Genomic DNA, 71,648 nt, shown 5'->3' with positions numbered 1-71,648 from the left:
TTCAGCCCAATGCACCTCGCACACTATAAATGTTTAACCCTACTCAGTCCCTTCGTGAGGGGATCTGCTGGGTTCTCCTCTAATAACACCCTCTTTGCCACGAGGAGTCCTACTTATATTCGATGTCTTATGAAGTGATATTTTATGTCGGCGTGTCTGGATATGCCATGATCCCTTGGTTCCTTAGCTAAGGCAACTTCACTCTCGCTATCACAGAAAATATCCATAGGCTCCGTTATAAGTGGTACAATTCCAAGGTGTCTGATGAAGTTCTTCATCCATATCGCCTCCGTCGCCACCTCGCTTGCTGCTATGTACTCTGATTCACAAGTTGAATCAGCTATTGTCTGCTGCTTAGAAATTTTCCAAGTTATTGCTCCTCCATTCAGGGTAAAGACCCAGCCTAACTGAGAGTGGAAATTATCTTTGTCAGTCTAAAAGTTGGCGTCACTATAACCCACCACTCTCAAGTCATCACTCCCATCGAGGGTAAGGATCCAATCCTTCGTCCTTCGCAGGTACTTGAGAATTTTCTTTACCGCAGTCTAGTGAGCCTTGCCCGAATTCCCTTGATATATGTTGACCATGCTCAAAGCAAAGGCCACATCAGGGCGAGTACAAATCATAGCATACATGATCGAGCCAACTGCGGAAGCATATGGTATTCGACTCATCTCAGCTATCTCAGCCTCTGTACTCGGACTCTGAGTTTTACTCAGTTTGGCATTGCTTTGGATCGGTAAGTCACCTTTCTTGGAATCATGCATGCTGAATATTTTCAACACCTTTTCCAAGTAGGTACTTTGACTAAGTTCAATCAGTCTCTTACTCCTGTCTCTCAATATCCTTATTCCCAGAATGTAGGCAGCTTCTCCGAGGTCCTTCATAGTGAAACACTTTCCAAGCCAGGACTTAACCTCCTGCAAGGGTGGGATGTCAATTCCTATGAGTAGTATGTCATCCACATACAACACCAGAAAACTAAATATGCTCCCACTCGCCTTGACATATACACAAGACTCATCCTCGCTTCTCAAAAAGCCAAACTCTTTGACTTTCTCATCGAAACAAAGATTCCATCTTCGAGATGCTGATTTTAATCCATAAATAGATTTCTCAAGCTTACACACTCTATTAGGGTACTTTGCATCGACAAAGCCATCTGGCCGACTCATGTAAACATCCTCAACCAACTTGATGGGTTTTGGTCATAAGACATCCTATGTGCTCATACAAACCCTAATGCTTGGATCTAGGTTTCTCTATTGTACATGCTTTAAATCCAAGACTATAAACCCTAATTCTAGTATATGAAATCGATATTAACATATGAATGGGTTTAAGAACATACCTTGATTGTTATAGAGTAATAACAATCCTAATTCCTCCTTGAATTGACTTTGGAATGCTTAGAGTCACAAGTGTCACTCCTCTAATGGCTTACAAACACCAAGAGCAAATGGAGAAGGTATAAAGAGAGAGGAGAGAGGTTAGAATTCATCCTTAGGACTTCTTGGGAAGGCTTAGACGAATTCATGAGCCTTGGGGTCTTTATATAGGTGTAGAGATAGGGTTTCAGTCATTATCCTTATCTAGTTGCTTATCCACAAAGCAACCCATAAGATAATCCTTGAATCCTTATCATAGTCGAATTCTAAGGCCTTATCACCTCAAATTCGTTCACCCTAATAATAAGATAATCCTTACCTTATTTTGTAACTATCACATAATTACAAATCAACCCCTCTAGTTTAATTAATTACACTTGATCACAAAATTAATTCCTAATTAATTATTGACCAATATTAATTAAACAAATATGATTTCTCCTTTAATATATTATTCTTATAACATATTAATAAATCATAATAACCTCTCTCTCTATTTATTTCTCCAATCAAGTTGCTTTGGTAAAGGCAACCCAAAAGGACCATGCACCATCGGGTCAAGTACATACCAAAATAGTTATGGACTTAGACACTAATCCAACACAACTTTCCATTAAGGAAAGCAGTTTTGACATCCATTTTCCATATTTCATAATTATGAAATGAAGCTATGGCTAGCATAACCCTAATAGACTTAATATCTACTACTGGTGAGAATGTCTCATCATAGTCAACTCCCGAAGTTTGATTAAAGCCCTTTCCAACCAGTCGTGCCTTATATATCTGTACTTTCCCATCCATGTCAGCCTTTTTCTTGAAGATCCATTTACACCCAACTATCTTATGACCTAGGAACATTTTCAACCAAGTTCCAAACTTGATTGTTATACATGGACTGAATCTCGCTATCCATAGCCTCTTTCCATTTATTATAATCGGGGCCTACCATGGCTTCCTTGTAATTGTTAAGCTCATCCAAATTTACCAGTGTTCTATCACTAATAAATGCATCACCTTCTGAAGTAATATGGAAACAATAAAACTTAGGTGGAACTCTAACTCTACTGAAACGCCTCAGAGGTACGGACTCATCAATCGGCTCAACAGGAGTTTCCTCCTTAGGTTGATCGCTAGTGTTTGAGGTTCCTTCACCGCTTGACTCTTAAAGTTCTTCAAAGTCAGTTTGCCTCCCACTGTCTCCTTGGTTTATGAGCTCTCTCTCTCTCTTTCTCTCTATCTATCTATCTATCTATCTATTTATCTCTCTCTCTCTATGTATATATATATATGTACATATATATATATATATATATATATATATATATATATATCAGAATACTCATCTCCTCACAACGAAGACAACATTGTCACTCAGTCTGTAGAAGAGATAACCAAAGGATTTCTTTGGGCATGTATTATTAAGATCTGAATAATCAATGCACATTCGCCACGACCCATTTGCTCTCTTCACCATGACAGGATTTTCTATCCACTTCGGGAACATGACCTCCTGGAGTATGCCAACATTCACCAGTTCAGCCACTTCTGAGTTTATAGCCCGGTTCTGGTTTGCTGTCTGGCCCCTTTTCTTTTCTTTTTTTAACAGGGTTGCTCCCTGGTGCGATATTAAGGCTATGTTTTATTACTTGTCGATCGACACCCGTCAGATCGGTTGGTTTCCAGGTGACAACAATGAAGTATTGTTTCAGAAGTGCCACCAATCGTGTCTTGGTTTGGTCTGACAAGTGAGTGCCAATTCGCACGAGTTGTTCTAGATATTCCATGTTTATTTGGTGTTGCTCGGTGGAACATCCCTCTTTTGACTTCTTTGGCGCTCGCACAGGCTCAGGTGCGGCTATGATTTGGTGACATTGTTGTTCCCTGGTTTTTGTGGCGAGGATCGTCGCTGATCTCTAGTGTGTGATAAATTTAACTATGGTATGGATCATCGATGGTACGAAGTGTAGTGAGGAGATTGTCGATCGTCCGAGCAGAATGTTGTGTTCTGTCAAATATCAAATCACATAGAATTTGATTATTCTTGTGATTCGATCGCTCTCATCGTGATTGACCATCGTTAAGGGCAGCCGAATTATGCTCAATGGCCACAAAATGTGTCCGGTGAACCCTATCAACGACCCACCGGTTGGGGGCTGTAGCCCCTCCTTCCACGCATATGGTAGTTGTCTAAAACAGTGCTCATAGAGTATATCATAGCAACTACCGTTGTCGATATATATTCGATGGATTTTTGTGTTATGAATAAATCCAGATATCAGAAGCGGATCTCAGTTCATTGGTCTGGGATTGTTTCTCGAAAAAACTGATATTGAATAAATTTCTCGAGAGTACCTCTATTTCATCCCCTGCTTGGTGAGTCGTGTTTCTCTTACAAGGATTAGAGATAGTAAGAACTTCCATGCCATTATGTGGAGGTCCTTGCAGCAGATCGGGATGTAATACTTTCGGAAACTACTCTGGAGTATTGGCCCCGTAATCGGTGAGATCTGTGCCATGAGCACCTGGATTGGGATCTGTGACTTATACTCACGGTGGTGTCCTCTGGTTATCGCCACCGGTATTTGAAACAGGTCTCCTACTGCAGGCGTAGGTGTTGTTGGGCTTAGATCGCCGTTTTGCGAAGAACCAGTGTCGTTAATTGGTTGTATCACTCTGAGGATACGTCTGTATGACTTTAAATGTGGTGACATGTTCGGTCAGGGATGAGATGCTAGATGGCAGGTCTAACATCTAAACTTTCCTGAGAACACAACACAAAGACATCATTAAAGGACGGCAGGGTGTTCTCCCGGGACTTCGCTCCGACGATCAAGTTAGTTTTCTTAGATATATATATATATATATATATATATATATATATATATATATATATATATATATATATATATATAGAGAGAGAGAGAGAGAGAGAGAGATAGAGAATGGATCGTGAGGACCTCATGCTATGAGCGTGAGATGTGTCCTCCTCTTACTGGGAGATTTTCCCACGCTAACTAACTGCCAGGTGACGTTAATTCTGAGCTATTTGTTTCCTTCTGATTGGATGTGGGTAAATGAGGAGATCACGTGAAATGTTCTTTCCTTTTGATGGGAAATGAGCTATCAGCCCGACGTTGGATCGCGTGGGCCAAAACCGGGTCTCGGCCAAGGTACTAGCATGGTAACGCTCCATCTAGGCCTTCCATTAAGTTTAGTGTGACCATATATGATAACGTTAACACCTTTATTCACAGCTGCATCCACTCAGCCCTCTTCTTCGATTCATTATATGCTCGCTCGGTCCAAAGCAGGCATTTTTAAACCACAATATATGTTGGATCTTGCTTTTTTCGAAAAATTTCCCTTACATCAAGTCTTATTTGCTTCTAAAGAACCATGTGGATTTAAGTATATTGCAAAGAATGTTGGTTGGTTGTCTACTATGGAAGACGAAACCAATGCTTTACGTTCCAATAATACTTAGGATTTGGTTACTCGACCAACTAACTCCAATATTGTTGGTTCCAAATGGGTATACCACATAAAATACAACTCAAACGGAACAATACAATGCCTTAATTCTCGCGTGGTAACACATGGTTTCAGTCAACTTCCGGGGATAAACTATACTCACACTTCCAACCTTGTAGTCAAAGCTGCTACTGTTCGTATTGTCCTATCTTTAGTTATGATGCATAAATGGCCCTTACATCAGTTAGATGTAAATAATGCTTTATTAAATAGAAAGCTATCTAATACAAACTTTATGGAACAACCTCCAGATTTTGTTAATCCACGCTTTCCTGATCATTTTTGTCAACTCAAGAAAGCTCTATACGGTCTCAAATAGGTGCCTCGTGTATGGATTTAATGACTAAGCTCGTTTCTTACAGTCTTGGGTTTTTGTGTAATAGAACTGATACATCTATTTTTGTGTTTAAATGTGATTCTCAAATTTTATATTTACTAGTTTACGTTGATTACATCATTCTTACAGGAACCACTATTCTCTTATTTCCAAATTCATATCCAAAATCCATGTTGAATTTGCTATCAAAGACCTTGGGAAATTAAACTATTTTTTAGGACTTGAGGTTTCCTACACAAATAATGGTTTGTTTCTCACTCAAGCTAAATATGCCCATGACATTTTTCTTTGTGCTGGTCTTCTAGAATCCAAACATGCCTCTACTCCCTTATCCACCGCAGATTCTTTCGTCTCCATCGGTTCTCCATGTTTGGATCCTTCAATATATCGTTCTCTTGTGGGTGCATTGCAATATTTGAGCATTACTCGCCCATACTTGTCCTATGTTGTAAATCAAGCCAGTCAAATTCTTCATGCACCAACAACCGATCACTTTCAGGCAGTTAAACACATTTTACGCTATGTCAAGGGCACTCTATCTTATCGCTTACATTTTACTTGTCCACACTCATCCTCATTCATTGGTTACTCTGATGCGGATCGGGCAAGGTGCATTGAGACTCGTCGTTCCACCTATAGTTATTCTATATTTCTTGGTGGTAATTTAGTTTCATGGAGTGCCAAAAAGCAACCCACCGTGTCAAGATCAAGTTGTGATTCAGAATATAGGTTCAAGGCTAACACATTAGCTGAAATTGTATGGATAACTCATCTCTTGTGTGAACTTTATGCTTTACCTCCGAATTGTCCAACACTATTATGTGACAACAAAAATGCTTTTTTCTCAGTCAAAATCCTATCTCACACAAAAGGGCAAAACGTACTGATATTGATTACCATTTTGTTCGTGAATTAGCGGTCTCTGGGAAATTATACACACGTTTTTTTTCCCACATCAGTACAACTTACTGACATCTTCAACAAAAGTCTCTCACATCCTTTATTTGAAACATTTAAATACAAGTTATGTGTTGGGCCACCACCTTTCCACATGAAAGGGAGTATTAAAGATATTGAAGATAATAAAGGGATAAATGGTAAGTTATAGATTAATTACACGAATGGTCCCTATGGTTTAGGGTAATTTACATGCTTGATCTCTAACTTATTTTTTTAACTCGGAAGGTCCCTATTGTTTGTTTTTGCTACGCGCTTGGTCTCTACTATTTATTTTTGTTACACGATTGATCCCTGTCTTACTAAAAGACTATTATTTAAATATGAAAAAATAGTTGGGTATGTAAGGTAAGGTGATGGGGTAGGGTTGGAGGTGTGTTTATTTAAATAAATTAAAAAAATCAAGGGAAAATAGTATTTTTAGGTAAGATATGGACTGAACGTGTAACAAAAACAAATAATAAGGACCTTCCGAGTTAAAAAAAAAATAAGTTAGGGACCAAACGCGCAAATTACCCTAAACCATAAGGACTATTGGTGTAATTTACTCTAAATTATATTATCTCATGTATTTTAGTATTAGTTTGTTATTCTATTGTATATCCATGTATTATATATATATATATATATATATATATATATATATATATATATATATATATATATATATATATAAAGTAAGTTCATGCGAAAATATAAATATCCTGCGAAAACGCGAAAACAGATTTTATCTTATGAAAATTAAACACATGTACTATAAAAAAATAATTTTATTAGCAATAAATTAAAGATAGTAAGTTTGAATTGGATGGTGTTATGGTAATATAGATTTAAAGACGGTTTTTATAATTATATTTTTTTCACGTCTTTAATCATTTTTAAATTCATATTTTCATAATAAAAATGTTAAAAATCATACTTTGCTAATATGAAACAGTTTATCATCTATCATCGATTATCATCATGTATTTCAAAGTTTAGATGAATTATTTTCCAAAATATAATGTTGAGGTGATATAATATCATAGGTTTTTCTTGTTTTCGCGTTTTCATTTGCATTTTCGCAAATTATTTGCATTTTCGCATGAACCCATATATATATATATATATATATATATATATATATATATATATATATATATATATATATATATATATATATATATATATATATATATATATATATATATATATATATATATATATATATCGAAGTGAATTCTCTAAATCCTTATAGATATTCATGTTTTAAAATTTTCACAAAATCGGTTTTGTACCTAAACCAATTTTGCTTAATTCATAGAACCGAGAACCGGCTGGATTCTAGAAAAGAGTTTTTTTTTTTTTTTTTTTTTTTTTTTTTTTTTTTTTTTAACAGCAAACTAACTAATCTACTCTTAAATAACTACCTATGTCTCCATAGAGACTTGAACCCATGACCTCTCATATGAGATGATCACTTGATACCGTTAGACCATTGACCATTTGGTGCATGCGCATCTATGATGTTAATGTAGAGTTTTGTGTATTGAGTTTAATAACACCCATAATGATCATTTATTTGTTTCTTGTCATTTAGACTATACCGATATGTATTATTTTTATAAATGGGCCATAAATACGTTTTGGCCATTCATATTTTTATTCAGGACGCCTCATTTGCTATCGTTCGAGTGATCAAAATTTGAGTATGCCGTTGTGGTCATTTTAGTGATTAACCTTTTATTATATTCTAATACAATAAATTACAGATTATAATAATTTATTAAATACTTCAAACCATTCTTCTAATACAAACCTAACATGTAATACAATCTTTTATTTTAAACAGACATGCACGTCATTGTCTTAGAGAAAGAAAATTCCAGCTGTTACGGAAAATGATGGTGTTGAACATTAATGTTTGGACTATGAAACACCATGTTCCCATGGGGTGTGTGTGTGTGAACAAACACAACGACTCACAATTACCAAAGCATATTCCATCTACGATACTTTCCCAAGAATCAAGAGTTTTGTACGATGATGATGAAGATGTCGATAAAAAATAGTATTCAAAGAAGTACAAGATATTCTAGTTTAAGCATTTCAATACTATTATTCGTACATGTTATCGTTGGATTTTGCTAATATAGAGTATTAAATCTCAAAAACAATCAAAATATTGATTGAGTTGTATACATATCTTATGGGGTTAATTTATACTATTTTTTTTATTTAAATCGAATTGTTTTTAGATTTATTTGGATAAAACTCTATAAGATTTTTAATATCATAACTTATCCATGTCTCATAAACAAAATTACTGGATAATGCATGAATAATTTGAAGGGTAGGGTTTTTATTGGGTTCAAGTAAGTATTACAGATTTTTTTTAATCGGTAAAAAAGTTTATTTAATTAATACTTTACTATACTACGATAATATGATATAAATATTAAGACAAAATGAAGACTCTAAACAACTTAAGTATAAAAATTGTCATAAACATGTCCCGATATAATAGTGGGAAATGTAATTATATGATAGAGGTTTATGGGGTTTAAAACACATGCAAACAACAATGCCTTTTGGTATTATACAATTTTCCCCTCACACTTATAGCCTATGACTGTGTGGTGTTGGATCGTTGGTTACACCGATCTTTTAATTAAGGCAAAATTTTGTATACATCATTTCTAAACAGTTAAATATCGTATTTGTTTGGCCTAAACTTTAAATATCGTATATGTTATTCTTAATGTTTTTTAATATCATATATACCCAGATCTATTTTTTGGTAATTTTTATTGATTTATAATTGTTTTTCATAATATTAAATCAATTTAATTAAAAACATTTTTAATAGACAATAACACCCTTCCTTATTGCTACAACATACCATGATTTACACCCATATCAAAAAATCACGTTCGACTCCGTGATACTTCTGATCATTACATCAAACGTTGCTTACAATCAATCGTTGCTTCCCTGTTGTCGCGCACACATACAATCATCAGGTAAATAAATTGTGAATCCAATCATTCTCCTTAATTTCGATTCTGCCATTGTTTGATTTGTTCATTAAGTTGTATCACATGAATATGAACAAAAGAGTTGCAAATCAATTCCTATATTTGATGCAACTCCATCTAATTGCATATAATTGTCCGATCATTCCATTATACCACTAAGGAAACCAACTTCCCCTTCAATGAAGCTCACACAAATTACATTGCATCACTATGTGAAAACACAAACACTAATGAGATGTACATAGTTTGGCTTTTCATCAAATACTTGGAATGCATGTTTGGTGCACAATCACACTTTATCAATAACAAAATCACACTTTATCAATAACACTTTATCATCAATGGCATTTGATAAGTTCGACCAAATTTGATAAGTTTGACAATTCAATAAAGATAAGGAAAATAGGAACCGGGTTGAAGCGACAACAAGAAATTACCTGATGATGTGAATGTGATCTCATGCCGATGGAAGAAAGTGATTGGATTCGCAAGTTATTTACCTGTTGATTGCGTGTGTGGGCGCGAGTGTGGGCGCGAACAACAGGGGAAGCATCGATTGATTGGTAGCAGCGTTGGACGCAATATTAGATGCTCAAACTTGATTTTTTTGATACGGGTGAAAATCGTGATCTATTGTAGCAACAAGGAAGGGTATTATTGTCCATTCAAAAAAAAAATTTTAATTAAAATGATTTAATATTATGAAAAGCAATTATAAATCAATAAAAATTACCAAAAAATAGATTTTGGTATATATGATATTAAAAAACATTAAGAATGGCATATACAATATTTAGAGTTTAGGCCGGACAAATACGATATTTAACTGTTTAGGAAGGGCGTATATGAAATTCTGCCTTTAATTAAACCCGTCCCAAGTTAGAGTTCTATTTATACCGAGGTAAAAATCTATAAGAGGGGTCTAGTGTTCAGCTCGAACATAAAAAAAAAAAAAAAAAAAAGGTAAACTGCATTACCTAAGTGGCCACACAAATTCGTTTATTGCCCAATAACTAGGAGGTTAATTAGAGAGTACTATTAATATTTTAGGCATGTCAATGTTTAACTACATATCTCATTTTTATATTTTCGCACATTAATCACTAGGCTCCCATTAATTCAGGGGCGGATCCAAGGGGTATTCCGGGATACACTTCAAAAAAAAAAATTGGTATTATAAATTTTTTTAGAAATTTTTCTGTAACGACGAGAATTTCCAAAACAATTTTTCATTTTTCAAATAACATAAAACTCATTCACTATTCTCTAATCTCATGTTTAACAAATGTCATCATAATAAAAATATATCCCAAGATCATAAAAATATTTCCTCTGCTAGTGTGTACGGATCATGGCGGCGCCTTCCAACGATCCTCGCTAGTACCAGAAACACATACACAAAACATTGTAAGCATAAATGCTTAGTGAGTTCCCCAAAATACCACATACAACACATATTAGCCACTTGAGGCTACAACTCTGTGTAACCCTTAGGTCAAGGTGTCTCTGTGGGACCCTCCAGCCCCATAACTCTGTGGGCCCTCTGGCCCTAACTCTGTGGACCCTCTGGCCCTAACTATGTGGACCTTCCAGCCCTAACTCTGTAAGCTCTAAATCATACACGACATATATCACATAGAATAATACAATGTATCACATCATACAAATAGCATATAAATTACTCTATCACACAGCTCTAATTACCACTCTAGGTAAGTATAGTGAGAAAACTCACCTCGGGAAATCTCAAATAGTCTCGAACTCGGAATACTGATCTAGCCTCCGCCTAATCACATAAATAAATTACTCTAAATCAATAACGGCTCTCAAAGGCTAAATAAGTCTCTTACTATAACCTCTAGAAGGGTAAAAGACCATTTTACCCCTCTACTGGTCCAAAGGTCAATTGGTTGACTAAACCCTAAAAGTCAACTGAAGTCAACAGTCCACACTGACCAGACTCGTCGAGTTCATGAGAATACTCGGCGAGTCCATACGCGTACTCAAATTCATCTAAGGTCTCATTCGACTTACTGAGTCAACCCTTAAACTCGTCGGGTCACCACTGGTGTCGATTGTCGAATCGTGGGGCAACCCAATCCGACTCGTCGAGTCTTCTCATGGACTCAGCGAGTTTCCTCCATGGTTATGCTCATTCGACCTTCTGAGGTCAAATCTGCTTCTCTAACTAATATATCTAACCTTCTAACACTTAAAAGTCACTTAAAGGTTCAAACTTTACGTTCATGCAACACACATAAAGCCATAAATGGAGAAATAACCCTCAAAATGGTAACCTAGTCTCAAAACTCTCATGAAACAGCATAAAGCTGGAAGGTTAGGACTCTTTGGACCTTTCATGGTCCAGATCCAACATCTACACCACCTTGGGACATCACTTGCTTCATAATCCAACCCAAAATGATGCAAAGAAACCCTAGATTCAAGCAATCTATCAAATACACGAAATGGGAAAGGATTTATACCTCCAGAAGCGAATCTCAGTATGAATAACACATATCCAAGCTCCAAAATCGATCTAGCTTGGACTTTCCCACTCCTTCTTGCAAGAACACACCAAAAGGATGATGAATTAGCCTTTCCCTTGCTCTATAAAGTCTCTTCACTCTCTAGGGTTTCTCAGGGGTGTAAGTGGCTGCAAATGAAGGCCATAAGGACCGTTAAATAGGTCCTAAACCCGAGACATTAGGATTTTCCTCTTTAGCACTGACTCGTCGAGTCCAATCGCTAAAACGCGTCAAAAATCACGACCCTACTCGATGAGTGGAGGCACCAACTCGCCGAGTCCCTACAATAACTCCAAAAATTAAATGATTAAATAATTAAAATAGAATACCCGCAAATTACGGATGTTACATTTTCGTTTTATGTAGTCTATATATACACATCCCTTCACTTATAAACACAAACAAACAACTAGTCTGCCGGTTTTAGGTCAAAACCGACCCGATCCGCTCCATGCTCATCCGTTGTGAAGATACCTCGAAAAAACAAACTTGGGATACCATTTACTTTAAGTCTGGCTCCGCTATTACATTAATGGATATTTTGATGTACCTCTCATGTTAGTCGTGAGACCGATGAGCAGGAGGAAGGTGGCATGTACCCCTTTGTCGTAAACGTGTTAATTTATGTTTACTTAATAAAATATGAACTTAATATAATTGGAAGTTTCAACATTTAAATTCAAAATCCAGAGATGTTAAAAATCGGTATCTAAGATTAGAAAAATAATTTTATCCACTATTTTGAATCAAAATAGTGTGACATCCCCATTTTCACGGCTAGAAAAGACCGATTTTGTTTATGCTTTATAAAAATCAAAGTTCTTCTTTTAATAAAAATGTTGCGGAGTTTGTTCCCAGAAAAACATGATAAATACGTTATTAAACATTTCCGAAGAAACATACTTTATTCATTTTAAAACGTTTGGGATGTCATCGTCAATACATGAACATAAGCATAAACAGAACTTACATTTATTTACACTAGTGATCTACATCTCTTTAAATCTCTCAGTATAAAGTGACTTCGTATCAACACCTGTGATATAAATAAACTGAGTGGGTCAGGTTGGGAAACCTGGTGAGTACATAGGGTTTTCAACCCATAATAATATAATTATTATGTTTAAACAATCAAACAATCAACCCAATTACCCATCCTTATTATCTTCTTTAGTCTTAAGGATCTACCCTAAGAATCAGCTATTCCTCGTTTATTTATTCCTAAGGAATCGACACGAAGTCCAACATTACCAAGGCTTATAGAATATATCTGGTGAACACGTAGTCCGAAACATCTGGTAAACACTTAGTTCAAAAGTAACTAGTGAACACACGTAGTTCAAAATACCTAGTGAACACACTCAGTTCAAAGATACGTAGTGAACACACTCAGTTCAAAAATACCTAATGAGCACCTAGTTCAAAAATACCTACATGTTACGAACCTGCTATCGTTCCACTGGACCGTCTAGTATCGTCCATAGTCGTCATCTATACTCCACTAGATGATTGGATCACTGACAACACTGATGTCTCCCATCGTGTTATCACAAAACAACTATTTCATCTACCCATGTTTTACCCAACACATTTTGTAGATATAAAATACATATACAGTTTAAATCATTTAAAACATGTATAAAAATCTTTCACCCAACATAGACAGCAAGTATTCAGACAATATGCACATACGACACGTAATTTATATTAAAATACTTGATATCTATGTGTAAGATGAAAGGGAACTATGCACTCACAACACGTAAATTATATAATAAATACTTCATATCTATGTGTAAGATGAAAGGGACCATGCACTCACCTGAGAAGGTGGTGACTCGGTACTCGGACAGCGCTTCGTTTACTTTAAAATAATTTCCTTCGACGAAACCTAGTATTATTACCAATAGATTTTAGTCTATTATTAACCGAGAATAATTAATAGTCTAGCTATTATTACTATTATATAAACGTTAAAAAAATACTTATATAACCCATAATAATAGCCCAAGTATTTATTACATGTTCTTAATAACATTAATATAATTAAATAAAAACTATATTAAAAATAGTGTAGGCGTAGCTCACTTACAGCGGGTTTTATAGAAAACCAAGATTTGCTTGGAGCAACGTTTCTGAGCCGAAAAGCTCTTCTTCTCGGAGCCGTCGAGCACTCCGGGGCTTCCGCCTCGTGCTAGGGAGGTTCCCTAGGCTTTTCGGTGGATTTCAGGGCTAGAGAGAGGTTCTAGAGAGAGAGAGAGGGAGTAAAGAGAAGAAAGAATGGGAAAGGTGTGAAGAAAATGAGGGTGGGAGAGGTGATATTTATAGGGTGAAAATGGCTGAACTTGGTGCCACATGTCACCATCTAGTGGAAAGACTTGGGGAGAAAGCAATGGCCAAGATTGTGCCACATCACCCATTTTCGCACGACACACTTCCGACTTCTAAAATCCATAACTTTCACATATGACCTCCGTTTTTGACGTTCTTTATATCCACGCGTAGGTAAAAATAATATCTACAACTTTCATTTTGACTCCGTCGGCTAATTCTCGACCAATCTTAAATTTAACAGTACGAGGCGTTTAGACTGTTAAATGACCGCGAAGAATTCGTAACTCCTTCATACGGACTCCGTTTTCGTCTGTCTTTTTACCGTTGAGTTCCTATTAATAAGATCTTCAACTCTCATTTAGGTTGCATAAGCCAAAAACCGCTCGAACTAAAATTCGAGTTTCGGGTTGTACACTGCTAAGCCGAATCTTAGAAAAATCATAACTTCTTCATACGAAGTCAGATTTGGGCGTTCTTTCTATGGATTTTCTCGGTTTAACATATTCTACGACTTTCATTTAGACCACTAAGGATAAATCTCGCTCTATCGTAAATTCACTTTTTACGCTTCCCGGTGCCGTGTCGGTTCCGTCGCGAAACTTCGACGAGTCATAACTTCTTCGTTATAACTCGAATTTCGGCGTTCTTTATTTGTACGGACACCTTGTGACATATACTACAACTTGGTTCAAATTATTTATTCTAAATAATATTTTGTCGAAAAATCATTTTCGACCCCTATTATCTCTAAATTGACTAGCCCGTATCTACGGGCGTTACAAATAGGGATCCAAATTGTGTATCCATCGTATACAAACAAATATATTTCTACCAAATACATACCTAATATAGTATGTTTTACTAAATTAGGTATGTATTTGGTAGAAATATATTTGTTTGTATACGATGGATACACAATTTGGATCCCTATTTTGATTCAAAATAGTGGATAAAATTATTTTTCTAATCTTAGATAAAATTGTCATGACTTCAAATTGTCTTAACTTCTTCGTTCCAACTATGTTTTTAACGTTCTTTATATCTATGGAAAGGTGTTGAAGAGATCTACAATATTATCTAAATATCTTGGGCTAAATTCTAAAAACTTCTCAAAAAAAAATTAATATATTTCATGCAAGAACCCGACCTATGACTTTTCTCTTTTTACCCTCTGCCCCCCCCCCCCCCCCCCCAAAAAAAAAAAAAAAAAAAAAACAATTCAAAAGCTAGATCTCTCAACCATCATTACCTCCTTCCACAAGGTCTAATATTTACCTCCTCAAGGCTCAAAGATTTTACACAATCGACTCCCAACCTACGACCCTGAAAGAATAAATGAAGGAAAACAGGATGTTACGGTTTTTCTATAAAAAACCACTTTTGGCCACTTCTTGTTGCACCGCATAGCACATACGCAACATTTGTCATTTCACAATTGTTTGCTTTTTAAAAAACTTATGACTTAAAAACTATTGCCCGTGTGCTATGCAGTGTAACACTGGACCCTCATCTTCAAACTTATTCTCACTTTACTTTAAGTTATATTATTCAACATAGATTTTTTTTAACATGTTTATTATTTCAATAATATTATGAAGGATATTATAAACAATTCAAGTATATTTTATATAATTTCAAAACCATTTGATAATTTTCATATAAATACTTTTCTATGGTACATTGTCTATAACTAAAAGTTAATAAATTATAAAGCTAATCATTAAAATTACCAAATCTATTGAAGCTAAACGAGAAAATAACTATCATCTAAGAAAATTTAACAAAATGAACATGTTGTTTGCTAAAGTCACAATTTTATTTATTGTTATTTAGCAATTATTATGTTTAATTATTTTATATAAACGTCTTTAAATAATGTTAGTAAAGTTATTTAAATCAGTTTTATTCGATGTTGTGTAGATAAATAATGTCAATAAAATGACTTCTACATACGCTTTAAATACATGACACATCATATATGTTAAACAACAATTCGGTGGAGGAAAACGTAGTATTGCAGTGGACTCTGAATATATGACTCGGTTACGAGAAGAAATTGTTTAACATTTTATGCAAAATATTGAATGAATTATTTTAAATGAAATTGTTATTGAAAGACAAAAAAATGTTATTGTAAGACTAATTTGATTGTATGAATATTATTTCAATGTTATAAGACTAGAATTATTAAAATTTTGATATTTGAAAAACTAAATTAAGTTTGTAAAATCTGTTTATTTAAAGTTCAGTTTATTGCAGCGGTCTGCAGACGTTAAAAAAAACAAACTTCTTATTACATGTTGTAGCCGTTTAGTCCACCTCTTCTGCTGCAGATGGATACAGATGTGGTCCGAAGACTTCACAGGTTTTCGCTTAAAAAAAACACCTAAAAATCAATCTCACAGCCAGAATTGATTTAACAATTAAATATTTTTATTTAAATTTCAGTTTATTGCAGCAACATTCAAACGTTAAAAAACCAACAAATTTTTATTAAAGGTTGCAGTCGTTTAGTCTACATCTTCTATATAAATGATTGGATATGTGATCCACAAACTTCATACACAAAACCTAAAAATCAATCCACAGCCAAAATTGATTTAGCATGTAGCAGTAGTCCCATATGTAAAAAAGTAAAAGGGATAATGACTTGAAAGGGTAACGAACTTTCGATTTTTATCACATTTAGTCACTAAACTTTTTTTCGTTATCTATTTGCCATTGAACTATTGAAACTGTTCACATTTTACCCTTATGACCGACTGTTGCCGGTCATAAGGGTAAAATGTGAAAAGTTTCAATAGTTCAATGGCAAATAGATAACGAAAAAAGGTTTAGTGACTAAATATGAACAAAATCGAAAGTTCGTTTCCCTCTAAAAAGTTCAATGACTAAATGTGAACAAACTTCCTCTTGTATTATGTTTTACCAAATTATTTATTTTTGTTAAATTGTAGCAACATTTGTTAATGAAGAAATCCATGAAATAAAAAAATAAAAAAAAAACAAAAAAACAAAAAAAAAAACAAAACCCTGAAAATATATTTAAAAAAAAACAAAAAACCAAAACCGAAATAAAAAACCAATGGTTTGACATTTTCCAAAATAAAAAATTAAAATTTCCAATCTGATTTTGGTTTTACAAAAAAATAAACCATTCTCACTGATGTGAATTATGACCATTGGTTTGACATGCGAAATTTGTAACTTCCCATGAATATGTAGTTACAACATCGTCTGAACTCGTAATTCATAGTAAGGGGTTAGAGTATCATCGCATGAATACGTAGTTACAACATCGCCTGAAATCGTAATTCATCACCTACAGATTATAGGTCTGCTGGTGTTTCCACTGGGTTGTCTAGAATAGTCAGTGGTCGCCATCTATACTCTGGTAGATTACTACATCGCCACATTGTTGGTTAAGGTTATGGTATCTCCTTTCATCCTACATCACATATTCATCATCATCTATTTACCTAATTATCATCACCTATCTCTCATCATTTTATTTCATCACATTGCTGGTTAAGGTTATGCTTCCTAACTTCGAACCCCAAGGTTTACTCTACTAAAGCTTCATATTCTCGGCTTTTTGGACCTAGAAGGGTCCAGATCTATCACACCAAAAAGTTCAAGATAACTCTTCCTCTCACTCTACATACTCAAGCTCGCTAGAGTTCTCACTTATGGGAAATGTAGTCGCAATTGAAGGCCATAAGTGCCTTTAAATATGGCTCGGGCCCAAAGACTTAGGGTTTCTGCCAACAGCGCGGACTCGTCGAGTCGCCTCACCGACTCGTCGAATCCATTCATTAATCCGAGTCATCAGTCACGACCTTACTCGACGAGTTGAGGCGTCAACTCGTCGAGTCTCTCTTCTTAACTCAAAAGAAAAATACTTAAATTATGATACCTAGAAATCCGGATGTTACATTTTGTTTTTTTTATTTCATAGATTTCTTCATCAACAAATGTTGCTACAATTAAACAAAAATAAATAATTTTGCTAAAACATAATACAATAGAAAGTTTGTTCACATTTAGTCATTGAAGTTTTTAGAGGGAAACGAACTTTCGATTTTGTTCACATTTAGTCACTAAACTTTTTTTCGTTATCTATTTGCCACTAAAGTATTGAAACTTTTCACATTTTACCCTTATGACCGGTAACAGTCGGTCATAAGGGTAAAATGTGAACAGTTTCAATAGTTCAATGGCAAATAGATAACGAAAAAAAGTTTAGTGACTAAATGTGACAAAAATCGAAAGTCCGTTACCCTTTCAAGTCATTATCCCAAAGTAAAAAGTACAGTAATTTTTTGACATATTCCCTCATTTTGATATTTCTGTTTTGCAATTTTCTCATAGAAATAAAAGGTTCATAAAATAAAATTGATAAAACAAATAAAAAGTTTGACTCGTTTATTAAATCCTTTACCATCATAAATTTGGACAAGGTAGTTGTCATCAATATCGTATGAATCGGAAAGAAATTTCAAACAACTGAACCAGATATGCAAAACCATACCACCTATCATCACTATTAGTTTTGTTTTGTAGCTCCAACTAATAACACCTATCGACATTCAGCCACTACAGTTAAAAGCTCCAGTTCCTCAATCCTCCATTTCTCATCTATCTTCAACTTCCTATTTTTTCTCTCTGGTTCTGATATGGGGTTGCCGGAGTTTTGGTCGCTGATGATTCTGGCCGGAGTCTTCGCCGGAGCCATGGAAATTGCTCATGCATATGACCGGCCTCCACCAAGGGAGGACTTTGCTGTATTAGTCGCCGCATATGCTGATCCGACCACTCCACAACAAGTAATCAATTACTCTTCTTTCATTGCCCTAAATTCCTCATTGATTAACAATGGCGATTGTATAAAGCATTTAGATCAATCTCGGACTTACGAAAACACTCAACATAGATCTTAATGTGTTACTCCAGTTTCTTTTTTCTTTTTTGGTGAGAAAAAAAAGAGGGTGTTCTACAGATTTTTTTAGGAGGAAAGAGCATGGAAGATTTTTTATTTTTTATTTTTCTTTTTCTCAAATTCATTTCGATTTAGGAAAATAATAGGATTAGGAAAAGTTATAACGGCAGATATTCCTTCATATGTTATCTTGTTATAATTATTAAATATTTACACAATATTGTCAACTTTCCAGTCATTATCTTTCAATCCAGAACAAAAAAAAAAAAACTTTTTTAACTTGAAAATTATGAATAATAATTGTTTTGTTCTTTTCTGTCCTTTTTATTTTTCTATTAATAACTAGAGTAAATAGTGATATTTAACTTAAAAAATCATAAACATATAATAATATTACTTATTTTGCAATGTTTATTGTCCTTGTTTCTATCACCATTGTTGACATACTACTCGTTAATATCAATGTTACATATGATAGTTTTGCTCACCAAAGTTTGAATCTATAAGATGTTATTCCATTATTATTATTATTATTATTATTATTATTATTATTATTATATCATACACACAATTCATAATCACTATTTCAAGACATTTTACTATGATATAAAAAACTATATTTGGGAAATTTTCTTTCACAAAACACCATGTTTTAGAAAATACATTATTTTTCTTGGGAAAAAAAAATCCTTCGTAAAATCACCTTTCTTTTCACAATCAATATTTAGAAGTCGGATTTTCACACACTGACATATGTATACCCAAAAAGTTATTGTTGATGATAGAATTAAATTCGCATATTAAATGCCATCAAGGCAAAGTTTTACTTGGACTAGAAGTCTTCCAAGTGCTTCAAATGTATAGGTCAATATAAATATTTTGTTTCTTATCAAATCAACACAATAAATAGATAAATAAATAAATAAAGATATTACTACAAAAAAGTGATATATATTATACTCCCTCCGTCCCAATATTATTGTCCACAAACAAAAAACACATAGATTAAGAACAACATTGATTACCACTAACTTTATATAATAAAATGACAGTTTTGTCCTTACTTTGTATTTAATGTTTCATTAAATGTTTATTTGGTTAAGTAATAATGAGGGGTATTTTAGTAAAAATGTTATTTATTTTTAGAAGTTCACTATTATTTTGGGACAATCCAAAAAGGAAAGATGGACTATAATTTTGGGACGGAGGCAGTAATAAATTGTGATTTTTTTTAACAGGTTCATGTATCTTTGGCTGGTGAAAATAAAATGAGAATTTCATGGATTACAGACAAACATACTCCACCCATCGTAAACTACGGTACATCTTCAGGGAAATACGAACACTCCGCTACCGGGGTAATTTCGTCTTACGAGTATTTAACTTACATTTCTGGTGAAATACACGACGTCGTAATAGGCCCATTGAACCCAAACACAGTCTATTATTACTCTTTTGCCACTGGTTCATCTTCAACCCCTGAATACTCTTTCAAAACTCCTCCGGCGCAATTTCCGATCAAATTTGCTGTTTCAGGTTACAAATTTCAAACATTTTTTTGTTAGTATATGATCTGAAGAACTGGGGATTTATTATTTATTATTTATTATTTAAAATTTAAACACATGCAGGTGATCTTGGACAAACTGGATGGACGAAATCGACACTCGAACACATCTCGCAATCAAATTACGATGTGTTTCTGCTTCCCGGAGATTTGTCTTACGCCGATAGGATTCAGCCGTTGTGGGACTCATTCGGCCGCCTGGTGGAGCCGCTAGCGAGCCAACGGCCGTGGATGGTGACACAAGGCAACCACGAGGTTGAGAAAATTCCGGCCATCCACCACACTCCGTTCACCGCCTACAACGCCAGGTGGCATATGCCGTTTGAAGAGAGCGGATCCACGTCTAATTTGTACTACTCGTTTGAGGTGTCAGGCGTCCACGTCGTCATGTTGGGTTCCTACGCCGATTTTGGATATGGATCTGACCAAATTCGATGGTTGGGGTCTGATTTGAAGAAGGTTGACCGGAGTAAAACACCATGGCTGGTTGTGATTGTTCATGCTCCATGGTATAACTCTAACTACGCTCATCAAGGGGAGAAAGAGTCGATCGATATGAGGGTAATGATGGAGGGAATGCTTTATAAAGCTCGTGTAGATCTCGTTTTTGCAGGACATGTTCACGCTTACGAACGCTTTGTAAGCCACATCTTCATAGCTCCAGATCTGAAACGATTTTTTTTACAGATAAATAACCGATTAAGTGATCATCTCACTTCGTATTCTTGCAGAATCGCGTTTACAATCAAGAAATTGATAACTGCGGGCCGATGTATATCACAATTGGGGATGGAGGAAACCGAGAAGGTCTTGCTTCCAAGTGAGTTGACTCAATTGAAATGAAGAATTTTGTGTATGTTTGCAGCTTTGATTGTTGAATAATTTTAGAAACTTTGTTTTTGTAAATCGTAGGTATAAAGAACCACAGCCACCGATATCGGTATTTAGGGAAGCGAGTTTTGGTCATGGCGAACTTGAGATTGTTAATGGAAGTTATGCAAAGTGGTCGTGGCATAGAAATGATGACGATGAATCGGTTGAATCTGATTCTGTTTGGTTAAAAAGCTTTGCTTCTGATACAGCTTGTAAAGCTAATAAAAAATGATGTCTTCATCAATATAAATATTGTAAAACGTAACGTTTCTAAAAAAAAATACAAAAGGTTTATAATGTTACTTCATGAGAAAACCGAGGTTAAAGTGTTCCAAAATTATAACAAGGACAAGGAAAACTTGATAAGGGGTTTGAATCATTTGATAACTAGTAAAAAGGAGAGATCCTTTTTCATCATCAAAGAACTCTTTCACTAATTGCCATGTAAAGCGAATATTACAACATTGTCAATCCTACCCTATTTTGAATCTATATTAGGCTACCGGTATGGGAGTAGTTTCACGCGTCTTGGGCTGAGGTGACAACCTCTCCCACGCGTGAACACCGCCCCCAAGTCCGGTGGATTGCGTGTAGCGTGAGGCGGAAGACGGACGAAGACGAGGTGTTTGATTGGGCAATTGATTTTCGAACGTTACAATCGACCGTTATAACCATTAACAACAATTTTTTTTTTTTTTTTCAAATTATCTATATACACATCCACTTTATTCACAATTTCCACTAAACCACACCCACATTTTTTCAAAACAAACACACACATCAAACCAAAAAATTAATAATTTTCCACCTCCAATTATTTCGTCTTCCGATGATAACAATTCCGATGACGATTTTATTTTGTATACACTATTATCTGCGGCACGAGACGTGACACGTGAGAGGGATGAAAGTTCAAATGTGGAGAAGATGCATAGAAAATGTATCAATCGGGATCGAGATGCGGCACATGAACTTTTGGTACGTGATTATTTTGTCGTTGATAGTTTATATGGCCTATCAAAATTCGAAGAACGTTTTCGTATTAGTAGAAAATTATTTTTACGTATAACTAGAGATTTGGCATGTAATTATGAATTTTTTCAATTACGATGAGATGCTAGAGGTAAATGCAGTTTTACTACGATACAAAAATGTACGGCTGCTCTTAGACAATTGGCATACGGCATCACTGCAGATGCATCAGATGAGTATCTGAAAATGTCTAAAAGGACGGGCCGAGAGTATACATATTTATTTTGTGAGTATGTCATAGAGTTTTATCGTGACATACTTGCGACATTCGACTAAAAGCAAAGTCGAACAGTTTTAAGTCACGCATCAAGCGAAACATGTTTTCCAGGGATGTTTGGTAGCATTGATTGTACACATTGGGAGTGGGAAAATTATCCCAATACGTGGCGTGGCCAGTTCACGCGAGGTGATCATAGGGTGCCAACTCTTATTTTGGAGGCGGTGGTTTCAAATGACTTATGGTTTTGGCATGCATTCTTTGGTATGGCTGGGTCAAACAGTGACTTGAATGTGCTCCAAACGTCTCCGATATTTAACAATATTTTACAGGGTAAAGCACCAGAAATGTCATATGTTGTCAATGGAAATGAATACAAATATGAGTATTACCTAGTTGATGGGAGATATCCAGAATACGCTCCATTTGTCAAGTCATACACATTTTCGGCCGACGATAAACAAAAAATGTTCAAGTTAGCACAAGAATCTGCAAGGAAGGATATAGAACGGGTGTTTGGAGTCATCAAACAAAAGTGACACATAATCAAACATCCAGTACGAACATGGGATAGAGAAAAATTGAGAACGGTGTTGACTGCTTGTGTTATTTTACATAACATGATAATAGAAGAAGAGGGTAGGACTATTTGCTCATATACCACAAACAATATACTTAACCCACCCAAAGTAATACAAGTTGGCAGTCCGGCATACTTCTCAAGGGTTTTGGAAATACAAAACCGTGAAATACATCACAATCTACGACGTGGTTTGACCGCATACATATGGGAACGACAATTTCAAGGGAAATATGACGGTGAAGACGACAATGATGACGATGAGGAGGATGATGGTGGTGGCGACGAGCCGAATGATACCAGTGACGACAACGACGACGATTAAAATTTTTCTATGTTTTTTTTATTTTTATTTTATTTAGACAATGTAATGTTTAATTTTACTAATTTAAGTTTTAAATTTCTATGTTTTAATTAATGAAATGTGTTTTTATTTTTTTATGTTTTAAAAAATTAATATATGTTATAAATTATGCTTTTTAATTAATATAATGTTCAAAAAATTAAAAAAATTAAAAAAAAGAATTTGTTGAGTGTTAACCATTTCCAGTCTTTATTGGGTTGGGTGTGAATCTAACATGATCCACATGTGACAATGTTTTTTCAGTGGGGTGGGTGTGATCACTCCTCATAGCCTTACAACCATATTGGTATTAATCTTCTCCTATATTAAAAATTTAGAACAAAAAATGACAAAATTAAATATACTATAATAAATGAAGGTTTTTTTTACCACATGTCCTCTTCTCATTCATTTGGACACATGACATTTTCAATAATTTTTAAATTTTTTATTTTCCACTTGTCATATTATTGTATTTTTCATTTTATTAAATTAAAATTCCACATTTAATATGTAAAGTAATATATATGTAAAGTATTTATTAGAAAGGGTTTATATATGTAATGTATTCAAAAAATTTCTTATTTTTCTTATAAATTCAAACTTTTCAAATTGTTAAATTTTCATATTTATTTTTTTTAATTAAACTCATGTAATATATGGGTCTCACACATAGTTAATAATAAAACACTCACTCAAAACAAAGAACTAATTTAAACCATTCATAATTCATAAAGATTACCGTTAGAACATATACTTCACCATTGATAAGTCCACCAATTCATAGATGTATATCTAGCTTTATTTCTTGTGTTATAACTTTATGTTTTAAGAGGGTGTTTGGGAGTCCTTTTCATAACTAAAAGTGCTTTTTTAGAAAAATGTTTATTGATTTATGGTTTTTTTCTAAAAGCAGTTTTAAAAATATGTTTGGATTGGGTTTTAAGATGGTAAAAACTAAAAAGTCAATAAACCCTTAAAAACCACGATTCTCTTGCTTTTTAAAAACTATTTATTCTCATTTACCAAAAAGCTCTTTTTAAAAGCACTTTTCACTTACCCAAACACATTTTTAGCTTATTTGCTTATCCAATAAGCAAATAAGCTTTTTTTATAAGCAATCCCAAACACCCCTAAGCAATCAAACGGGTTTCCATCTTCCAATGTCTCTAGATCGTCAATCTTGATTATTTTTTTGTTTTGTCTTACCTTCTTGTTTGTTTAGTATGCCATGAAAATTGCATGAGTAAGAAATTTGGGTTACGACAAATGGCAGAGTTTGATGTAGTAGATTTTAAGTTAAAAAAAAATAAGACTGTCATTTACCCATCAAATTAAACAGGTTTCATGTCATGTGAGGTCTTTATCATAGTAGAAAACAACAAATTACAGACAGTACAAACTACACACAATGCTGGTTTTCCTTTTCTCTCTCTCTCTCTCTCTCTCTCTCTCTCTCTCTCTCTCTCTCCTTCTTCTTCTTTTTTTAATTTAATTTTATTTTTTTTATTTGAGATTCAGTAAAAAAGAGCAACGCAAAATTCTAGTACACTTCAAAAGAAAACATACATGCTTTTTTATGCTATTTTTTATTTATAATTAATATCAAAGATGTGAATTGTAAGAATTGAGGCTCTCTCAAATCTTCACGAGAAGGACGTAACTAGATTTCACATGGTTGGTTGAAAAAGTTTAAAGCTTTATCTTTACACAAAATTCAGAAAGCATGTATCCAAACGTACAGCATATTTTGTTAATAAAACTAGTAATTATTTTGTGATTGATGATAAAAATATGGTAGTGGATACTAAATACTTTTCAAACATAGTTATTTTTGTGAATTGCTAATATGTTACTATGTGGATTATTGTTTTAGATGAACTCAAAAGATATGAATACGCTCAGGATTCTCAGTACAACTTAACTCTTCCAAGTGAATGAAACCATCTTCTCCGCCATTGAAGATCGAAACACCAACGATATGGAAGCCAAATCTGATTCTTCCTCTTCTTTCCCTCCAGGTGCTCTATTTGACGCATGCATCATGGATTTATTTGTGTTTTTAATATACTCAGTAAAGTTCATCAAGATCAGAGTGGATTTTGTTCCAATTCTGATTCCAATCCATGAACTTGATCGAGTTCCCAAACATGATGATCATTAACCCCAATTTATCGACTTTGAATTTCTCTCATATTTCTCATACAGTTCTGATTTTATGACTCTACTTAGAAATATTTCAGGTATTATAAAGAAATCACTACTCGTCATCTTCGTTAACGGTTTTCTGGCATGGGCTTATCAAGCAGCTTGTCCACCCCCACCCAAAAAAATCGGATCTCCAGACGGACCTCCCATTACAAACCCTAGAATCAAGCTTCGTGACGGAAGACATTTGTCCTACAGAGAATATGGTGTGCCCAAAGAGGTCGCCAAATACAAGATAATTTATGTCCATGGCTTCGACTCTAACAAGCATTTTGCTGTTATTGCCACGTCAGCCTCCTCGGTATCGTTTTTCGTTTCTCATTTATTAGTTTCGTTATTCGGTTTCTTGATTGATTGGTTGATTTTAACAGACCCTAATTGAAGAATTGGGGATACATATTGTTTCATATGATCGACCCGGTTATGGAGAGAGTGATCCAAACCCTAACCAAACTTTAAAGAGTTCGGCTTTGGATATCGAGGAGCTTGCTGATCAATTAGGACTTGGATCAAAATTCTATGTTGTTGGTTTTTCAATGGGTGGTCAACTCACTTGGACTTGTCTGAATTACATTCCACACAGGTTTTTCATGGCAAATTCCGTTTGAATTTTATGAAACCCAGAAGGTTGTGATCTGATGATAATATGTGATCATGGAAATAGGCTAGCAGGAGCGACTCTAATTGCTCCAGTAATTAATTACTGGTGGCCACGTTTGCCATTGAAGTTATCACAAGAAGCGTATTCGAAGCAGTTTGTGGAAGATCAATGGAGCCTACGTGTTGCTCATTACCTTCCATGGCTGACATACTGGTGGAACACTCAGAGATTCTTTCCTTCTTCCACTCTCATTGCTAATAGCCCTGATATTCTTTCTCCTCAAGACATACAACTTTTGCCCAAATTTACAGCTGGAAGGGCACCATTACTTGAGGTACCTGCAATTTTTTCACCATCGTAGTTGATTAAACCCTGATTGATGATATGATATGATGCAACTCTTGTTTGTGTGCTGAAAAGGGACAAATAAGACAGCAAGGAGAATACGAGTCCCTCCACCGTGACTTGAATATTGGATTCGGTACCTGGGAATTCGACCCGTTGGATATTGAGAACCCGTTTCCAAACAATGAAGGATCCGTTGATATTTGGATGGGTGATGATGATAAAATTGTGCCTGTGACACTGCAACGTTATATCGCTAAACAGCTTCCATGGATAAACTATCACGAGCTCAAGGGTGCTGGTCACTTGTTCCCTTATGCTGATGGGATCAGCGATGCTATCCTAAAAGCGCTTCTCCTTGGTAAATGTTAGCTATATTTAAGTGTTCGGAGTTTGGTAACATAATATTATTACTTAATTAATGTTTGTGTGAATAATTTTTTGTAAGTTATAAAATAATTACATTTGTAAATTATAAAATACACGCTATTCGGGTCTACATAAAAAATATTCTAATTTCCCAAAAGGTGTATCATAGTTACAAAAAAACCTTTTCTTTTTTGCAAATGGAAAATCGGTTTGGTCAGTGTCATTGATGGTTTAGAGACATGGGGATGGTGGTGATCCGGTGTTGTGAAGAGAAGATTAAAAAAAGATAAAACTTCAAAAATGATCTTTGTGGTTTTTGAAAATATCAAGTTTAGTCTCTAAGTTTAAAAAACCTTACATATGGTCCATGTGGTTTCAAAACTTTTAACAAATGGTCATTATCGTTAACTCCGTTAGCTTTTAACCGTTAAGTGAAAGGTAATTTTGTCATTTCACTACCGCAGGGACTATTTTTGAAGTTATGTTCTATTTTAAAATAATAATAATAATTTAATATTAAAGGGTCCTCTCTCTCTCTCTCTCTCTCTCGGGATGAAGAATCAAAGCGGAAAAAACCCAATCTGAACTTTTTCTCCTTCCATTCAGACCTACACCTACCGGTGGTGAAGCACCACCATCGCCACTATAATTTTCAGACCACTAACCACCGCCATTGTTGCTTTGTTTGTCTCGCAATTATACCCGATATAAGCCTCAACATCATCTGAAAGATGTCATACTCTTGCAAGATTTGCAACACCAAGAAGGTCGCCAAGGAGGTACGACGACAAAACCCACCATTGATTCATAACTCACTCGAGTCAAATTAGTCCCACCACCATTGTTGGAATTCGAAATAGAAATGCTCTTGATTTTCCGATCCCAGATTGGTTCTCCTTTCTCCGAATCCTTCTTAGATTTCACGAACTGGGTCACGTTGAAACTCGCCTAAGAATCCGATAAATTGCTCCCATTAGAAAAAATAAAATAGTCTCCCTCACCGATCATCCTCACGTTCTCTATTTCTCCGACACCACCAAAATTGGAGCAAAATCACCATAATTTGACCTAAATTGGTAAGCCCAAATCAAAATCTAAAATTGAAACCTAGATTCAAGCTTTGTGTGTAATATTTGACCTAAATCGAAAGCATCATCTCGATTGTCGCCTTCCTCTAAAAGCTCTACATCTGCGAGCTTTGTCAATACAAGCTCACCAGGTTGGGATCTTCCTCCATCGATTTCAACAGGAACCAATCATTTGCTTTTGATGGCACTGTTGTGGTAGCTGATAAGAAGAAGTATCTGAAAGGAGGAGGCGACCGTCAATGTTCAAATGTTGTCCAAAGCTTAGTGTTTACCACAGCTCATAAAGAGTTGGAAGAGGAGTTCATAAATGAAATAAATAAAGCTGGTGATGGTAGAGAGAAGCAACTACATAGAGAAAAATCAATGGAGAAGAAGGAAATCTAGGGGAGAAGGAGTAAAGACAAGAGAGAGGCGACTTAGGTAGAGTAAATAACGATCCATGGGTTTTTCAATGGGTTATGGTCGTGTTACTGATGACTCCAGTGACTCCGATGATATTGGATTGAGGTCTAAATTTAGGGTGATGGCTCCGACAGTGGGATCGATTGCACGTATGGTTATAGGAGGTGGTTCAAGGCCAAAGTCAGGTGAATAACAAGATATGGATCTTGTTTGATATCGATCTTCTCTTTTTCTTGTTATACGCAAGCTTTAGAGTAAAGAAATGGTGGTCCAAATGGTTTAGCTTCTTTTCGATCGAGAGAGAGAGAGAGGTGGGACCCCTTTCATATTAAATTTTATTTATTTATTTATTTTTTCTAAAAAAAGTAATAGAAAACATCATAAATGGTCCATGGGTAGTGAAATGACAAAAATGTCCCTTACTTAACGGCTAAATACTAACGGAGTAAGCTGGAAAGACCAAATGTTAAAAGTTTTGAAACCACAGTGACCATCTGTAAGGTTTTTTGAACTTAGGGACTAAACTTGATATTTTTGAAAACCACAGAGACCATTTTTGAAGTTTTATCTTTAAAAAAATTGAGTAGGTTGGGTCGGGTCAGATCTTAGTGTTAAAAGAATAAAGTTTCAAAGTAGAATCAAATTATTTAAACATAAAAACAAGGTTAGAAGTGTTTGATCAAAAAATGGATGCAAAGATTAATGACAATCACCAAGAGGTTATTGATGGCTATAAAAGTCACTGCTCTCTATCTATTAATCATGATCACTATATGAATTTCATCGATTGTCAAAATTGAGTTTTACAAAATTGAGTTTGGTGGTTTGCTCATATAATTTGGTTTTTACCGAACCGAGCACAATATTTAAAAATGTTTAAATAATTTAAGAAATCATAAAAGACAATCTTGGATAGGTTGGTCATTTGAATTTAATCAACATGTTACATGTATATGCGGTAGATCCGTGAATTTCCTAGTGGGAATTTCATTAAACCATAACCACCGTATCTGGAATTTACTCAGAATATATTGTTATATTACGAAAACAAAATAAAAAGAATATTGTGATTTATAGCATTTAAGTGTAAAATTAATAAGATTGAAAACAAAAAATAAACTTTAATGTTTGACATAAATGTAAAGTCCTAAATTCATGCAATCTTTAAGGTATATAACACGTGGGTAGAAAACCAGTGTAATTTGGAGCGCCCTCCTGCACCCTTGTGCCTCTGTGTAGTTCCGATATGAACTTCCGTAGCTTCTCGTTGCTGGTGACGGCGGCCGCCGTCCTCGCCGGAGTGGTGCAAGTTGCCCATTCTTATAACCGTCCTCCGCCGCGGGAATCACTCGTCGTGTCGCCGGCAAAAAATGCTGATCCTACCACTCCACAACAAGTAATCGATTACTACTTCTCTCATTACCATTTTTTTTTTGTGCAAATGACTTAATTTCTCTTTTTAAACAGGTTCATATATCTTTGGTCGGTGAAGATGGAATGCGAATTTCATGGATTACAGATATGGATACTCCAGCCACCGTATACTATGGTACATCTTCCGGGAACTACCAAAATTCAGCAAACGGCACCGTTTCTTCTTACGAATTTGTCTATTACAAGTCTGGTAAAATACACGATGTAGTAATAGGTCCATTGGAGCATAGCACCGTGTATTATTACTGTTTTACCCCTGGTTCAACGTCTGAGTTCTCTTTCAAGACTCCTCCAAGGCGATTTCCGATCAAATTTGCCGTCTCCGGTGATCTTGGACAAACAGAATGGACGAAATCGACCCTGGAACACATCTCACAATCAAACTATGATCTGTTGCTTTTACACGGAGATCTGTCTTATGCCGACGCATTGCAGCCGTTGTGGGACTCATTCGGCCGGCTGGTGGAGCCGCTAGCGAGCCGACGGCCATGGATGGTGGCACAAGGCGACCATGACATTGAAATACTCCCGGACTTCCACCAGATTCCGTTCACTTCCTATAATGCAAGGTGGCGAATGCCATATGAGGAGAGTGGGTCTACGTCTAACCTGTATTACTCGTTTGAGGTCTCAAAGGTTCACATCATCATGTTGAACTCCTACATCGAGTTTGACCATGGTTCGATACAATACCGATGGTTAGAGTCTGATCTGAAGAAGGTTAACCGGAGCAAAACACCATGGCTGATTGTGGTTGTTCACGCTCCATGGTATAATTCTTACACTGCTCATCATGATGAGCCGGAGTCAGTCTACATGAGGAAATCCATGGAAGAATTACTTTTCCATCATCGTGTAGATATCGTTTTTGCAGGGCATGTCCATGTTTATGAGCGTTTTGTAAGTATAATTTCAATCTAAACGATAAATTGATAGTATATATAATTTGTATGGTTATTTTGCAGAATCGCGTTTACCAGGAAAAAGTTACGATTTGTGCCCCGCTGCATATCACAATCGGGGATGGAGGCAATAAGGATTTGCTTGGTGGCATGTGAGTTGACTCAAATGTTTTTTTTTTTTTCCTCTATTGTATTAATTCAGGGAAAACAAGTTTGAGTATTGAAACATAAGACAATTACCATTGATTTGTAATAGGTTCATAGATCCGCCATCAGAGATATCGGCATTTAGGGAAACGAGTTTTGGGCATGGAGAATTACATGTGGCAAGTGAAAGTTATGCAATGTGGTCGTGGCATAGAAACGATAACGATGAATCGGTTCAATCTGATTCGCTATTCATCCAAAGCCTTGCTACTGATCCACTTTGTAACAAGGTGCTCGAAATATGAAATTCTTGTTACTTGTTTAGTATATCATTCTTAGCCCTTGAAGGGGTATTATTAAGAGTATGTTTGTTACATATTCTGTTAATTTTTTGGAATGCTTTTAAGATTGTGAAATCAAAAAGTAGTCTACCAAGTAGGTTTTTAAAATGCTGTTTACACTAACATTTAAGTAATTTTATTGAGTTTTTTTAATTCACCTAAATCTACCATTTGTAGTAATTATATATAAAATAAATAAATAAATCAATCTTCTAAATGTCTTTTTATATAATTTCATATATTTCAGTTAACCTATTAACTACATCATTTTTTATCGGTTAACAATTAGTTTTATCTATCGCTTAACAACTAGTTTTTTTCAGTTAGCTTGTCAAACATAACCTAATTACAACAATTTTATCATGTAAAGATCGGTGCATATGACTTTTGACTTTTGATCAAGACTTTAATCATTATTCATTGAAGCATCAAACATCCGGTTCATCAATTAAGATCCTCCATCGTGTCTTCACCCAAACAGTCATATTCTTCATCAAATCATCTTCTTTCAAAAAAATATTCATAGAACCCACAAAACTCTTCCAATTATCCACCAAAACCCTAAAAATCAAAACCCAAATTGCACGGGTAAGGCAAGAAAGGTATGATGAAAAGAGTGGTAAGATGTATGAGCTTCAGTTGTTCAAGATCGTGGCAGAATATGCAAGATCATTGCAACAAAAGCATCATCAGTGTTCAAGATCATGGCAACTAATGGAAACTCCAGTTTAGACCTTAAAAAAGATATTGCCACCACCATGTTTTTGTATTGGTATTAGTGGAGATTTGAGATGTTGTCTCCCATTAGAGAGTCATTGACAGATATATATGGATGGCGAGATGAGGGTTGTTCTACAGAGGTTGGTAGAAGGCGGTGAGGATCCTGGCCTTCAACATATACCAGTGTTCATAATTTTTTCAAAATGCATCAACTCTCTGACATCCAAATACTATGAAAGAAAACTAATCTCCGATTATATAACTAGGTTCCTTGTTATCTACCAACATTTAACATACTACCCTGTTATGTGTGTAGCTAGACTCAATCTATTTAAGTATCGTTTGCTTGTTTCTTGCTTACCCAACTGGAATGAAAGGGTGATGTTCATGATAGCAAGCTTTTCAGTCACTAGGATTCAACATGTTCCGTTTACTTTAAACCATTTCTCCTCTACTGTTCACGTGAACCAAGCGGAAATGATTGTTTTGAAAAGCAAACGAATGGCACACTCAATATCACTTGCTCTTCACTCATGGTCTGGTTTCAAGGTGAGCTTTAGTTTTGGATCGAGCGTCATCTTTTTCCAAGATTCCCAAGATATCACTACAGAAAAAATCTCATTGATTGTGAAGGATTTATATAAGAAACATGGGTTGCTTGATGAGAGATGGAAACTCCAAAATAAGACGACGATGTAGAAGAAGAAGACGACCAAAATAAGGGGTGAATCTGGTCATGGGTTTGAAGGAGAAACAAGACATGGGTCAGGTCAAAAGAGGTAAGACTTTTCAAAGTCAAAGTCTATATGACAAATGAGTTACTCATTCAATTTGTTCAAAAGTGACCAAATAGACCCGACAAAAACAAGTTTGTTCTCTCATAAAGTACGAAAATAAATTAAGGGACTAAAAGAACAAATGTGCAATACATTGTAGGGCGTGTTATTTTCCCTAATAAAAATTCAACCGATCCAACCCAATTACTATCCAATTTAACATGTCCTAGTTATAATCCAATTAGTATCCAGTTTCAATTACAAAAAAGGATTAATATAGATATTTTAAATACTTATAAATTCGATAAGATTTAGATGGATCCAATAGGATGGAAATTAGATGAAACTTGATATATTAGATATCAACATTAAACATCCAATGGATAAATCCAATCCAATCTAATTTTTAATTATATAGGTTCGATTCAGTTGGACGTACGAATTGAATTGGACCAATTGGCAATATCCAATACCGTATGGATGATTGTATTAGATCGGATGTATAAAAATATGAGGATATCCAACGGTGAACGACCCTACTATATATATTTGACATGTAAATGGCACAATATTGTCACAATACATAATAGTGGCTTAGTGGCTTTAGGAGGCGGGGAGTGAAGCTCTCTAAAGAAATTAAGTAATCCACAACAACATTGACAAACCAACCATATTTGGCTTCTGGACCAGGAGATGGCACTCCTTCTCTTAGAGGACCGGCCTATAAGATTTTGCAAAGAACACAATATCCTAGAAATAGATTGTTTTATTGTTGGATATATTCCCATATTTCGTATTAGAGTATGATATTCATAGAAGTAGAAGTGTGTATCTAGAGCCAGAGGTTAATAGTTCCCATACATATCGTAAAATGTGCTTAAGAACGCCAACGCGTGCCTCAAAAAAATCATTCATAAAGAGACACATCTACAAACATAAGTAAGATCTAGTCCGGTAAAGGTAAAGGTACTAAAGTTTGTTGTGATGATGACATTGTACATAACACAACAGTTTCATCATGTTCTCAAAAACTTAAATAGCTAGTAACAAACCCCAAAAAAACATATTTTAATCTAATTTTTACCAACAAGTAGTTCTTTTAAGATCTCGTCACTGATCCCATCAGCATAAGGAAACATATGACCAGCACCCGTGATCTCATGGTATTTTATCCATGGAAGTTGTTGGGCAATATAACGTTGTAGTGTCACAGGCACAAGTATATCTTCATCACCCATCCAAATATGAACGGATCCTTCATTATCCGGAAACGGGTTCTCAATCTCCATCGGGTCAAATTCCCAAGTACCAAATCCAATATTCAAGTCACGGTGGACTGATTCATATTCTCCTTGCTGTCTTACTTGTCCCTTTTCAACACACAAAAAACAGTAACATTAGATTCATATTCTCCTTAAAATGGTTTAAAATGGTCAAGTAATTGTAATTCCAAATACCTCAACTGCTGCTCTGCCAGCTGTAAACTTTGGAACGAGTTCTTTATCCTGTCTGGAAAGAATATAAGGGCTATGAGCAATAACAGTGAGAGAAGGAAACAGCTTCTGAGTGTTCCACCAGTATGTTAATGATGGAAGGTGATGAGCAACACGTAGACTCCATTGATCCTGAATGAATTGTTTAGAATACGCTTCTTGTGATAGCTTCAATGGCAAACGTGGCCACCAGTAATTGACTACTGGAGCTATAAGAGTTGCTCCTGCTAACCTATGAGGAATGTATTTCAAACACGACCAGATCACTTGACCTCCCATTGAAAAACCAACCACATAGAATTTTGATCCGAGTCCCAATTGATCACCAAGTTCTTCGATATCCAAAGCCAAACTCTTCAAAGTTCGTTTAGGATCTGGATCGCTCTCTCCATACCCGGGTCGATCGAATGAAACAATATATACTCCTAGATCTTGAAGTAGATCCTGTAAAAGCCAACGAATTGATCGAGAAACACAATAGCGAAACTAATAAGTGTGAAACAGATAACGACAGAGACTATACTGGAGAGGCCGATGTGGCAATAACAGCGTAATGCTTGACAGAATCGAATCCATGGACATAGATGATTTTGTATTTTGCGACCTCTTTTGGTACTCCATATTCTTTATAGGACAAATGTCTGCCATCGCGAAGCTTGATTCTAGGGGTTGTAATGGGAAGTCCGTCTGGAGATCCGAGTTTGAAGGGTTCGGGTGGACAAGCTGATTGATAAGCCCATGCTAGAAACCCGATAATGAAGACTAATAGTATGAAAATCCCTGAAAATTTCAGAGAATTAGATTATTAGTTGATTGAAACTGGAGTAGGTAGCTAGTTGTGTGTATATCTTAACTACAAGATCAATCCTTATTTGATTTTAGTTGCTCAAAACATATGCTATGAGTGTATATCGTATATTGTTTAAGGTTATAGCTTGCCTTTTCATAGTAAATCCGAATACCTAACTCAAATTGCAGATAAAAAAATTAACTGATTTGACCAAAAAAGTCAGAAATCAAATCTATATTAATGCATAATGAACCCATCTGCTAGAAATTGAATTCAAGCAAAATCGGTATTACAGTTCGGAATTAAAAGCTTCGATTCCAAAGGGTAATTAAAGTCTGTAAGTTTTGATAACGAGAAGTAGATGGGAATAGAGCACCTGTAGGGAAAGAAGAGGAAGAATTGGATTTGGAATTCCTGGTATGGGACCTAGCTGATGCTGCTGAAATCTTCCTCTTTACCTCCGCTGCCATTGTTGTTGTTTCTTCGATGGCAGAATAGGATTGAGAAAGAGAAGATGCTTTGATTCACATCATCACATGGAAGCGCTGTAGTCAAACTCATTGACAACAAATGTGGCGGAAAACGATTGAAATTAGGTAGCATTGTTAATTTAATTTGGGATTCTTTTATGAAAGTTAAATTAATTTAATTTGGGATTTTTATGAGAAAATTATAAATTTAATCATTTCCTTAATTATATTGCAAAAAATAACCAAAAAAAAAAAAATTACAAAATTAGCCACTAAAATCGCAGATGGATTAGAGCCATCTACGATTTAGGCATTTGAACTGCGAATGTACAAGTGTTTAAAGTATGAGTGTGTATTTGACAGTTGTACGTTCGAGATTTACTCAATCCATTTGCGATTTTATTAGTTGATTTGCGATTTTGACTTTTTTAAGGGTATAAATACCTAAAAAAAATTGAACTTTCATTTTACAAGGTTTTTATTAGGAGAACTCGCTCTGGAAACGAAAATCGGTAGCTATGGACGATTTCATGTAAAATCATAGTCAAACCCTATTATTTTCGTAGTCAAACTTAATTAAAATAATAATAATAAATTACTCAAATCCGAGATGAAACATTAGAGGAAATCAAAGATGAACTAAGTTCATCTACAGTTTCCTTTGATGTTCCATCTGTGAACGTACAACTATTAATGCACGCCCACGTTTTAAACACTTGTATATTCGCAGATCAAATGCTAAAATCACAGATGAATCTAATCCATCTGTGATTTTGATGGTTAATTTTGTAATTTGAGTTTTTTTTAGTTATTTTTTACAAAATAATTAAGGAAAATGGTTAAATTTCTAATTTTCTCTATATTTATTGTTTAAAATATTATTTTGATATGGTATTGTAATTCTAGTGGTTTATCTGTTTAAACTTTAATGGAAACACCATTTGTTGTTCGATAAACACTATTAAACTCAAATTTTTGTACATTGTTTAACTAACTTTTATACAAATTTTTATCTTTTCAAAAACATCATCATTTTTCGGTCATATTCTTCTCCTAATAGAATTTCAAAGAAGTAGAAAAGACTTTTTTAGGTGTGCATTTGAAAAAAAACATTACAAAGTGCAAGCGCACAATCTCCTCATTCTTCTCTCTGGTGCTAGGTGTGGTGCTAGGTGTGTCAGTCGATAAGTCAATTCCCTTTTTTTGTGTCTGACATTCTAAATCACCTCCATAATACTTCTTATGGTTTTTTACTTTCTTTGGTTCTTTACATAACCATTAGGTTTTACACATTTATTCATTATAAGACCATGCAGTATACTCATCACACGTCATGTGTATTTGGTGTTGTCTTTGCACGCATGACCATGTGGATACACCACCCCCTCCCGGTGTAGTGATTATATGGAGGTTTGTTGGTGTGGAAGGTTGTGGCCTCAACCATTCTCTCTCTCTCTCGCTCTCTCTCTCTCTCTCTCTCTCTCTCTCTCTCTCTCATGAGGGAAAGATTTGTGCTAAAAGTGGTATAGTGTGATGAGTATACCTCATCGTCTAACACTTAAGCATTATGCTTTCACTATAAACTCTTAAGTGTTTGATTTATGAACCCATAAGCCACTCATCGAAGAGTCCTAGATCTTTTTGTGATGGTTGTGACCAAAGAGGGAGATTAAGATTAATATGATATCATATTTACTCTAAATGATTATAGATGTTATTAACTAAAAAGATATTCATAGTAGATTTTTAATTTAGTTATATTCAAGATTCGATAATCAATATATGACTTCAACAATAAAATTCAAACCAAAAAACGGAAAACAAACCATTAAAAATCCCAAACCTAGTAGATAAAACCCAAATACAAACCAAAAAAAGACCGTCCAAAATAGGTCTGGTCAGACCGGAAAAAAAAAAAAAAATAAGGTTGCTTAGAGTGCATTTGGTTCCTTAAAATTTTTTCTAATCTTCCATGAAAGTTTCAAAATATTTGGTTGATTCAGTTTTAAATTTTTTTCCAAGAAAACAAAACTTTTCTGCTTTTTAAATTGAATGTAAATTAAAAAAATTATTTTTAAAATTTTTAAGTTGGAAAATAAAAACTTCATCCATCCAACCAAACATGTTTTCTAAAAATTTATTTGAAAACTTAAAATAAAACTCTATTTTCTGAAAACAATTTTCCACAACAAAGTACATCCTTAGAGACCGATTTTGTGCACTTCTAGGGTAGACGAATAGGTTCAATCTGATCTACTACGGAGTATGGATCCAAAGCTTCCCCACTGATCCAATATCTAATAAGCTCGATATATATAAATACGAACTACCAACAATATATTTCATCAATCACTCTCAACCCCAAAATTAAATGTAGTCATAAATTTATAATACCAAATACAACAGTTTAATTTACACAAAGTACATCAAAATACCCAAAAGCGTGCAAAGAATAAAAACTACAAATCAAATTTTTACTCTTACAAAAATACCCAAATTTTTACTCGTACAAAAAGTATATGAATCTAAATTTTACCAAGAAGAAGTTCCTTTAGGATCTCATCACTGATCCCATCAGCATAAGGAAACATATGACCAGCACCCTTGAGCTCATGATACCTTATCCATGGAAGCTGTTGGGCAATATAACGTTGCAATGTCACAGGCACAATCTTATCATCATCACCCATCCATATATCAACGGATCCTTCATTTTCCAGAAACGGGTTCTCAATTTCCATTGGGTCGAATTCCCAGGTACCAAATCCAATATTCAAGTCACGGTGGACTGATTCATATTCTCCTTGCTGTCTTACTTGTCCCTTTTCAACACACAAAAAACAATAACATTAGATTCATATTCTCCTTCCTAAAATGGTCAAGTAATTAAATGTTTGGATGTGGGTTTACAGTGATTACTTAAATGAGTACCTACCTCAATGGGTCCCCTGCCAGCTGTAAACTTGGGAATGAGTTCCATGTCTTGCTGAGAAAGAATATCAGGGCTATGAGCGATAGCTTTGTAAGAAGGAAACAGCTTCTGAGTGTTCCACCAGAATGTCAATGATGGAAGGTGATGAGCAACACGTAGACTCCATTGATCCTGAATGAATTGCTTTGAATACGCTTCTTGAGATAGCTTCAATGGCAAACGTGGCCACCAGTAATTAACTACTGGAGCTATAAGACTTGCTCCTGCTAACCTGTGAGGAATGTATTTCAAACAAGACCAGATCGCTTGACCTCCCATTGAAAAACCGACTACATAGAACTTTGATCCGAGTTCTAACTGATCGGCAAGCTCCTCGATATCCAAAGCCGAACTCTGTAAAGTTTGGTTAGGGTTTGGATCGCTCTCTCCATAACCAGGTCGATCGAATGAGACAATATGTATCCCCAATTCTTCAATTAGGGCCTGTTAAAATCAAGTAATCAAGAAACGGAATAACGAAACTAATGAATGAGGAACAAAACACGATACCTACCGGGGAGGCTGATGTAGCGATAACAGCATAATACTTGATAGAATCGAATCCATGAACATAAATAATCTTGTATTTGGCGACTTCTTTTGGTACACCGTATTCTTTGTAGGACAAATGTCTTCCATCACGAAGCTTGATTCTAGGTGTTGTAATGGGAAGTCCGTCTGGAGATCCGAGTTTCTTGGGTTGGGGTGGACAAGCTGATTGATAAGCCCATGCCAGAAACCCGATAATGAAGACTAATAGTATGAAAAACCCTGAAAAGATTAAGAAATGTAACCGTAGAGGGTGTTTGGATTAGTTCTTATGATCCATGATTGACGATTTGACATTATGATTATTTGATTAATTGATGAACACATCTACTATGATTAAATTGCACTTCAGAGATCAAATCAGAATTAATGCTCGATAGACCCATCTCTTGATTTCAAGTAGAATCAATATTACAGTTCCGATCGGGAAGTTCATGATTTTACGGTTTTCTAAACCTCTACCTACATGTGTGATATGTTTTAGGATCTTAATTGAAGGAAATCGAAGTTGACAACACTCATTCATTGGCACACAAACACTTCGATTCGGTAAAATCGCCGACGAATCTATAACGAATGTATCAAATAGTGAAGTTTGTAAATTTGAAAAAAAAATGGTGACAAGTATGAGAATAGAGCACCTGACGGGAAAGAAGAGGAAGATTCGGATTTGGATTTCCTGGTATGCGACCTTGCTGATGATGCTGAAATCTTCCTCTTGACTTCCCCTGCCATTGTTGTTATTCAATGGCGGAAGAGGAGGAAAAAGAAGAAGATGCTTTGATTAACTTGGAATTTGGAAAGAGTTGTATACAAAGTCTTTGACAAAATGTGGACGAGTTTCGTGGGACATAGTTGACTCTCGGACTTTTCTTGGGCCTATATAGCAACAAATGGATCGGTTTTAAACCGATCCCAAACAAAGACCGATACATTCCTAGTTTAAAATGAGATCGGATCCTAAAACCAATCTCAAAAATTATGGATTGATCTAAGACCAATCTCACAAAATTCATATTTGTTAATCACGTATTACCTATTTTTTTAATTAATTTTTAATGTATCATTTTAGTAAATCTTAATATATCATTTTTTGGTGTTAATGAAACATTTGTTAGTGGAAAAACCTAAAATTGAAAACGGATCGAAAACCCCCAAAATTGAACCGAAATAGATCCAAAAAATATATTATCCTGAAAACATCTAGGACCTATCAGAAAAACCTAAACTAAACTGTAAGATCACTAATAAAGCTAAGAGGAGTGATAATACTTCTAGCACCTTATCATGTAGGATTTTTTTATTGCTACATAGGTTTTTATATTGCCAAGTAAGCTTATCATGTATAGGTTAAAAAGGATAGGGAGTAGTAGTGAGAGGAATTTAATTGGTTTTGTTTTGAAAAAAAAAAATTAAAAGAAAATAATCTCAACCAATCACAGCCCATTTTTTCTTCTCTCTCTTCTCGCTACTATAGTAGCGTTTCTTATTTAACGAGTATCTTAACGACTTATAAGGGGTGGTTTAAAGATTGATAACATGTGTTTTGGCGAGGGGGTGATGAGGTCACTCCCTCAAGCCTAAAAATATAGGATCATTCTGATAAGGCTTCTGGAGTGTTAATATGTAGGTTTATTCTTATCTAGTATTTTTTAGAATAAAAAAAACCATCAAACTTATCGGTTATTTTGTTAAGAAAACTGTAAAAAAATGATCGTTGTGATTTGAAATTGATTGTGGCTAAACTCAAAAAAAAAAAAAAAAAAAAAAAAAAAACTCTTAACTTGCAAAAATAGTCATTTTGGTTTGGCTGTAGAAGACGAACATTAATATCCATTTGTTTTAAGAAGAATAAATAAAAATTACTATTTTGTTTTTATTTTTAATTTTATTGAATTATTAATTGTTAATTAACATTGTTTCTGTTTTAATACCTCCTATATTTCCTCTCATGTCCTCCTACTCATTGTTTTAATCTTGCTACAAGCTTGGTCCTTATATACAAGTAGATTTGGAATTATGTTTTCTTTGGGGATGATTTGTCTTACGGTATTGGAATTCAATGTGAGTTTAATTATAGGTTGGCTTTTTGAACATTTGACATGATTATTGTTCTCTAATCATATTTTGAAGATGGTTTTGGATTAAGTTGGTATTGGTGTTCTTTACTGATGATATGAGTGATGGAATCCTATGGTTTATGTGAATTTAGTCATCTAGGTTATTTTGCTTTAACTTTTTGGTCCTTATCATTCATTTTGTAACTTTACAACTTGTGGGGAACCTTCTATCGGTTTATCTTAGGTTGAGAATTGAGGTTTGTTGGTATGTTTGTAGCCATTGCAGATGATGTTCAATGGGTATTTGGTCGATGGGAAAAATAAGGTCGTCGTAGGAAAGTGGTGGTAGCAGGAAATCATACATACTTATAAAGCTAGCTTTTTTTTCTTAAATTCCATGTATTTGAAACCCCCATTATTTTTTCCTTTCACCACATTCATTTGAAACTCCTATAATTTTTCAATTTCTTTATAATAATAATTATAATTTGGTAATTAGAAGAAATAAATATCAAATCTAAAGTGTAATCATATATAAACTAAATTTCAATATTAAAATAATATCTTTACTTCTACTTATAAAATTATGTTTTTTTAACTTTTAGCATATTATACTTAATTTATTAGTTTTAATATATTATTGGATATAAATCATTATCATTTTAAATGTATAATTTTTGAACAATTTGTATAAAATACTTAAATTATTAATTAAAATATAACATTATAGGTTCAACTTAAATATACATTTTATTTAACTTAAACAACCCAAAATTTATTTTATAAATAGTTAAAAGTGATAAATTGTAGTGTCTTTCTAATAATGATTGTAAGTTGGTTAATAAGGTTAAATAAATATCAAACCAAAAGTGTAATCATAAATAGACTAAATTTCAATTTTAAAATAATATCTTTACTTCTATTTATAAAGTTATGTCTTTAAATTTTAACATATTATACTTAATTTATTAGATTTAAAATGTTGTTGCATTTAATCATTATTAGTTTAAAGCTACAACTTTTGAACAATTTGGACAAAATACTTAAATTGTTAATTTAAATATAACATTACAGTAAACTTAAATATAAATTTCAGTTCTACTAAAAAAAACAAATAATATTTTATAAATAGTTAAAAGTGATAAATTATAGTGATAAATGCAAAAACTAAATTGTATCAGTTTAACTAAAATATTTCATAAATATATTTTTATAATCATTAAAAAATTTCAAATAAGTAGCTTAAAATAACTTATAATAACAATAGTTAAAAATAACTCTATATAAATGATTATATTATTACCTTTAAAATCAAAAAATAATGTTTGATGTTTTAAATAATTATAATGATAAAAATTAAAACATTAAGCAAATAAATTTTTAAAAAATAGTTAACAATAACAATAACTATAAATAATATTAAACCATATATAATATTTAATTTTATTGATGTGTAACTCGCGAGTAGAAGTCATTCAAATGATTGAGATTATGACGTTATAATAGATGTATATATTATCATATAATTCAAAATAATCAATATATTATATCAAATTAATATACAAATTATTATATCAAAATTAACAACAACGTTAGTGTTATATTTAAAAAATATAAATTTGTAAAGACTTCAACTATGTAGGTGTTTCTGTGCATTACAATATCAACTCAAATATAAATTTCAATTCCATTTAAAAAACTAAAGAAGATTTTGTAAATAGTTAAAAGTGATAAATTGTAGTGATAAAAAATAAAAACTAAATTGTAATCTCAATGTAACTGAAATATTTCTTAAATGTGTTTTTATAATCGTTAAATGTTTCCAAATAAGTAGCTTAAAATTAACTTACAATAACAATAGTTAAAAACAACTCTATATAACTGATTATATTGTTACCTTTAAAATAAAAAACAATGTTTGATATTTTAAATAATTATAATGATAGAAATTAAAACATTAAGCAAATAAATTTTAAAAAATTAATTAACAATATAAACAACTATAAATATCATCAAATCATATATTATATTTAATTTTATTCATGTGTAACTTGCGGGTAGAAGTCATTTAAACGATTGAGATTATGAAGTTACAATAAATATATATATATATATATATATATATATATATATATATATATATATATTATCATATAATTCAAATATAATCAATATATTATATCAATTTAGTATATACAAATTATTGTATCAAATTTAACAACAACATTATTGTTATATTTAAAAAACATATATTTGTAAAGACATCAATTATATAGGTGTTTCTGCGCAACACGCAGACATTCGCCTAGTAAAAGAGAATAAGGAGCGGTGACTAGACGAAAGGAGATAGATGGTATTGGTGAGTTGATGGGTTAATGAATTAAGGAACGGTGTCCACTTGTAATTTAGTTATAATAATAAACATATTAAAAAATAATTAAAAATCTAAAAGGATGATAAATTTATTAAAATCGGTGATGAAATCCACAATCAAACACTATAGTTGAAAGATTTTTAGACCTTAACTTGCTTTAGTGATAGCTCTCGAGCCACTTAGTAGGAATTATGTGCAGATTTAAAGAGTTAAAAATAACCATGTGTGTGCATGTGTATACATATATGTGTAGGGTGTGCATGAACATGTAGGCATAGGCATGAACATGTATGTTTATATGGGTGTGGCTATGACTGTGGGGGTGAGGGTAAGAGTAAGGTGGGTGTGTGTATATATATGGGTGTATGTATGTGGTTATGGGTATAGGTAGGGGTCTAAATGTTGGTGTTAGTATGGGTATATGATTTGTATGGGTGGAATGTAGGTATGGAGGTGGTTGCATGGGGTGAGGATAGGTGTTTGACATTGGGCTTATGGACATGACGTAAGTGTGGAAATGCATGTATGTATATTTATATGAGTATAAGGGATGGAGTGTATGTATGTAATGGTGTTGGGGTAAGATGGACATGATGAATATGTAGTTGTATGTATGGGGTGTTTGTAGGGTATGTGTGGAGTTAGATGCATGAAAGAGTTTGATAAATAATTGTTAAAATAAAAAATGACGGGAGGAAATTTTTATATTTTTAATAAATTATAAGTTGAATAGAAAATTTTTGTTATTAGTAAAAAAAATACCAATTCATTCAAATTCATATGTTAATAGAATTTAAAATTTTCCAATTTATTTGATTTTTTACTAAACACAATTGTTTTTATCGTGAATTTACATTTCAACCCCTCTAATTATTTTGAAATTCAATTCGTGAACCAAACACATTCTTACTTTCTTGCTATTGGACTCCGCTTCCAGTAGTCGATTTCAGAACTCCTTTCTTCATTCCACAACATCAGACTCACAAGGGTATGTGTCTTTCTTTCAATACTTTTTACACCCTAAATCCTAATATGATAATGATAATTATGATTTCAATTTTCACTTCCCCATCGACGCTGATTCACGATTTCAATTTTCATCCACGCCACCATCACTGTCAGTGGACTACGATTGCAACGACGATGGTTGTTTATGTGAATTGCATCCTGATTTTGAATCTGAAACTCATATTTTGAAACTGAAGTATAGCTCTTATATGTTAATTGCTAAAACTCAGATTTTGGTTAAATTATGCCAGAAGTTCACAAGTGTAGATGTTGGTCTTCCTAGTAATTGTAACCTAACTACATTTAAAGGGACTAGATAGTTAACCATCAACTGATAAATTTCCAATAGTTCCACATGTTGTTTTGAATTTGATTTGCATACATACATGTTTTAGTTACATAAAAAGGGTGGGAAGGGAGGATGAATTTTGCAACCTCATTGTGTAAGAGATTAACTGTTAGCAACTTGGTTACTAGAATCCCTGTTTACACCTCTGCAAGTGGTATAACTCTTACATAAAATCCTTTCTATTTTGCATTTATCTTGTGGTAACATAACATTTATTTGAAACTGAATCGTACATAGATGTATCTGGAGATATATTAAGCATGATATTCAGACGTTAGGCCACCAAAGAAACAACATACTCCACAAAAAATGGACGCGACTCAAAACCCAATATGCTTGGTGTCAAGAAGTTCAGTGGTGAGGTTAGTATCTAAATTTGTATTGTATTAAATTTTATTTCTTTTTTCTATTTTGTTAATATTTGGGAAATTTATACAGAGAGTGATACCTGGGAATATCATTGTAAGACAAAGAGGCACTCGATTCCACCTAGGTGATTATGTTGGAGTGGGAAAAGATCATATGCATTATGCTTTGAAAGAAGGGTGTGTCAAATTTGAACGTCATACGCTGAGTGGACGTAAGTAGGTGAATGTTGAACCTAAAGAATGCAATGTACTACACCCACTTTACTTGAAAGTTGCACCAAAACCAAATTCAAATACCACAACTTGTGTCTCTCTTTAAATCATGTTAAGTTAGTTTTTCTTTTGTTTTTGGAATTTTTGTTGAATAATTTATTGTGAAGTTGTCAATTACTTGCAACTTGGCAAGTGTACAGACTACATGATATCTTGGAAAATACACCATAAAATGTAATGCTAAGCTAAATTTGTTTATCAAAGAAAAATAAAGAGTAATTTTATTTTAGTTTTTAATTTTATTAATTACAAATAAATAAAATTGTTCAGACCATAAATAAGCTTTGTGCAAAAAGTTTAATATAGTGGAGATAAATTTATTGATGTGTTAAGTTGCTATAATGTGACATGAAAAAATTTGGTGAAAAATTTGTGATTACTTAATTAGGATTAATAGAATGTGACACAATATTAAAAAAACTAGTTTATAACCCGTGTGAACCACTTTATAAAATTAATTAAACTTTTATATTAAAACTCAAAATTATTAATCAGTTATTTTAAATAAATTATTAATTAAAAGATATATTTTTATTTATATAAAATTATAATAATTGAAAATAAATCTATAAAATTATATTACCTTATAATAGTACTAATTTATTATATTCTAATGTTATTTAATTTAATGTAAATAAAATAAGAAATTTAAATTTTGAAATTTGAAATGGAAAATCAATAGGTTGACAATGACATGACATTAATTATGAGGTTTAATAGGATGACACATGAAAAAAAAAAATTTACTTTTTTATTTGTATAGAAAGATTACATGTTTTCTCATACTTGCTTATTGTCATTAATCATAATTTATGCAAATATCCAACATTAAACACATGAATGGAAATTTTGTCTAATACACATTTTTACAAGAAAAGCCAATTCGTTATTGTATTCCCTAGAAAATTTTGTATAAAACACAATTATCATTAGCGCCATAAAAAAACTCAATTTGTTATATCTTAATTTAAAAAAAAAAACCATTATGTTATTTTATTTTTTGGGTTTGTTAAAACTAAATAATTTTATGTTTATGTTGAAATTTATATTTTATGATGGGTAATACTGATTGGTAAACCTACATGAAACTTTTATAATCTTTTGGGTTTAAACACGTTGAACTTGGGATGAACTACTCTAGAAATAAAAAGAATGGATAGAACCTACAGTCAAGACTTTCCTTTTTTAAACACAATGTGACCCAAAATGAGACATTGACTTACCATGAAATGACATTTCTCAAAATTCAAAACCAAGTTTGTTTCAATGCATCTTTTTAAAATTTTTGTGAGATTAGTCAAACATTCTTGAAAAGAGTTGCCATGTACCGTGACTTGGGATGTAACTTGGGATGAACTCCCGTAGTTGCCCAAACCTCCCGTAGTTGCCATATAACTTGGGATGAACTCCCTTTTGAGATCATGTGTGATGCAAGCAACTATGCGATTGGCGCCGTTTTGGGTCAAAAGAATGGGAGGGCCTCCCATGTGATCTATTATGCATCAAGGACACTAGACAATTGATAGCTTCATTTTAATTACTTCTTTTTATAGTTTATTTTAGCATATTTCATTCATAATTTAGATAATTTCCATGCATATTTTCCTTTTTGTTATTTTATGACTATTTCGGGTACTCTCGAATCTTGTGAGCATAATTGCAGGTTTTCGGGTCTAGCGGAGCGGGAGTGTTCGGGACGTATAGGAGGCGATGAGATTTGGTAGACAAAAATGACGTTGGGCTTGATGGGTAGTGGCGATGATGCATGGAGTGATCTTGATGATTATTTGAAGACTTGGAGAGAAATAAACTTTAAATTTGCAAGATGCGGGGGAATATTCAAGCGTACGTAAATTATTAATCGGGCGAATTCACGAGCTTTGGAGAAGTCAAATTGGGCTTAAAATGAAGAAAAACTTGAAGAAAATGGGCTAGGAGGTGATTGGATTCGATCTGGGCCAAGTGGGCTAAGCTATGGAGGCCCAAAACCTCAAAGATGCTACATCCAGGGACCACCCGCGCAACCCACCCGCGCAAGAGCACGCGGGTCGCGCAACCTCCTGCAGGGGCAGTTTCGGAAATTCTTCTTTTGAGCTATTTGAGGAAGGTTGGTGCCCATCTTTTGCATACTCTTGGACATCCGATTTTTGAATATTATCTCTGGAGTTTTGGAGACTTTTGAAGGCCAAGAACCCTTGAAGAACATCATATTTTTACCTCTTGATTCTTGCTTAATGTTTGGTACAAATTTCTCTAACTTTGTTTCTTTGGGTTTAGCCATGCTTGGCTAAGCTAATCTTGGTTGACTTTTGGTTAATCCTTTGAACTTTTGTTGAATGTTGAAGAATCCATGAACATGTTCTTGAATCTTTATGGGAATGTTTTGTGTTTTAACATCTTATCATTACTTGTATGTTTTAGTTCATGAGTTTAAATGTGTTTGTGGTGATTAGTTGACTAATTTCTTGATTAAGTAAAGGATCCTCAAATTAGCAAGCAACAAATGATTTTTGTGTTGTTTTTGCTTCACACAATCGTAAAAACATTTCCTCCAACATGGTGGTGAAAGCATTTGACCCCTCTTGGATTTGGTGACTTTTTGGTTCTTAATGCTAGTTGACTTTCACTAATTACATGCTATTTGGAATTAATGACTTTGACTAAGGAAATTGTTATGAGCTTCTCTAGCCATTTCAACAATTAAGAAAAGTCTAGGTAATCTCAAGCTCCTTGGATTACTATAGCCAAATTGAGGATTAAAAACAAGTATTGCACCATTGAATTCTAATGATATGTTCATCAAAAGTCAAAGTGAGAAAACTTTAAGTCAACCATCTTTCCCTTATTGATTTTACATCAAATTCTTATTTTTGTTGCAATTGTCTATTTAAATCATAGTTAATTCTAGTTTGTTTCAAGTATTTCAAAACATCAAAACCCCCATTTTTAATTTATTGTCATATTCCAAGTATTTTACAAAGAGATTTTTCATAGAGTTATCAAATTGAACCAGTCTCCGTGGATTCGATCCCTTTACCACTATACACTATTTTAGTGTGTAATATTTAGGGTTATTATTTGTGTTGGCCTCGACAACCACCAACAATGCCCAAAGCAACTACTCTACCACGGAGAAGGAGCTATTGGCCATAGTGTTCGCCTTGGAGAAATTTAGACAATACCTACTTGGTACCAAGGTCATAGTGTACTCGGATCACGCAGCTCTTAAGTACTTGATGACGAAGAAAGATGCAAAGCCGAGACTCATCCGGTGGATCCTACTGTTACAAGAATTTGACTTGGAAATCCGGGACAAGAGTGGATGCGAGAACCTCGTTGCCGATCAGCTAAGTCGGATCACTTCAAATGAAACTCCTCTCCCATTGCGGGACGAGTTTCTGGATGAGCGTCTCTTTTCCCTTACCCAATCTATTCCTTGGTATGCCGATATCGTTAACTTTTTGGTCACAAAAAGGTATCCCGACACATTCACGCGTGCTCAAAAAGACAAGTTAAAAAGTGATGCAAAATATTATGTGTGGGATGAACCTTATTTGTGGAAACATTGTCCCGATCAAATCATTAGGCGATGTATGCCCCAACAAGAGCACCAATCCATTTTGCAATTCTGTCATGAATTTGCTTGTGGGGGACACTTCGGACCTAGCCGGACTTTGAGAAAAGTCCTTGAATGTGGATTATTTTGGCCAACCATGTCACGCGATTGTTATATGTTTTGCAAAAGTTGTGAGCGGTGCCAAAGGACGGGAAACATTTCGCAAAAGAGCCAAATGCCCCAAAATCCAATCCTTGTTTGTGAAATTTTCGACGTATGGGGGATTGATTTTATGAGCCCATTTCTCGTATCATTTGGCAACGTTTATATTTTACTCGCGGTTGACTATGTTTCTAAATGGGTTGAAGCTAAAGCCACAAGATCGGACGATGCCAAAACGGTTATCGAGTTTTTAAAGTCTAATATTTTAGCGAGATTTGGTGTGCCTAGGGCTTTGATTAGTGATAGAGGGACGCACTTTTGCAACAAAATGATGGAGGCTCTATTGAAGAAGTATCACGTGACTCATCGTGTCTCCACTGCCTATCACCCTCAAACGAATGGTCAAGCGGAGGTCTCGAATCGTGAAGTGAAGTCTATTCTAGAGAAAACGGTGAATCCGACAAAGAAGGATTGGAGTTTGAGACTTGACGATGCCTTATGGGCATATCGGACCGCTTATAAGACCCCGATTAGAATGTCGCCCTTCAGATTAGTTTTCGGAAAATCTTGTCATCTTCCCGTCGAGTTAGAGCACCGAGCATTTTGGGCGGTCAAGAAATGCAACTTCGACATTGACGAGGCTGGAAGGCATAGGAAACTTCAACTCCAAGAGCTAGAAGAATTGAGAAACGAATCCTATGAAAACGCAAGGATTTATAAGGAGAAAACGAAGCTCTTCCACGACAAGTCCATCATCCGGAAGAATTTTGAACCGGGACATAGGGTCTTACTTTACCATTCACGGTTGAAGTTATTCCCGGGCAAATTAAGATCAAGGTGGATTGGCCCATTTGTTGTAATAAAGACTTTTGACCATGGAGCGGTGGAAATCCAAAGTGAAAAAACGGGGCATATTTTCAAAGTTAACGGGCACCGATTAAAGCCATTCTATGAAAGTTTTAATGCAAGTGTTATTGAAGTCATCCACTTGGATGTCCCGGAGTGTTGAACCAAGCTAGAAGGACGTCTCGCCTAAGACGTTAAAGAGAGACATTTTTGGAAAAGCTTTATGCTTTCGTGTTTCTACGTTCGAATAAAGAAGTTTTGAAAATGTTTTGATGCGTCTTTTGAAGTCATTTTTGAAGAAATCAAGAGTTTCTAGGTGTTTGGGGCATTTGGGATCAAGAACTAGTGAAGAAACGGAAGAAAACAGAGAAAAATCGATTTCCGGGAGCAGGGGTCTGCGCGACCCGCGCACGGGTGCGCGGCTGGTGTGCGCGGCCGGTCTTCAACTTGCAACAAAAATCAGGCACCTAACTGCATGATCTGCGCGACCAGCGCGCCCCCTCTGCGCGACCCGCGTGCTGCTTTGACGACCAACCCATATTTTGTTGACCAACTTTGACTTTCGTTGACCAGGTGGTTTAATGAGTTGACCAACATTGACCGGGTGTTGACCACACTTGAATATGGATTAAAAACCTCCAGAAACTCTTCTTCTTCATTTCATTCCCTCAAAAACCCCCTCATTCTCTCTCAAACTCTCAAGAACACATAAACCCACTTTTCACAAAAATTTGATTTTCCGGAGTTCCACCGGTCGGAATACGACGAGACCACCACCATTCTTCACCATTTTCCGTGCTCTACAAACCCCACCTGAAGTTTACTCCGATCCATCACCGGGTCTAGGGGCGCCACCATCACCCAACTCGCCGCTTTCCGGCCATTTTCCAGCCAACTCCTACCACCTCTCGCAATTCCGACACCACCAAAGTGTTTCTTTTTCAGGGATCTTTACATCTAACCAAACAAAACCTCAAAATCTCACCAAAAACTTTCCCATAATTTTTAAGCCACCACGAGCCGCCACCGGATTTTTCACACAAATCAAGTTGAAAATATCCCTTCAATGAACAAGTCTTGCATTTAGGCACCCACGAATAACCAAAGCTTGGGGTGCACGGTAGCGGATTTCGGGTTCAAGTTCGATTTTGGGATAATACGGGTATTCTCTTTCCTTGGTTTTTATTACATTGCATTGTTTCAATTCGATAATTGCATCCAATTATGCTTTGGAAATTGCCTAAGATCGTTAGTTGTTGCCCGATTTATTTGGAAACATTGATTTGAGAAAGGTTGAGATTGGTTAATTTTCTTGGAAATTTGTTCAAAAATTGTTTAAACTTTGGTTGGGATTTTCTCATTTTGTCTCGTATTGCTGCCGAATTTTTGTTGGGATTATCAAATTAACCGAGTGGTGTTGTTGAAACCATTTTACATTGTCAAAAGTTGGGTGTCATTATTTCTTGGAATTTTTTGTGTTCGGTCTAAAGATAGTTGCATTAATTTGAGAGTGGTGAGGTGAGGGATTACGTTGGTGAAGTTGTTTTTGATATTGTAGGTTTCGAAAATGGGCAAAACCACGGCTCTGACACGCACCCATGGATCATCGATCGATCCTAACCCGCAAAAGGATGTCGTCGGTCCATCACGCAAAGCAGCCGGTAAACGAAAAAAAAGAGGAGAAGAGGGAAGCGATCCTTCCCTTACAAATGCTGAGATCAAAACCTATCGCTCCAATCTTCGGGGTCGCGCAATCCGGCCGACAAAATTCTACCATAAAAAGTCTATGAAAAAGCTTGGGGTGCATGATGGTGTATACAATTTGTTCCTAAAACTCGGTTGGCGTGGTTTTCTTCGACTTTGTGACAGAACTTACGAGGAACCCACAATGGAATTTCTTAGCACATATGCACGAGATGATGACACGAAAGTCCTCACATTCCAGTTGAAAGGGGAGCATCATAGGCTCACATACGAAGAGCTTGATTCTATCATGGGTATAGACGATCCATTCCGCATCAGCCCCTAAAATCAAGAGTACCAAGATTTTCTGCGTTACCCTGATGCAAACTTTTGGATGCAAATTTCCGGTCTCGCAACCTTCAACCCAAGCCAACAGCGAGCCAAGCACATCATTCACCCCTCCTGGCGAATTGCTCACCGAGTCCTTACGACGAGTATTTTTGGGCGTCTCGAGCCCGGTCAAATCAACAGATGTGAGCTATTTTTCCTCCGAAGCATGAGGCGTGCATTCCCCCTCAGTTTTTCAGGCTTCTTTTTAGACAAATGTGACTCCATACGCCAACGTTCCTCAGGGGAAATTTTCATCGGGGGACTTATCACGATCATAGGTCGAGCCGTCGGCCTAGACTTCCCGGATCCCGAGTACATACCTGTCGACACCCCACCGAACTTCCTGCTAGATTGTGACACTCTCATCCGGATGGAGATGTTGCTCGATCGGGGAACCCGCACGTACAGTTGGTTAGACTCTGACAAAGCCCCGGTTTACATCCTGCCAAGTTGGATCGGTTCTTCATTCGATACAGGCGACCCCGACACTTGGCTTCCTCCAGATCAGTTGACCCAAGCAGGTGTATTCCCAGAATTCGGTGATGATGAGGGTGACGACGCAGAGCAACAAGAGGAAGAAGATGACGAAGAGAACGACGAGATGCCCGAAGCTGAGGACCATTTTGACCAGCCCTCGATGCAGCAGCCGATGTTTCCGCATGATCAATTCCAGGCCCCTCCACACCGTTTTGACCAGCCGCATCAGTAGGAGGGACACGAAGTCCCACCATATTTCCCCCCCACGTTCTTTGACCAATTTGCCACAATGTTCTCCACGGTGCAGCGCATCGACGCCCAAACGCAAGAGAATTCGAGAGCCATCCTAGATGTGGTAAGCCGTGTTGATCGATTGGAGCAGTCCTCCCCTCACACTTCCCGCCAGGTCCAGGATATGTGGGACTACCACTATCGCCACAGGCATTTCCCGCCGCCCGACCCTCCAATTTAGGTCCTTTCCGCACTTTCCTTAAGCATTGAGGACAATGCTTGTTCTTAAGCTTGGGGTGGGGCATTTCCCTTATTTTTTTTACTCTTTTTCATGCATTTTTAGTTAGGTTGCATAACATATTAGTTTAAGTTAATTTGCATTCATTTTTTTTTTTAAATTTCAAAAAAGATTTTATTTTCTTCTTTTCCACTTTTTATTTTTGCATAACATTTAGCTTAAGACATTAGCATTCATGCATTTTTGTTGTCTGTTTATTCTCACCTCTCTTGGATGCCATGGAACAGGTTCACAGTTATTGTATTATTATTGGTCCAGGATCTTGTTGCTATCTCATCCATCGAATCGGGACCACTAGCTGCAGTTTGGGATTTCATACTTGGGATCAGATGCTGGTAGCTTAAAGGGGTAAGTGATCATGGCCAGGTAGTTTCATGAAGAATTATGCATACAATACTAACAACTGTAGGATATACTATAGCAATGGGTGTTCTTAGCCTTGCGGTCACTACCGCGGAGAGGATCACACTTGATCATGTTTGAACTGTTAGGATGAAGCATTGGTGCTTGTCCCCGAGTAGAATCCATATCCGGTCTCTTTACATCACCATATCTTTTTGCGATTTTCTTAGAATTTAGAGAGTCTTTTAGTCCACATTTGGACATTTTCATTATCTTTGAAAAACCACAAGTTTGAAAAGGAGCTTACATTACATCTTTATGCTCCACACATGGTCATTTTCACACTTAGGCCATTCGGATTATATCATTACCCTTTCGGTTCCACCTACACACCTTTGGGAACCAAATTTTGAGTCAAAGGGTTTTCTCACCAAAAAAAAAACAAAAAAACAAAAACAAAATGAAGCATGCAAATTTTTGGCGCCGTTGTCGTGGATTGGTTTTGATTTAATCAGTTGGTTTCTCTATGCCTACATCTCATTGTGCAGGTACTCTAATTTAAAACCCGGAAATTAAAAAAAAAAGTATGATTTGGAAATGAACACTCCTTGTACTGAAGACCAACTTTCTGAGCTAGCTCAGTTAGTTATGATGATTGAAAGTGACCAAAGTGTGCAGTCCACACCTCTTTGCGATTTTTGTGCCAAAAATTCCAGAGAGAATCTCCAAAAATCGGATGTCCAAGAGTATGCAAAAGATGGGCACCAACCTTCCTCAAATAGCTCAAAAGAAGAATTTCGGAAACTGCCCCTACAGGAGGTTGCGCGACCCGCGTGCTCTTGCGCGGGTGGGTTGCACGGGTGGTCCCTGGATGTAGCATCTTTGAGGTTTTAGGCCTCCATAGCTTAGCCCACTTGGCCCAGATCGAATCCAATCACCTCCTAGCCCATTTTCTTCAAGTTTTTCTTCATTTTAAGCCCAATTTGACCTCTCTAAGTCCTCCGAAGCTCGTGAACTCGCCCGATTAATAATTTACGTACGCTTGAATATTCCCCCGCATCTTGCAAATTTAAATTTTATTTGTCTCCAAGTCTTCAAATAATCATCAAGATCACTCTATGCATCATCTCCACTACCCATCAAGCCCAACGTTATTTCTGTCTACCAAATCTCATCGCCTCCTATACGTCCCGAACACTCCCGCTCCGTTAGACCCGAAAACCTGCAATTATGCTCATAAGATTCGAGAGTACCCGAAATAGTCATAAAATAACAAAAAAAAATATGCATGGAAATTATCTAAATTATGAATGAAATATGCTAAAATAAACTATAAAAAGAAGTAAATAAAATGAAGCTATCACACGTTATATAAGAAAATTCCACAAAAACACAATATATTATATGTAAAAGAGAAAAATCAAACTACTTGGGTTGTGTCAACTTGATAAGGCATGTGAAAGATATAATGAATAACCTATTGAACAATGTTCAACTCCTGACACTATTCAGCCTTTGTGTTCATGGAGGTTCGTCTGCAATGACTCTATGACATGAGACAGAGCATCATGTTTGTAGTAGGGGATTAGTCGATGCGTTAAAGCTGGCCGAAAACCCTCGTTAGGGATGTTCCATTTCCTAAAAAAAAAGAGAAAGAGAGAAAAACCATTTCATTTCTTTCGTGTGTATTTTAGACCCTTACATTATTATCTTCCAGCTAGTTTTATTTTATTTTTAAGAAAAATATCAAAGTGACTTTAAAAATCCTACATGGCTTTAATAATGTGATCTAAAAACTCCTCCCACGCTAATTGGTCTAATACATGCTTCTTCGGTGCTTGTTTCAAGTTGATCTTATTGGATTAGTGTCTAAGCTCGTAACTATATTTGGTAAGCAATTAACCCGGTTGCGAATGGTCATTTTGGGTTGCTTTCACCAGAGCAACATGATAGGATGATTTATGAATACAGATGTTATTATGATTTATTATTATATTATATGATTAATATATTAAAAGAGAAATCATATAGTTTAATTAATATTAGACAAGAATTAATTCTGTGGCTAAAAGAGATTAATTAAATAAAGGGGACTATAAATGTCAATTGCATGATAGTTGGTTTTGGGTTGTGGATCCTTATGGATCATGGGGTAGACGAAAATAAGGTGCATGGGCTCTTTGAAATCGTCCAAGCCCTAATCTAGAAGGATCTTGGACTGCTTAAGGCCTAAGTAATCCAATTAGGGTTTCAGGCTGTAACCCTAGCAGTTCATGTATTTAAAGGACCTAGGGGCTACAGAAATCGGCTACTAGAAACCCTAAGGAGTTCCTAGAGCCGATTTTGTGCCCTCAACCTCTCTCCATATCATCCTCTTGCTTCTTGGTGTTTGTAAGCCATTAGAGGAGTGACAATTGTGACTCTAAGCTCCAAGGATAACAAGATTCAAGCTTCCAAGAAAGAGGTAATCATCTAGATCTACTTTGTCTTGTCAATTTCGAATTGTATATCATAGATCCAAGGTTTGAAAGTCTTGGATGAAAAGCATGTTCATTAGAGAAACCTAGATCCAAGCATTAGGGTTTTCATGTGCACATAGGAATGTTATTATGGCTCAAACCCATCAGATCCACCACTACATGTGTTGAAGGTCATCTCCAATCACATTTATCTAAGTGTGTAACACAATCAAATCCCTAATGAACTCCTTTTAGGTGCAACTCTTCCTTACCACCTCCTCTTCATAGTTGTGAGGTTTAGTCGTTGGCCCATTCACCTAGATTTGTATGGAATATCATATTTCCTATCACCAACATCATTCACATCTTGGATATGGTTTCCACCAGGAACCAACCAACTTCTTCATCTCCTCTTTATGTTTTTCGTCATGCCTTTTCAACATCTCTTGGAAAAGTAGTCATCACTTTCTTTTTTCCCTTCTTCAATGTTTATTCGTTTATTCTTACATTGATCAGAAGTTATTAGGAAGTTATTGAGAAGAGTCAGTTTCGAGTTTCGATTCAATTGAGTATCCTCATTGTCCCTCCAACAAGCTTTTCTACATATGGCGAATGGTTATTGAGAGTGTTCACCATTTTGAAGAAATCCACGTGTTAGCTCTTAAATATAGTAAAACATTGAAAACTAAAAGAATGTAGGATCGTACATTGTATTTTAGGCACATAATAGGGCCATACCGTCGTCTTTCTATCCGTCTTTATTCACTATGGTTTAAGACCAACAACTTGTTCTTGAGTTCAACTTAACAAAGGAAAAGAAGAGAAATTGATGGAAGTGAGAGGAAAGTAAAATCAATTGGTGTTTACAAGTTTCATTAAGAAAATAAACGAGAAAAGGGAAACGAAATGATTACTTGCCCTCCTAACTTTCTTTCCAATTTGGAAGGATTTTGAGAGAAAGAAACATTTTTTTTAAACTTTTCTCACATTTCTCCCTGACTCATGAACACAAAAATATAATTTTCTTTATTTCCTTATTTTCTCCCCTCCCCCCCCCCCCCCTCCTCTTTATTTTTTTCTCTTTACTAAAACTCGGGAACTAAACACGAGTACTATATTAAACACCTAGTTCATTTAAGCATATTCTTTGACACAGATTTGAAACACTTGTCATATGATTCGAACGTTTTGACCATTTAAAAACATTATTTCAAACCAAAGCATAATTTCTGGAAAAACAGATCTTGACGTCCTAAAAACCAAGGGTTATGTAAAAGTTTCAAAAATATATGAAGGTGCAACAACTTAAACATCATAACATAAAGGGTAAATGACTCTTGAGGGTAATTAACTTTTGCGTTTGTACTCATTTGGTCCTTTTCCTTTTTTTGTATTCACTATACCATCGAACTTGTTTTTTGTGTTCGTCATAACTCTTTTGACCGACTTTTGACTTGTGATAACCGGTCAAAGGGTTATGATGAACACAAACAACAAGTTTGATGGTATATTGAGTGCAAAAAAAAGGAAAGAGACCAAATGAGAACAAACTCAACAGTTGATTACCATCCTGAGTTATTTTCCCTTTACTCATTTACAACAAATCCCACGTCATCTCCTACTGATATTAATGACTTTATGAGATTCATTCTTGCTTCTCTTCAAAATATAACCCACGAAAGAACACTATTCATACATGTACAACTTTGTAATGCACTTGAATATTTATTAGGGGAATCTTGACTAAGAAGACGCATTTCATGACTACATTTACATTTCCAACCGAATTATTTATCGTATCATGGATTCTAGACAAGTCTATAAACAAGTGGAATCACAAGTGCTGTGATTTTTAAGTTTACTTAGCTTTAAGATCGAATTCATGGGATGAGATACAACATCAATATGTACAATATCATGCTGCTTCTGCAGACACATTACCATAATATACCTTGAGGTAAACATTTATGCTGATAAATATACCTTTCATACACAATCATATCCTTTTAAAGAGAGGTGTTGACAGCTAACCACAATAAGCATAACATAGACCATGTTTTAACAAAGTTACCCTTCTGAAACTCTCTTCATATACGTTATAGCCAAAGAAGGTTACAGTCTTTGATAATTTTGCAACTTTAATTTCATTTAACTTTTTAGGGAAAATGACTCAGAAGGGTAACCAACTGTTGAGTTTGTTCTTATTTGGTCAATTTTTTTTTTTTTTTTGTACTCAATATACCATCGAACTTGTTGTTTATATTCACCATAACCTTTTAACCGACTATCACAAGTCAAAAGCCGATCAAAAGGGTTATGGTGAACACAAATAACAAATTCAATAGTATATTGAAAACAAAACAAAAAAAAAAAGATCAAATGAGTACAAACGTAAAATTTAATTACCCTCGAGAATCATTTTCCCTAACATAAATTGAAGTAAAACCACCACAATCAACACAGCCTTATAAATATTTATGACCTCAACTAGCGTGTTCATTCTATAGTTTTAACTTGAATTATACATGTTAAAATACGTATTTTAGGCTTGGTAAACCAAACGGGTAATATCGAAATTCAACATCTTAGAGTCCAAAGAACTTACACTTTCCTTAAGCCAAGAAAGTGGATCAAATACACGTATTTTAGACAGACTAGTGGTTATTTTTGTTATAAAAATATTAATTACTTTAGGAAAGATCGTTATTTTGATGATTTTCTCTTTTATTTAAAAAAAAAGAGTTTAACATTTTTTTCACCCAAGTAAAAAAGAAGACGAATCATACCTGAGGTCTGAGGATGTGGGCTAGTCTTTTGTAGGTCAACAGTTCGACGAAGAAATTGAACCCCCAATCTGGAGAAACACATTCAGTCTTCAATTCCATCAGAAATGGAGGTAGACGGCGGCGCCGGCGATGGCGTTTCAGTATCAGTAGCAGTCGTGGCGTGTACCGCTATGACTATTTTCTACGTTGCCATTCTTTACTCTCCCACATTGATCCTCCGTCTCCCGCCTCCCACATCCTTCAAGAGCTACATGACTCGACGGTTCATTTGCGCTGGTATTTCTACCGTCGTTTCGCTTCTTGTCTGCGCTTTTATCCTTCCTGTAAGTTGAAACTTCCATTATCCCCTTTCTAGTGCAAATTTCGATAGTTGCAATGGCCATGGACAAAATTAGCGATGAGTATTAGAGCAATGGACTTTTCGAACTAGTAATTGCTTTCTGTCGTAACAATTACAATATTTAAGAAAAAAAAAAAATTCAATTACAAGTTATATTGCGATTTTGTGCTTTTTGGCTACGCATGATGCTAGGTTGTAAAAGACAAATTGGATCTCTTACAAAATCGATCATCCGTTGGTATTATTTGTTTTAGGAGATAATTTTGCACAAAACTAGGTTTTAAGTTCAAATGCTATTGACGAATAAACCATATTCAGCTTAATATTTTCCAAATTAAATAGATGATTCATGATTAAACATCGGAAGCTTCATTCGGCTCAATTATTGATGTTACAGTCCCATTTTAAGCCCTACTTCATTCTTTTAGTAGTGTATTTTTCTCCAACCAGTTTTAGGGTTTCAACAACTGTTCATAGAGAAGTGATTCCAAGAAAATTGAAGTGATTCCTTTTCAACTTACTGATGTTACCAAATTTCTCCCCAATTGTTCCAGATAAAGAGCTGGGAAACACCATACTTGTTAAGTGCTTATGGTATCCATCTACACCACACTGTAAGTAGTCCTTATGTTTGTACACAGGCGCATCAAACATGAATAAAGTCATAAACACTTGTTTTTATCAATTTATATATCTTTCATGATTGCAGATTGTAAATTGCTGAAATGGACTTTTATGTATGAAACAGTGGGAAGCTGTACTCCTTCCTCTTTTCCTCACTTCTCTCATGTACACCGGATCATTTCTCCTCAAGTTCTTCTCACTCTGGACCTTGTTGACCGAGCAAAGTGGTCAACAAATAGATCTATCACTTCATGGCATAAAGACTGCTCTTCAAAACTTCATCAACTGGATACATTCACATTTATGCAATATTTCATCATGGAGACTCTATATTGTGGTCAGTTTCTTATGTCTCTTGTTTTCAAAATTGTATCTAAATACTGAGTTTATAAACTGAGAATTTATCAAATTTACAGGCTCCACTTACAGAAGAGCTGGTTTTTAGAGCTTGTATGATACCTTTGCTTCTATGTGGAGGATTTAAACCTTATACAGTAATACTTCTCTCTCCAGTTTTCTTTAGCCTAGGTGAGTCCAAGAGTTTTTTATTTTCACCATATTTTATTCCCACATATTCATGTCAAACAGCTTTTCTTACACCATATATTTTTCAGCTCACTTAAATCATTTACTGGAGTTCTACATGCATCAAGCTTCTAGTTTTCTGAAAGCTTGCATGGTTGTAGGTATTTGTTTCTTTTTCACATGCCCTTTAACATTTATTATTATATAGAAGGATTTTATTATATTCACCAAATATCTCCTTCCTATTTTTTAAGGTTTTCAGCTTGGTTACACTGTGATCTTTGGGTCATATGCATCATTTCTTTTTGTCCGAACTGGTGAGTGATGATTAAATATTAATCATGTTATATGTTTTATTAATTGTTAGTGATTTATCTAAAAAATATTAATTTGTTGTTAATCACAGGACATATAGCAGCACCACTTGTGTCACACATGTTTTGCAATTTCATGGGGCTTCCTGCATTCTTTTCTCCAAGGACAAGTAACAAAACATATTCTTATCATTTCAAATATCTTTTTTTATATATCATTATGGATTAATTAATCATAATTATTTAATTCTGAAAATTTCAGGAATGGTGAGTGTGGGATTTGTAGCAGGGGTAGTTGGATTTGTATATCTTTTGTTTCCACTCACTTCCCCTGAGTTGTACAATCATAAAATTGACAATTGTAAATGCTGGCATAGATACTGTGATTGGATGAGCTTAAGAGAGTATGCAGTTGCTTATTAATACCAAAAATGTAAACTCAACAACTGTGAAAATTCGCTTATTTTATTTTATTATATCTGATCTTACAATTGTTTTAAGGAGAGCATTTATATCCTATAATACAAGTTCCTCTATTCCATTTAATTGATTCTTGATTCAATTACTCATAGAATGTACGCATATACATCACTTAGCAAGGAGCATTATAACTATCATCAAGTTCTATCTTTTCAACATTTTGGTACTTGTACTTCCATGAACATACCAAGTAATATCCAAAGTTGGTCAACCCAATACCAGTCAACACCCAATACAAATTATCCATCCTCCCATCATTAATCCCATCAGGCAACCATCCTGTCGTCTTCCTCACAAGATCAACCACTACAGTCCCCAAATAAAAGGCTACTCCAATATACATGGCCACCATTGCAGTAGCTGTGCTCTTCATCGACTTTGGAAACTCCTGGTAATAAAACGACACATGACCCGGTAAATGAAACGCTTCACCAACACCAATAACCACAAGCTGTGGAACCATCCAAAACACAGACATTGGCACGACTGAATTCCCTTTTAGGTCATGTGATCGAGCTATAGCAAGTCGTTTTGACTCGACCAGTGCTGAAATGGCCATGCCTAACGCGTTCAGAACATGGCCCACTCCTATTCGTTGTAGGGGTGTGAGGGAGGTGTTTGTGAGTTTTTGGTATGTGGGAAGAAGGAAACGGTCGATGAGGGTGATAAAGATGGAAGATGAAAGCATAATGAAGACAATCATGGTTCCTGCTGAGATTTGGAAGGTGGTGGGTGTGGGTGTGGGTCCGAGGTGACGATCCATGGCTAAAGCTTGGAGGACTATTAGGCTCATTTGGATGGCTAAAGGGGTAGACATAATGACACCGGTTGACCAAAGTCGGGAGATTCTGATTAGGGTTTTGAGGTCTTCGACTTGTTGTATTGTGCAGAGGTTCCATGGTTTTTTGATGTAGTTTTTGTCTGAAGTGGTGTTCCCTTGAGTTGTTATTAGAGCTGCATGGTTTAGGAACCTGTATCATTTTAATCATTAGTTATAGTGGCTTCAGCTATATATATATATATATATATATATATATATATATATATATATATATATATATATATATATATATATATATATATATATATATATATATATATATATATATATATATATATATATATATATATATATATATATATATATATATATATATCATTTCCCCTCCTTTTCTTTTCTTTTCTTATTTCCCTTCCTTTTTTTCTTTTTACTAAAAAAACTCAAAACACAACGTTAATGTATTTTCCACGAGGTTTAAAAAAAAGATCAAAATTGAGTAAGATGAGTACATATTGAAAAACAATGTTAAAGATGTATCATGTTGAGTGGGGATGAAAGTAGGTCAAAACCCGGTCTAGATACATTCGAATCCGGGAACGGTTAACCTGTTTTTGTAGGGCTGGAAAACAGACCGGTATATAGCAACTGTTCCGGGTAAAGTGGGTTTAGAACCAGAAAAGCTAAAAACATCAAAGTGGGTCAGATGTAACCAGGTAAAGTGGGTCTAGAACCAGAGACCCGTAAAAACCAGAATTTTTTGGTAATTACTTAGTGGGTTGAAATTTGAAAATATTCAGTTCTGATATGTCGACTTTGGATGACTGTAAGTCGGTTAATAGTAAACCAAAAATAACAAAATTAAAATCTAAAATCATGTACCAACGCTAAACTATATATTGGAAAAATCCTTATGACAATCTGATTCCAAACGAATTAAAGATGCATGTTTTAAAATTTCACATAATACAAAAAGAAGCTGAAAATAGAAAATTTTCAGCTTTGATATCCCGACTTGGAAGTTTGGGGGATTGTAATTTATGGAATATGAAACAAAAGATAAAAAAATTATAGTTTAACATCATTCGAACACTCTAAAATGCACTTTGAAAAAAATCGCACGCTAATCTGATTTCAAACGAATTAGATATGCATGTTTTAAAACTTTCCCAGAATACAAAAATCTAAAAAACAAAAAATTTACAGCTTTGATATCCCGACTTTAGGGGACTGTAAGTTTATGAATATGAAACAAAAAATGACAAAATTATAGTCACATTCATGTACAAACTATAAACTACACTCTAAAAAAAACCACATACCAATCTTTTTCCAAACGAATGAGATATGTATGTTTTACACTTTTCACATAAACATATTTCAGTTCTTAAACCCGGTTTACCCGGATCCGAAACCTTGATTACTTAGAACCCAGATAAAGTCATTTCTTAAAATAAAATTAATAAAAATATGTTACATAGATTGATATACGACGTACCTTATCATATGCTGTACCATTTTATAATTTACTTTAAATAAAATTAATAAGATTTGGTTTAAATTCCAACTGAGATATGGTCTAACTAAAATTGACATTAAAAAAATCAAAAGATAAAAATTAGAAAAAAAAATACACTTTGTTTCCGTTTAAATTCCAATCGAATTTGATTGTTTGGTTGTGAATTTGTTGCTTATTCTCACGCAATAATTGCGACTTACATGCGTTACATATGCACTAGTCATTCATTTATGCTTTGCTTTACTTGAATGCCAAGTATTTCTCACTCATGATCATGCTTAAAACAGAAAAATATAAAGGTGACACTAATTCATATAACATTGATATTGATATGTCCATTTAAACTGTAACGATTTGGAAATTTGAGAATCAATTTCGTCTATGCAAGAGTAATGATAAGAAATTTTTAGTTCACTCTGAAACGATTCTGCGGATATAAAGTTCGTCAAGAATTGAGTCCATATGAGAAAGATATGTTTATTCGAAAAGTATGTTGTCATTCTTAAAAGTCAGCAGAAAAGTCAAAAGGCATGGGGCACCCTTTTAAAGACGTGGCGTGACTGAATCACGAAAATTACGTGTCGATTAGATATTACATGTGGCAGAAGGGTGAACAAATGGCAACTCTGGAAATGCCACCTAGGATAGGGCGCAACGTGCCCTATTGAAGACACGACGCGTACATCGACTTCTCCGCCACTATAAATAGCTTGAAGGGAAGGGTTGATAAACTCAGTATAATATTTGAAACTCTTAACAAGGTGTTGTTATGAGCTGTATGATTAGTAGACGTTAATGAGCATTTAAAATTGAATTCATTGAATAGTTTTTTTACATGTTTGGGAAATAGAAAAAACATTTGAAATTGAATCTCATTCCCTCAAAAGCATGAATTTCATTCATGGCACCACTTTTTTGTTTATTTGTTGTGTTAATGGAAAATACATCCTGGGATTTCATTCCTATAGTTCCTCATCTTGATTAAACGAAGATATTTCCATATATACCCATTTTTTTATCTGGGTTTTTTTCCTCGAGTCGAATTTCCAAGAAGGTATCTTGCGATAGTATTGCTAAAGGTGTTGATAACCTCTCCCCTTCCGAATCTCAGTTCCATAGGTACTCATTTTCTTAGGATTTAGTTAGTTTTAGTGTAACATCCCGAGATTTTGTAGGTATTTACGAATTGTAACACTCCACATCAGGTATTACCTTGAAGCCCTTGAAGAATTTTAAATATAGCATAATAGGTCCCTTAAGCACGCTGGGCGTACTTATGGGTACGCTTAGCGTACTACGCAAGGGTGATCGCGGAGGGGCAGCACGTACGATGGGCGTACGTGACAGATGATCAAACCCTAATTTGTGGACTCGAGGCCTATTTAAACGTCCTTAAGCCTCTTGGACCTAACCCTAGACAGCCTCCATAGCCTTATTTCGTCCTTCTACTCCAGAGAGAGTTTGGGAGACCATTTTTGAGCTTAGAGAGTGCATTTGTGGCCATTTTAGTGTCCATTCGAGAAGGGGAAGTTGTCAAGCAAGCTTAGAGTGACATTGGGCTTCAAGAATCTACACCTAGTTCACCTTGAGGAGCTTTTGGAAGTATAAAGCTTTGATCTTTCCATCTTATTCATTAGATCAGTTAGTGTTTTCTAGTTTTGTCCATTTTGTTGGTTTTGGACCTCCTCTTGTGAGTTGAGCAACTCCAACGGCTGGAAATGTTATATCTGAGGTCCTTTGGTCCATTCATATCATACAAATAAAGTCTTGATGGGGGGTTTTGACCTCATGCATGGATTAAGACCCTTAAGAAGGTCTTAATGGGATTGTTGGGAACATATGAGACATACAAAGGCATAAAGTTGCCAACTTTATGCCCTAGGTCGTCTTAATAAGCTTAGATCTGAATTTTAGACTTGAGAAAATCGAGTATTAAGCACTTAATGAAGAAAGTGCTTAATCTGTTAGTACGTTGGGCGTAACCTAACGTACACAACACGTAAGGCCCAGGGACTTAGTACGTTGTGCGTACTAGGGTGGTACACTAAGCGTACGCACAACAGTTGGACTTGAATTTGTTTTGGGTCTTTGAGCTTTTGGGCCTCAATTAGTCATTGGGCCTGGTCATGTTTTGGTTTAGTGGGCCAGTTTATCTATTTTGGTGCATGGATGTTATGATTGGGCTTTATTGGGCTATGAGGCCTATTAATGATGTTGGATATGGACTTTGGGCCCATTAAGTAAGGAAGACCTTTTGGGGCTTTGTGAAAGGACTTGGAGTATTGGGTTCCCCACTTAGATGGTGTTTGATCCTAGCATTGAGTAATATTATTATTGTTCAACACGGGTGTCTACAGACTCTTAGGAGAGCAACCTTCGGATTCTACAGATAGAGGTGAGTCTCCTCACCATACCAATAGGTCTAAGGCTCCAAGGCCGGCCTATTTTATGATATTTAGTATCCTAGTTGTAGATGTATTATGTGGTATGATATTTTGTTGAGCTAGGAAGCATGTTAGTGATATATGTGATATGTATGTGTGGAAGACCACGGGAGAGCCCATGATACTTGGATGTAAGACCATGTGGGGAGCCCATGGCTTTCTTATCGAAGATCATGGGAGAGCCCATGGCACTTAGGTGTAAGACCATGTGAGGAGCCCATTACATCCTAGAGTAAGACCTTGGGGATGAGCCCACGACATCACTCTCTTACAGACATTTTATGGGACACTCTGATGTTTTTAAATATAGTTGTAATGAATGTGGATTTGAAAACAATTGTTTTGGGATTTCATGGTTTTATGTAAATGTGTTTAATTAATTAAAAATGAAAATTTTCTTTTGAAAATTTGGGTTGTTACACGAATCCTCTCTTTTATTATTATTTTGTCATTTGTAGTCCCTGGGGGTTAAAGGAGTCGACCCCTAAGAAGCCTAAGGGATAAAAGTTGCAACTTTGGGAATGAAGAGAGTACGCTAAGCGTATATAAGGTACGTTGAGCGTACTAGGCGCGCCCTAGTACGTTGGGCATACTCATGTTAGGTGGAAACCCTAATATTTAGGGTTTGAGTGATATATAAACAACCTTATGAGCTCATAACCCTCTCTTACCTCAGCCTCAACTATTTAAAGTTGTTTTCCATAAACCATAATCATGTCCTTGAGTGTGTAAGCCTATAAAGTGTATTTTGAGTAGTTGTTGAAGAAGGTGTTGCATCAAGGAGTTGGAGAAGAAGAACAAGCTAGTAGATCTGAAGTTGTTTGGTGCACTAGAAGCTCCAGAAGGTAAAAAGCTTCAAACTTCATGCATGTATGTTATAGATCTTTCCATTTTAGCTTTAAGGAACCATTTCTTGTCCCAAAAGTCCCAAGTTGGTGCATGATATGATTTGGACGAAATAAAATGTCCTTCTAGACTCTTGAAGAGGTCCTAAGTGAGAAAAATGAGGTCTCAATGGCTTAAGATGTCCCATGCATGTAGTAGAAATGTCTTAATGGATCAAGAGCATGGATTAAGAGATTTCTGGATGTCCAAAGTGATAAAGTTCGAGACTTTATGATTCTAAGACACTTTTGGTCGATGGATCTAAAATATGGGCTTAAGTGCTTAAGCCATTAAGCACTTAAGAGAGTTTTGGTACAGAGTTGCATACACCCCACGTAGGGATCAATACGCCCCGTATACCGAGTCAATGGCCCTATTTTTCAGTCAATGCGAGACGGAGTACGCCCACGTACTAGAGGGGGTACACCCAACGTACGAACCCCTGTTGGGCTTTTGCGAGTTTGGCTTCGGGATTGGGCCACCTGTTGGACTAATTGCACTTGGGGTATGCTGGGCTTTCTGAATAATGGTGTTTTGGGCTAGTCTTGAATATGGATCTTGGAATAAGGCCCAAGTAGGGAATTGGGCCCAATTTGGAAAATTGGGGCAATAATTAGCCTTGCATATGTAGACTTGTGGATCTTGGTTTGGCAGTGGGCCTTGGCCCAAATTTGGGAAAGAGGCAAAATGGACTATGAATAGTTGTAGGACTCTTGGTTAAGATTTATATTCCCATTTATTGACTTAATATTCATTATTGGATAGTTTGGGATTTTTGGGGAGTCAGCGATTCGGGAGTCCGGTTCATCAGTTGAGATCGACATTTACGAGGTGAGTTTCCTCACTATACTCAAGGGTCTAAGGCACCAAGTACAACCCTTTTGGATTGTTATCCAGATATGTTATATGCTTGAGTATTGTATGATCTATTAGATCAATATCCTGGTAGATAGGATGGTATATACTGTTATGATCCATTAGATTAGTATCTTGGTAGATAGGATGTTATATGTGGTTATGATCGGTTAGATTGTTTTTTCTGTATATAGACTGTTATTTGATTATCTGTTAATTGTGCACATGTTTGATTGATAGTTGAGGCTTACCTGCTTTGTGCGAAAGCCAATAGACCTGGGCATTCTAACCCGATGGTTGTGGGCCGTGAGTATTCCATCCCGAGGATGATTGGACTCATATTATATGGGCATTCCAAACTGTTGGTTGTAGGCCTGGGGTACTCCATCCCGATGATGATTGGACCCATAGTATGTTGGCATTCCAACGGGATGGTTAAGGGCCTAGGATATTCCAACCCGATTGCTGACTGGACCCATAGTATGTTGTTTGTGATTATATGTGTATTATTGTGTGTATGGGGTATTTTGAGCGAAACTCATTAAGCTTTGGGTTTACAGTTTCAGTTTTGTTTCAGGTACATCAGGTGATCGCAGGAAGGCAAAAGCGTGATCATACAGCTCCTCATTTTATGACTTTGTTTCTGGGATACTCTGATATTATATTATTTTGAAAACAAGTTTTGTAATGATTAATGGTTTTAAAACATTTTTTTAAAGTTTAAATTTGGCATGATTTTTATAGGTGTTACATTTAGGGTATTCTATATCTATCAAATATCAATGCATCTTAATCTCTTATACTTGTATTTGTAAGTTCTAGGGATATTTGTTTATTTGTTGTATGTCTGTGTGTGTTGTGTATTTTATGGGTTCTTCTTTTCCATAGATTTTGAATGTTGATTCACTGAAGATATATGTTATTATATTGGTTGATAAGGGGATTAATATGTATATGGTGTGTAAAATACATAAGTATGTTTCTTCAACGTTTTATACACTAATCTAGATTGCTGAAAGAGATGTTTTTTTTTCTATAAAAAAGAATAGAATAAGTTTGTTGTGCCTGATTTTGCATCATGATTAGTGTATAAAAGGATGATCTTAGTGCATTAAAGGGTGACCTTACCCATAAAAAAAGCATAACAAAATTCGGTGTATATATATATATATATATATATATATATATATATATATATATATATATATATATATATATATATATATATATATATATATATATATGGATTTTATTTGAACTTCAAGTATGTGTATCCATAATGTGTAACCCCAATACAAACACAAAAAAAACACAAGAGAACATTGTTGGGGGAGAAAATTAATTAAATTGAAGTTTATAATTGCTATATATGCATATTTACATCAATAATGTGCTGTTTTTCAAAATCATTTATTGAAACGAGTAATCAAGAGTTAAAAGACAAGGATAGACCATTGCTAGAAAAGAAAAGGCAATCGCAAAATTGAAAAAAAAAAAAAACATTAAAGAGAAGTCATATAGCATTACATCGTTGAAATGTTAGATAGCTAAGCTTTACAAAAGTTATTAAATAATTTGTTGACTCCCCCAATGATTTTACTGCATAAGTAAATGATCCTTAGATGGTAGCGAACAAGTCAAAAAAACTCATACAAGGGCTCATGAATTGGATAAGCAAATTTGCAAAAGATCATTTGATTTTCACCATTTAAATGCCATTGAAAATGAGATTTATTTCTTATATCTAGGTTCAGAATGTGTATGCACAATTTAGAAGGGAATAACATGTTGTAGTGCTCTCTGAGATAGATCTCGAAGGTTTTTTATGGGTATAGATAGTGATTTTGACTTTGATTTCGGAAAAAGATTGAGAAACATCGGGTGCATCTTTCAAGTAGATATCCGATTATGATGGGCGAATGCCACTCCGTTAATATGACAACCCTGGAAATGTGCGTGTTTATGTTCTCTCGCTTTGGATGTAAAATAAAAGATTCATGGCATTTTGTTTTTTTAATGGAAAAGAAATAGAGGAATCGAAATACACAAATGCAATATTATAGCATGGTATCTAAGTACAATAAATTAATTAGAAAAATAATTAAAATTTTTGTTTCTTTTTAGGACACCTTACTTTTAAAAGCAGTAAATTGGAATTGTGTGTCTATGTGACAATTTGCATTTCCCTTTCTAATATATATTGAATCTATATGTTATGTAATCAACCAGGATCAAAGATTGAAACATGATTTTAAAGATCTTTTAGATGATTATGGTGAAGGTGAAATTCAAATTACTAAGCTGCTTGATAAAGTGACGAGAAACATTATTAAAGGTGACATGAGCATGCTTCCCGAGTTTATACCCATATGAATGCGACATCAACATTCAACACCACACATGCACCTTGACCTTAACCCTTTTATATTTGATTATGAATGTTGGTGATATGCAAGCAGACTATGGAACACAAACTACCTCTACATTGGCTCTTAAAGCAAACGGTGAAGTATTCTTTTATGAATGGCATGGAAAGAGCACACGGAAACATATACATGATTGAGAAAATGAAGTGATGGTCCATGTGTGAAGAAATACAATTATGTTGCTATTATGGGTAAACATATGTAAGTATGTTGTTGTTATAGGTAAAAACGAAGTATATTGCTTATATTGGTAAAATAAGAGGTAATATGCGTTGCTATTTCCTGCAGCTTGTTTTGTTTTTTATTTAATATTATTTGGTATGATTTTTTTTTTGGTAAGAAATATTGGATTCAGGAGATTGTATTATGTACTTCATCAAATTTATACTTAGGTTGGTATAAGAAAGATGTATGTTATTTCGGCCCATCACGAAGCAAGGGATACCCCTAGTTATTGTTATTTCAATTATTATTCAATATATGGATAATTTCATTTTATTATTAGACTATTTGATATTCTCTTACCACTTATTAATTTTTTTTTTATATTATTACGTAATTATCTCATCTTAATAATACTTTTATTTTATTCTTTTTAATTATATTTTATATTTATATTTTTTTTAACTAATTAACTAATATATTGATATAAAAAATAAAATCGACAGTTATATGAAACAAAGAATTTAGAAAGCATTTTTAAATTGATTAAAATGGTATAAATGACAAGTATTAAAATAATATAACGACTATTATATTATTTTTATCGTTTTTTTTCTTTTTTTGTTATAAACTAATGTTTGATAAAATATCTCAAGTGCATGAAAATGATGTTTAACTATTAGAATAAAAAGAAACTTTTAAAAAAGCTTAAAAAATAAAAAAAGTTAAAAATAAATTTTTATTGATATTAAAATTAAATGGAAATAAGTGAGCTTTAGATAATTATTTATTTATTGTTTACTCACTAAAAGTTACAAAATTAAGTTTGCTTATTCAAAAATGTTCATATCACCAAATTATTACCATCCATTATGACAAAAAAGAAAAATACTTTTAAAGTATAAGTAAAGAATATATGTATCAAATTAATTCTAGTATTTGAATATTTAAAAAGCTAATATACAATTTAAATGCTCAATTGCGTTTATTTGAAGCTTTACAAAACAATATATGGCAGAGTGTTATAAAATATGATCAAATAACAATATAAATTATAGAGTAAAGAAAGATATGAGAGTAGAGAGAACTTTTATTCCAATACTTGTGATGAATTCATATAGTGCCTAATACATATGGCTCACTATTTATACTATCAAAATAAGATGAAAGATGAGCTACAATATGAATGCACATTATGATGGTGTATTATTACATTCATAAAACACATTGAAATGGTTGTTACTAATGCTAAATAATGATGGAGAGTTATGGGAGAAATGGAGAATCCAATGGTCATTCACAAACTAATATTTCATAACACTCCCCCTTGAATGACGATTGTATCATGCCTCGTTAAAACCTTAATAGGTAAAACCTCATGGGAA

The 71,648-nt window shown here is 34.8% G+C and overlaps 7 protein-coding genes and 2 pseudogenes across 11 annotated transcripts; 6 read left to right on the top strand and 3 right to left on the bottom strand.

Moving 5' to 3' along the window:
• Positions 1–18,558: 18,558 nt before the first annotated feature.
• Positions 18,559–21,798, top strand: LOC145033678 (putative purple acid phosphatase 20). Of its 2 annotated transcripts, XM_078982252.1 has the most exons (5): positions 18,559–18,918; positions 20,270–20,567; positions 20,663–21,237; positions 21,330–21,418; positions 21,511–21,798. In XM_078982252.1, the coding sequence occupies exons 1-5, from the start codon at positions 18,769–18,771 to the stop codon at positions 21,701–21,703; spliced, it is 1,305 nt and encodes a 434-aa protein (XP_078838378.1). In that variant the 5' UTR covers positions 18,559–18,768; the 3' UTR covers positions 21,704–21,798. The 2 variants fall into 2 exon arrangements, with proteins under 2 accessions (XP_078838378.1, XP_078838374.1); XM_078982248.1 differs by having other exon boundaries at positions 20,663–21,418; positions 21,511–21,795.
• A 1,035-nt stretch (positions 21,799–22,833) lies between these two features.
• LOC145005117 (uncharacterized) lies at positions 22,834–23,259 on the top strand. Its single transcript, XM_078964170.1, has one exon. It carries the CDS (start codon positions 22,834–22,836, stop codon positions 23,257–23,259), a length of 426 nt encoding a protein of 141 aa, XP_078820296.1.
• Positions 23,260–25,218: 1,959 nt separating this feature from the next.
• On the top strand, positions 25,219–27,277 carry LOC145033646 (uncharacterized). Of its 4 annotated transcripts, none has more exons than XM_078982238.1 (6): positions 25,219–25,320; positions 25,520–25,664; positions 25,887–26,152; positions 26,223–26,434; positions 26,516–26,786; positions 26,873–27,277. In XM_078982238.1, the coding sequence occupies exons 2-6, from the start codon at positions 25,625–25,627 to the stop codon at positions 27,167–27,169; spliced, it is 1,086 nt and encodes a 361-aa protein (XP_078838364.1). In that variant the 5' UTR covers positions 25,219–25,320; positions 25,520–25,624; the 3' UTR covers positions 27,170–27,277. The 4 variants fall into 4 exon arrangements, with proteins under 4 accessions (XP_078838364.1, XP_078838368.1, XP_078838358.1 ...); XM_078982242.1 differs by having other exon boundaries at positions 25,284–25,381; XM_078982232.1 differs by lacking the exon at positions 25,219–25,320 and adding an exon at positions 25,330–25,440.
• Positions 27,278–29,835: 2,558 nt separating this feature from the next.
• Positions 29,836–31,494, top strand: LOC144997422 (putative purple acid phosphatase 20). Its single transcript, XM_078957330.1, has 4 exons — positions 29,836–30,052; positions 30,124–30,990; positions 31,056–31,144; positions 31,249–31,494. The coding sequence occupies exons 1-4, from the start codon at positions 29,903–29,905 to the stop codon at positions 31,442–31,444; spliced, it is 1,302 nt and encodes a 433-aa protein (XP_078813456.1). The 5' UTR covers positions 29,836–29,902; the 3' UTR covers positions 31,445–31,494.
• An 826-nt stretch (positions 31,495–32,320) lies between these two features.
• Positions 32,321–32,899, top strand: LOC145005107 (delta(8)-fatty-acid desaturase 1 pseudogene; annotated as a pseudogene).
• Positions 32,900–33,870: 971 nt separating this feature from the next.
• On the bottom strand, positions 33,871–35,829 carry LOC145033624 (uncharacterized). The gene is made up of 4 exons (XM_078982207.1): positions 35,636–35,829; positions 34,993–35,249; positions 34,434–34,913; positions 33,871–34,346 (listed from the first exon to the last, which is right to left on the bottom strand). The coding sequence occupies exons 1-4, from the start codon at positions 35,727–35,729 to the stop codon at positions 34,050–34,052; spliced, it is 1,128 nt and encodes a 375-aa protein (XP_078838333.1). The 5' UTR covers positions 35,730–35,829; the 3' UTR covers positions 33,871–34,049.
• Positions 35,830–38,084: 2,255 nt separating this feature from the next.
• Positions 38,085–40,075, bottom strand: LOC145033636 (uncharacterized). Its single transcript, XM_078982217.1, has 4 exons — positions 39,891–40,075; positions 39,215–39,471; positions 38,665–39,144; positions 38,085–38,551 (listed from the first exon to the last, which is right to left on the bottom strand). The coding sequence occupies exons 1-4, from the start codon at positions 39,982–39,984 to the stop codon at positions 38,255–38,257; spliced, it is 1,128 nt and encodes a 375-aa protein (XP_078838343.1). The 5' UTR covers positions 39,985–40,075; the 3' UTR covers positions 38,085–38,254.
• An 18,824-nt stretch (positions 40,076–58,899) lies between these two features.
• Positions 58,900–61,214, top strand: FACE2 (farnesylated protein-converting enzyme 2). Its single transcript, XM_078982197.1, has 8 exons — positions 58,900–59,234; positions 59,806–59,865; positions 60,000–60,212; positions 60,292–60,403; positions 60,490–60,561; positions 60,655–60,717; positions 60,807–60,884; positions 60,977–61,214. The coding sequence occupies exons 1-8, from the start codon at positions 59,016–59,018 to the stop codon at positions 61,135–61,137; spliced, it is 978 nt and encodes a 325-aa protein (XP_078838323.1). The 5' UTR covers positions 58,900–59,015; the 3' UTR covers positions 61,138–61,214.
• A 92-nt stretch (positions 61,215–61,306) lies between these two features.
• Positions 61,307–62,011, bottom strand: LOC145005101 (protein NRT1/ PTR FAMILY 2.6 pseudogene; annotated as a pseudogene).
• Between the last annotated feature and the right edge of the window lie 9,637 nt (positions 62,012–71,648).

The sequence above is a fragment of the Lactuca saligna genome, chromosome 1, assembly GCF_052625555.1.
Source record: "Lactuca saligna cultivar CGN05327 chromosome 1, ASM5262555v1, whole genome shotgun sequence".
Taxonomy (NCBI): Eukaryota; Viridiplantae; Streptophyta; class Magnoliopsida; order Asterales; family Asteraceae; genus Lactuca; species Lactuca saligna.
This window is presented reverse-complemented; position numbering and strand designations above follow the sequence as displayed.

Excerpts from the sequence above, each read along its gene's own strand:
- LOC145005117 (XM_078964170.1), top strand. The coding sequence starts at position 22,834 with ATGTTTGGTAGCATTGATTGTACACATTGGGAGTGGGAAAATTATCCC.
- FACE2 (XM_078982197.1), top strand. The coding sequence starts at position 59,016 with ATGGAGGTAGACGGCGGCGCCGGCGATGGCGTTTCAGTATCAGTAGCA. Across the intron at positions 60,213-60,291 it reads CATGGAGACTCTATATTGTG|GCTCCACTTACAGAAGAGCT; the intron begins GTCAGTTTCTTA and ends TCAAATTTACAG. Across the intron at positions 60,404-60,489 it reads TCCAGTTTTCTTTAGCCTAG|CTCACTTAAATCATTTACTG; the intron begins GTGAGTCCAAGA and ends TATATTTTTCAG.
- LOC144997422 (XM_078957330.1), top strand. The coding sequence starts at position 29,903 with ATGAACTTCCGTAGCTTCTCGTTGCTGGTGACGGCGGCCGCCGTCCTC. Across the intron at positions 30,053-30,123 it reads ATCCTACCACTCCACAACAA|GTTCATATATCTTTGGTCGG; the intron begins GTAATCGATTAC and ends CTTTTTAAACAG. Across the intron at positions 30,991-31,055 it reads TCCATGTTTATGAGCGTTTT|AATCGCGTTTACCAGGAAAA; the intron begins GTAAGTATAATT and ends GTTATTTTGCAG.
- LOC145033624 (XM_078982207.1), bottom strand. The coding sequence starts at position 35,729 with ATGGCAGCGGAGGTAAAGAGGAAGATTTCAGCAGCATCAGCTAGGTCC. Across the intron at positions 35,250-35,635 it reads TTCCTCTTCTTTCCCTACAG|GGATTTTCATACTATTAGTC; the intron begins GTGCTCTATTCC and ends TGAAATTTTCAG. Across the intron at positions 34,914-34,992 it reads TTGCCACATCGGCCTCTCCA|GATCTACTTCAAGATCTAGG; the intron begins GTATAGTCTCTG and ends TGGCTTTTACAG.
- LOC145033646 (XM_078982238.1), top strand. The coding sequence starts at position 25,625 with ATGGAAGCCAAATCTGATTCTTCCTCTTCTTTCCCTCCAG. Across the intron at positions 26,153-26,222 it reads TTGCCACGTCAGCCTCCTCG|ACCCTAATTGAAGAATTGGG; the intron begins GTATCGTTTTTC and ends TGATTTTAACAG. Across the intron at positions 26,787-26,872 it reads GAAGGGCACCATTACTTGAG|GGACAAATAAGACAGCAAGG; the intron begins GTACCTGCAATT and ends TGTGCTGAAAAG.
- LOC145033636 (XM_078982217.1), bottom strand. The coding sequence starts at position 39,984 with ATGGCAGGGGAAGTCAAGAGGAAGATTTCAGCATCATCAGCAAGGTCG. Across the intron at positions 39,472-39,890 it reads TTCCTCTTCTTTCCCGTCAG|GGTTTTTCATACTATTAGTC; the intron begins GTGCTCTATTCT and ends TAATCTTTTCAG. Across the intron at positions 38,552-38,664 it reads CTGGCAGGGGACCCATTGAG|GGACAAGTAAGACAGCAAGG; the intron begins GTAGGTACTCAT and ends TGTGTTGAAAAG.
- LOC145033678 (XM_078982248.1), top strand. The coding sequence starts at position 18,769 with ATGGGGTTGCCGGAGTTTTGGTCGCTGATGATTCTGGCCGGAGTCTTC. Across the intron at positions 18,919-20,269 it reads ATCCGACCACTCCACAACAA|GTTCATGTATCTTTGGCTGG; the intron begins GTAATCAATTAC and ends TTTTTTTAACAG. Across the intron at positions 20,568-20,662 it reads GATCAAATTTGCTGTTTCAG|GTGATCTTGGACAAACTGGA; the intron begins GTTACAAATTTC and ends AAACACATGCAG.